Source organism: Helianthus annuus, chromosome 5, assembly GCF_002127325.2.
Source record: "Helianthus annuus cultivar XRQ/B chromosome 5, HanXRQr2.0-SUNRISE, whole genome shotgun sequence".
NCBI lineage: Eukaryota > Viridiplantae > Streptophyta > Magnoliopsida > Asterales > Asteraceae > Helianthus > Helianthus annuus.
Genome location: NC_035437.2, coordinates 129,624,068 through 129,696,156, shown reverse-complemented (window position 1 = coordinate 129,696,156; position 72,089 = coordinate 129,624,068). Strand labels below are relative to the sequence as shown.

The 72,089-nt window shown below is 37.0% G+C and overlaps 2 long non-coding RNA genes across 3 annotated transcripts; both read left to right on the top strand.

The window, feature by feature from the left end:
* Window positions 1-43,330: 43,330 nt before the first annotated feature.
* Window positions 43,331-44,999, top strand: LOC110939145. Its single transcript, XR_002592008.1, has 4 exons — window positions 43,331-43,382; window positions 43,888-43,997; window positions 44,337-44,387; window positions 44,797-44,999. It is a non-coding gene; the product is annotated as an uncharacterized LOC110939145 (long non-coding RNA).
* Window positions 45,000-57,111: 12,112 nt separating this feature from the next.
* On the top strand, window positions 57,112-59,388 carry LOC110941267. 2 transcript variants are annotated; one of them, XR_002593949.2, is made up of 5 exons: window positions 57,112-57,362; window positions 57,441-57,563; window positions 58,460-58,524; window positions 58,629-58,834; window positions 59,057-59,388. It is a non-coding gene; the product is annotated as an uncharacterized LOC110941267 (long non-coding RNA). The 2 variants fall into 2 exon arrangements; XR_002593950.2 differs by having other exon boundaries at window positions 58,403-58,524.
* The last annotated feature ends 12,701 nt before the right edge of the window (window positions 59,389-72,089 follow it).

Sequence of the window (72,089 nt, the reverse complement as noted above, 5' to 3'; positions counted from 1 at the left end):
TAGACTAGATCCAGAGGTCTTAAAGATCTGAATTTCGCCTGATTTGGGAATGGTGTCCTACTATGTTTTCCTAATAAGCATGTGTCACATACTTGACTGGCATGATTTATTTGAGGAACTCCATATAACAAGTTCTTTCGAGTCATTTCTTTAATAGCATTGAAGTGTAAATGGCCTAACCTCGCGTGCCATAACCATGCTAAATCTTCTGTGTTTGAGAGCAGGCAGATTGTTCTTCCAATCTTCAAGTTTACTTTACACAGCATGTTCCTCATTCTCCTGACTCGCATTAGTAACTTTTTATTTCTGTCGCGGACTGTTAGTAAGTCTCCGTCCATAACTACTTTGCAACCGATTTCTGTGAGTTGTCTGAGGCTCAATATGTTGCTTTTCAGACTTGGAATGTAATATACTTGAGAAACAATCTTCTGTTCTTGGTTCAGACATTCCAGTAGTATTGAACCTATGCCTTTAATCTCTATGTGCGACCCGTCACTGAAACATACTTGCCACGTCACCTTTTCATCTAATTCTCTGAAGTGACTTTGCACTCCTGTCATGTGGTTGCTTGCCCTGTTGTCTAAGTACCACACACTTTCATCTTCTGTGGCGTACCTTGCTGGTTCTATGCGTTCTTCATTTAGTAGAACCCCTTCTTGAACAACGTTTTTTTTCTTGTATTGCCATTAGCAATACGGGTGCTTCATCTTCCTCGACGAGATTTGAGTATTCTTGCACGACTTTTTTCTCGGGACAATCTTTCTTAAAGTGTCCATACTTTTGACACTTGAAGCACTGGATCTTACTTGTGTCTCTTTGGTTCCTTCCAAACTTCCTCCTATTCTTAGAATTTCCACCTCTAGGTCTGTACGAAGATTCTTCATTCTTAGTACTTTGCTTGCCTTTATTGTCTCGCCAATTTCCACGCGGTTGGTTGAACCTACCACGCCCGCGGTTTCCAAACTGTCTTCCTCTGCCTGAGTTGTTGTCATGATGTGAAAACATCAATTTATCTTGGCTATCTCCTGGGCTTCCTTTCTTTAACCTTAGGCTTTCTTCATAAGTCTTTAACCTTCCGACCGCTTCTTCTAGTGTCATTGTTTCTAGATCGAAGTATTGTTCCATGGAGGCGACAATCTGAGTGAACTTATCTGGCACGACATTTAGGAGTTTGCGTACCAAAATAGGTTGCCTCAGTGTTGTCCCTAATTCACTTTCCCGTGTAACAACACTGTTTATCTTTGTGGAGAAGGAGTCCACAGTGTCATCTTCTTTCATTTGCATTAACTCGAATTCTGACATTAGTGTATGCCAGCGAGCCTTTTGTACCCGATCAACGCCAACGTGTCTTGTTTTCAAATATTCCCAAATTTCTTTTGCAGTCATGCAATTTGCAACTTGCAATACGACATCTTCTGGTATTGCTTGGAATAGATAAGCAATTGCCGACTTATCTTTCTTAACATCTGACTGTGTATTCTCTACTAGTTCAATCGTTTCCCAAAGTCCATTCGCTTACAAATCGTTTTGATGCAAATTGCCCAAACCGTATAATCTGTTTGTTTCAAAATAGGACACTGGAATTTGGGAAAGAGAACTTCCTTCCTTTGAATTACGATGTGTGGAGTTGGTCCAATTGTTCCTGACATATCTTCTGACCGAATAATCTTCACGTTTTCGACAAACTTTATTTTCTTGGTTTTGCTAAACCTCTAATCCTTAACCCGTGTGTAACCTAACGCGTAATAATCAATCAATCTAATTCGCACTAAACCCCAGAATCAAAACCCTAGATTCCTAACCCCTGGTTCGATAACCTTGAACCGAAAATAAAACTGAATTGAACTTGCGAATTGAAAATAAAACCTGATCGCGAATTCCCTACGATGCCTAGATCCTGATGCTCTGATACCAATTGTTGCCCAGAATGATCTTTGATCTCTAGATCGCAAATGATAAACTAACTTGACTATAACATGAATCTGAATACAATAAGTGTAATCGAATGTGAGTGAATGAGTTACAAATGAGAAATCTATCTGTATTTAGTGTTTCTAAAAGGTGCGAACGAATAGACGTGTCTCTTCATGAACGGGTGCGTCTCTTGAATATGTGGATGTGATTAAACATGAAGAGGCATGTCCATACAAGCGAATAGTCGCGTCCCTTATCTTTTGTGTGGCTGCCAAAATCGAACAGGCATGTCTCCAAGGAGACACGTCGATTGGGGTGGGAATTACAAACTTCCAGATTGTCAATTTTGGTCCCCATACTTTGTAACCGCCATATAACTAACTTTAAACTATGTACTAATAAACCCTTGTAGTATGGATGTGTATGATTAGTGATTGATGGGATTTTAACATGTTTATCAAAGCAATTTCATCCATATGAAATAAAAACGCAGCGGAAATAATGTTTAAAACATGTTACTTTTATAAGATATAAAACCATTTATATGCAAAATCCCAAAACCCGGATCCATATATGAAAATGCATACTATCAAACACAACCATAGGATGTTTAGAAAACTACCTTCTTGGAGTAAAGAACTTGAAACGGATGATACTTCTTGAATGGTTGCCTTCAAGAGTAGAAGACCTCAAGCTTGTATACCCCAAGCTTCCAACAAACACCACGAGACTAGCTAGGATTTATAACACTAAAGATAAAAAACCGAACACTTGAAAAACACCTTATGACCGAAAATTTTGAGAGGATGAATACTAGTCTTCTCTTTTAATTTTGTCATCTAAATGTTTATATATAACCATGAGAGAATCTTGCCACCCATTGTGCCCAATCAAGAGATGTCTTCCACATGCAAAAGCATGTAAGATAATTGGCCAAAATATTTAGGGAAGACCACCCAATGAAAACACATGCAAATGCATGAAATACTATTGGACCAAAATACTTTTGGGAGTTCCCATGAGGGGGGGGGGGGCTAGCTTAATTTTTTATAAAAAAAATTCAATTTCTTTTATAAAAATAATTTAAGTCTTGTTTAATTTTATAACTTTTCTAAAATATAACATCATATGTTATAAGACTTATATAACTTTTATTATGTTATTTAACCCATTAAATAACAAAATAATTATTCTCTCAAAATAAATTATCCATATAATTTATTAGTTTCTCAAGTGTAATTATTTAGAAAACCAATTTCTAAATATTGTAAGTGTTAATATTTATTTGTTTGATCATATCACAAATAAATATTTAAGTGTTTGTCTAGCTTGTATTTGGGTATAACTCGACTTGGATCATAACGTACTAGCCACATCAATCTAATATGTGTCTTGGGCATACAGACTCCAACAATCTCCCACATGCACAAGATACATAGAAGATTGACGCAAGTAGTAAAGACCACCTAACTACAGTTTACTACCCCTAATATGTATGACTATATTTCCCATTCAATAACATCATCCCTTTCAAGTCCCTTACTTGAACATGATTTAGGTGAATCTATCATTTATTCTTTCGTTACAGATGTCATGTTAAATCTAGAGACATAGAGTGATCAGTCTCTGTTGATTTAACTTTAGCATGCCTTAGACATCTTACTCTCAACGAATAAGAGGAACAAATCCCATCTTGACTACATACGTCTCTCACAATCACCTTGTACCACACCTGAGTTTAGCCTTATGTATTGCCTTATTACAGACAACGAAGAACTAGGTCAAGGTATAGTACTTGGTGAATATCAAGACCCAATATGTATCTCAGGTCAGAGGATACTATGATATTCGCCTTTACTCAAATTTACTTATGATCAATCACAAATGATTCCATGCAGTAATATTTGAGAGCGAGTCAGTCCAATATTTGTATCCCACAAATATCTATGAACTTCGGCAGCAACACTTTGCTCTATATTCATTCTAAATGAATATCCACCAATCCAAGTTCATAATAGTCTTACATTCATATTTGTTCCCACAATTATGATCGACTACGGACATTTAGAATAATTAACTTATTCACGGATTTAAACATCCTAAAATGAAACGTAACTCAAAATACCATAAAGAGTTAAATTAACAATTGTTTGAATATCCAAATACAAAATAGATCAAATCCAATCACTAGAATATCGAAGTCCTAAGGCACATGTATGACCCTCATGTTTTGCCCTCTCAAGGAGCTTCGTGAGTGGATCCGCAATGTTTTGATCGGTGTGAACTTGACGGATACATATCTTTCCTTTTTCAACTTCATCCCTTATGTAGTTGAATCTCCGCTCGATATGTCTAGTCTTTTGGTGTGCACGAGGTTCCTTGATTTGAGCAATCACACCCTCGTTATCACAAAAGATCTCTAGGGGTCTTGAATAGTAGGGACCACCCCTAGGTCGGCTATGAATTTCTTCAACCATGCAGCTTCCTGGCTGCCAATGAAGCGGCGATGTATTCTGATTCTGTAGTGGACAATGCTACCACGTCTTGTTTTGAGCTCTTCCAAGAGACTGCTCCTCCATTTAAAATGAAGACATACCCCGATTGCGATCGAGAATCACTTCGATCGGTTTGGAAACTCGCATCCGTGTAACCCTTTACAACGAGTTCCTCCTCACCAGATCCATATATTAAGAACATATCCTTAGTCCTCCTAAGGTATTTCAATATGCTTTTAACATCCTTCCAATGACTGTTACCTGGATTTTGCTGGTATCTACTCGTCATGCTCAAGGCGCATGACACGCCCGGTCTAGTGCATATCATTGCATACATGATGGATCCTATAACAGACGCATATGGGACCCCTTTCATTTTTTCTTGCTCATCCTTTGAGCTTGGACATTGAGATATATTCAATATTGTCCCCTTTTGAATAGGTACAAAACCTTTCTTAGAGTTCTCCATTTGGAACCTATTCAAGACTTTGTCAATGTATGCACTTTGGTTTAAACCTATCAAGCGCCTTGATCTATCCCTATAGATCTTTATTCCTAGAATGTAGGCGACTTCACCAAGATCCTTAATGGAAAAACAACTTCCAAGCCAAGCTTTTACACCTTCCATGGTTGGAATGTCATTTCCAAATAGTAGAATGTCATCGACATACAGTACTAAGAAAGTGATGATACTCCCACTAGCCTTCTTGTACACACAAGCTTCATCGCCGTTCTTGATGAATCCAAAATTCTTAATTTCTTCATCAAAACGGTGATTCCAACTTCTAGATGCTTGTTTCAATCCATAGATTGATTTCTTTAACTTGCATACTTTGTCAGGATGTTTTGGATCGAAAAAACCTTCAGGCTGAACCATATAGACATCTTCATCAAGATATCCATTAAGGAAAGCCATTTTGACATCCAATTGCTAGATCTCATAGTCATAATATGCGGCTATGGCAAATAATATCCTGATTGACTTTAGCATCGCCATAGGCGAGAAGGTCTCATCATAATCAATCCCTTGAGTTTGAGTGAAACCTTTTGCTACAAGTCTTGCTTTATAAGTATCCAAGTTACCATGCATATCTGTTTTCTTCTTGAAAACCCACTTATTTCCAACTACTTTAGAGTTAAGTGGTAGCGCAACCAATTCCCAAACTTGGTTATCATACATGGATTGCATCTCTATGTTCATGGCTTCAAGCCATTTGTCACAATCGGATTTTGACATGGCATTGTGGTATGTGGTTGGTTCATCTGAATCTACCACGTAGCATCCATCCATGAAAAATCCATATCTTTCAGGTGGACCACTAATTCTACCAGATCTGCGAACATTTTGTGTGTTCTGATCAACCTCTTGATCATTTTCAACAACCTCTTGTTGAAGGCTAGTATCAACCAAATGTGTATCAACTTGTGGTTCTTGATCCTCCTCAAGTTCCATTGTTCTACCAGTAGTTCCTTCCATAAGGAACTTAGCTTCTAAGAACTTACCCTTTCGAGCAACAAATACCTTTTGCTCGGTTGGGTCGTAGAAATAATATCCTATATCATCTTTAGGATATCCTATAAAGATACACTTAGTAGATCGGACATCCAATTTATTTGGAGTGTATTGCTTAACATAAGCTTCACAACCCCAAACCCTTAAGAATGATAATGATGGAGGGTTTCCATGCCATATTTCAAAAGGTGTCTTTTCCACTAACTTGGTTGGGGCCATATTTAATATACGGACTGCGGAGAGCAAAGCGTAACCCTAAAACGATAGAGGTGATGTGCTTCTAGCCATCATAGATCGAACCATATCTAATAGAGTTCGATTTCTCCTTTCGGACACACCATTGTGTTGTGGTGTTCCTGGTGGAATAAGTTGTGAGATAATCCCACAACTCCTAAGATGATCTTGAAAAGCACCACTAAGGTACTCACCTCCTCTATCGGTGCGAAGGACTTTGATTGTTTTCTTGAGTTGATTTTCTACTTCACTTTTGAAGTCTTTGAACATTTCAAATGCTTCATCCTTGTGTTTTAATAAATACACATAACCATAACGACTATAGTCATCGGTAAAGGTAATGAAGTATCTTCCACCATTCCTAGTCATCATCTTAAAAGGACCACATACATCTGAATGTATGATACCTAGTAAGTCTTTAGCCCTTTCAAATGTTCCACTAAAGGGTGTCTTGGTCATTTTGCCTTGTAAACAAGATTCGCATACATCAAATGAATTATCTTCATTTGTATTCAAAAGACCATTTTTCTAAAGTGTATGCATGTGATTCTTGCTTATATGTCCAAGGCGACAATGCCAAAGATAGGAATCACTCAAATCCATTTTGAGTTTCTTGTTGGTTACTTGGTACATTGAGCTATCATATGATGCGTTATCACGATCTAATTCTTAAATACCATTTAAAGACTTAGCTTTAAAATAAAACACATCATTCATAGAAACATAAATGTCATAGTTAACAAATTCGAAATTGAAACCAGATTGTTTTAAAAGGGAAACAGAAATTATGTTCCTAGTCAAACTAGGAGCATATAGAACATTCTTCAAAATCACTTCCAAACCACTTGGAAGCTTTAAAACGAAGTCTCCTTGAGCTTTGACTTCAACTTTTGCTCCGTTGCCCATAAAGAGACTAGTGTCTCCCTTCTTGTAATGTCTATTTCTTTTGAACCCCTGCAACGAATTGCAAATATGAGTTCCACATCCGGTATCTAGTACCCATGTGTTAGAAGAAATAACATTAAGCTCAACATGTATCATAAAGATAGTACCTGAGGTTTGCCCTGCATCCCTCTTGTTTTTCAACTCGTTGAGATAGGTTGGACAATTTCTTTTCCAATGTCCTATATCACCACATTCAAAACATGGATCATTCGTAGCAACCTTTTTCTTTTTCTCTTTTGGTTTTGCGGGTTCTGCTTTAGCTTTTCCTTTTCCCTTTCCCTTGACGTGTCCCTTTCTTTTTGCTTTGGAGTCGGGGTGGGGCCTCTTCTTGTTGCCTCCTTCATTGATCGCTAGGACGGGTAAAGCCCTTTTGCCCATACTTACTTCGGCCGTTTTGAGCATTGCATGAAGCTCACCAATGCTCTTGTCCCATCCATTCATGTTGTAATTCATTACAAAGCTTTCGAATTTCTTTGTTAAAGAGTTTGTTAGTGCATGGAATGTCTGTTGACTTCGTCTACATAAAGTCTTAGGTCAATATAGGTCAACATAGGGTTTAGAAAGTCAAAATCATGAATTATGTTGTAGGTTCGCTTATGTGAACATATGTTATAGGTAGGTCCGCTCATAGGGTTCAAATAGGTTCGCTTATGAGGTCATCAGGTGTGGTCCGTTTTTGTGACAAGGTGGTAGGTTCGCTTATTTGTCATGGCCATATAAGCGAACCACACAACACTATATATACCTGATTTGTTGTACATTGAAGCGGACCTAGATCATTGCTTGTGGAACGAAACTCTGTCAAATTGTAATCAGAAAGCAATAAGAGATAAGAAATTAGAAAGGAATAGCTGTTGTAACTTCATTTACGTTGATTCCGCCTTCGTACATGAAGATGAACGTTCTCTACTGACTATTCAGGGTCGGAACACGGTCCAACAAGTGGTATCAGAGCTCAGGACGAGGAGTTCATACTACTACAGCTTGATTTTACCGAATTCTCTGATTTCTACTCTCTTTCTTTCATACTTTTTCGATTTGAAGTGGTTCCTACGGTTGAAATTGTCTGATTTTTGAGTATAACGTGCGAAACATAGTAATAACAAACCCTAGAAAGTTTCAGGTTAAAACTCGGCTTAAAAATGGTAAAAATTGGGTAAAAACTTAGGTCACTTATTCAGACATTGCTAGGTTCGCTCGTAATACCTAGGTTCGCTCGAAATAACTTGGTAGTTCCGCTCATAGGACCAAGTTAGTTCCACTTATACGGTACTGTCGCTTATTTGAACCTTGTAGATCTGCTCGAACGAACAAAGTAGTTCCGCTTGAACAAACAAAGGAGTTCCGCTCGAACGAACATCAAGTAGATCCGCTCGAACAGACATTGGGTAGTTCCGCTCGAACGGACCTGCTAGTTCCGCTCATTCGGACAAATTGATAGTTCCGCTCATTCGGACAAATTGATAGTTCCGCTCATTCGGACAAATTGATAGTTCCGCTCATCCGGACATTTTCTGTTCCGCTTATCTGTCACTTGCAAACATAGTTTCGCTTTTCTGTCATTGTTCAAAATCTTGGAAATTTTTTCTAAGTGTTGGCTGAATTTTGCAGGTAATTCACGAATATAAGGACATGGCTGATGTTGATCCTGATAGATGGTGGAAAGCAGACTATGCAAGATGGGAAATTGGAAAATTAAACGAACCTTTCAAAGAAGCCTAGAGAGCCAAACGATGGAATGAAGAATTGGAATGTTACATGGATCCATGGGTAATCCAGTTGCTGATCCATCAAAAGTGGATTTCAAAGCTGTAACAAATTTGCTTCCAAGGCAGGCTACTTTCAACACACGAAGGTTATCTGATAAAGCATATCTGCCTGATTTGGAGAAGAAAATAAGAGAGGTTTGTGAAGCAAGTCTACCGAAGGTGGTAGAGATGAAAAAGAGGAAAGAAGAATAATTGAAAAAGATGGTTGAAGATTTGAAAAAGAAAGCTTTAGAGGAAGTCAAATTTGAAGCAGATAAAACTGAAAAGAGTTTCGATGTTAAATCTGAAAAAGACGGAAAGATGAATGGAAAATGCTCGAAATGTGAAAAATCAGAAGCAGACAATAACAAACTCTTGAAGGATGTGGAGAGTTTGACACTGAAAAACAAAACTTTGAAGATTAAGAAGAAAGCCGATGATGAACAGATTCTGGAGTTATGCTTGAACTGTGAAAAGCTAAAATCTGAGAATGATAAACTGTTAAATGATTTAAACAGTTTGACATCTGAAAACAAAATTTTGAAAGAAAATGTAAAAGATTTTGAAAGCAAAAGAAAATCTTCAGAAGATGAAGATTTCTGGATAAAATTGGAAAACAAAAATCTGAAAGAAAATGAAACAAGATTTCAAGAACAGTTAACAGTTTTGGAAAATGAAAAATCTGTTCTTGAAAATGTTAAAATTGTAAATGAAAATTCTATCAAGTTCTATCTTGAAAGAATTTCTCAGCTTGAAAAAGAAGCTGAGAATTCAAGAAACAAGATTGATGAACTTGAAAAGAAATTGAAAGGTTTTGTGACTGCATCAGATAGTTTGCATTTTCCCTGTCCAAAACCAATCAATTCTGTTTCAATAAGTGACAATGTCACAAATTTTGACAAAGTCAAAATTGAAGATTGTGATGACAAATCTGATGATGAAAAAGAAAAAGAAGAAAAAAGAAAAACATTTTTGAAATTAAATGAAATGTTTAAAAATACTGTTTTACATTCTACTGAGAACGGTGAATGCTCAACGCAAAAACCTGTAAAGAAGAGTGTGGAACAGAAACAAAAAGATAAAAAATCGAAAAATTTTCAAAAAGAAATTAAAAGTTCATCAGATCAAGCATCCAATCACAATAAAAAATCACAAAAATTTAAAAATCAAAACTCAAAAATAGTTGGTAATAAGTGGTGCAGGTTTGACCACAGTGCTTCAAAGTCAAATCCAGCTTTTCGGAGGACTGATGACTACCACAAAGCCAGACAATGCTATGATCTGAGCGTTTGGGGTGAAGGTGGTACATGGTATGATAACAGAGTGTGTTACAACTGTGGTTATCAAGGACACATAGCTGTTAACTGCCAAAGATGGAATTATGAGACGAGAAGATGCTTTAACTGTCAAATCAGAGGTCATATTGCTAGAGATAGCCCGAGGAGATCAACGGGAAGATCGAGGGTTGAATCTCAGAGAATGGTGAAGAAACCAGTCAACATCAAGCCCAAAGAACAGAAGGTTCAAGAACCTAAAGTTCAGGAAACAAAAGTAAAACTTTCTCAGGGGAAAAAGACAGACTGCGAAAGAAGAGGAAGAAGGCCAGAGAATATCTGGAAAGGATTTTGTCTTCGGGTTCATCCGATGGTAAGAATAAGAGTTCTGATGAATCGACTTCTTCGATTGCAAAATCAAGCAAGATGAATTCATCAGATACAAATCTGAGGACAAAAGAGAAAAAGGAGAAAAAGAAGGGTGTCGGCGATGAATCTGACAGGTCAAAGTCAGACAAGCCACACTCAGGCAATGATTCTGGTGTGTCGAAACCAGAAGAGCCAGTTGTTGAGGTAAAAACTGTCAAACCCAAGGCTAGTCAGGCTTGGGTGGATCTTTTCAAATGAAAAAAATCCTGACTTGCCGGAGTTCCCAGGTTGGTAAGCGTGGAACATGAATCGGCACATTTCTTGAGAAATTTCACTATGGTGATTTTTCGATTTACATGTGGTAAATCAGGGACATTAAGTTGTACTTGATTTTCTACAAGTGATGTTTGAGGTTAAAACAAATATTGATAAATTTGTTAAGTGATTAAAGAAAAATAATGAGATGAAAGAACCCCGAATTTGTGAAATGACACACAAAACTAATTTTCCGGAAAAACCATTTTGATTTAAAAAACTTAAGTGTTTTGAAATCTAAATGGGAAAATAGTTTGTTGTCAGGGGGAGTTCTGATTGTTTATGCCAAATGAATGGCGAATTGAAGTGATTTGATATCAGTTTGTCATTTTATTTGTACAGTTTTCAAATTTTCCTTGAAAATCAAAATTGAAACATATTTTGATTTTAGGGGGAGAAAAATTTAAAAAAAAAATTAAAAATTTGAAAATACCAAAAACATTGAAAAAGCAAAAATGAGTTTTGTTGAGAAAAGAGGAAATGATAGTACATCAGTGGACTATCACAGTCACAGCACGCTAAAGAAATGAAATGTCAAATGTGATAAACGGTCTCACTAATGATGTGTCGATAGGTTTTCGCACATTTAGTAGATTTATTCGGGATATAAACCTAAAATTTCAAACTTGCGAAATTTGTGGGGAACACTACTTGGATATATAGGTAACCCCTGAAATCTTGTTTGAAAGGTCTCGTATTCTGATATCCTAGGTTTTTATACTCAATGATGTCTGGGGTATTATTCCGGGACTTCTGCTGAATGGAAGTTCTGACCTAGTCTTTGGATAATACTTTGCCTCAAATGCTTGAAACATAGCATAAAGCCCTCAGCTGATTAGACAATAAAATTGATAATCATCTGTTGTAGCTGAAAAGATCCTCTAAAGGGGACATACTGCAAAGTCGAAACTGATATCTCTCTGCGCATACGGAAGTATCGACCTGAGATCCCCTCAGTTCTCGCATTTAACCCCTAAATTTTGTACAGATATCATTGTAGTATACTCACCTGTAAGACTGAATATTGGGATTCTGGATACGGGAGTATATTCAAGAGGTGGGACACATGAATGAGTTAAGTTCCAAAAACATCTAAATCGTATCCTGAATAGATTGAAAATTGTGGGAAAATTTAAGAGGACAACTATATCGTCAATCTACGTGAATTGTTTAGAACTTAATATGATTAAAGCCTAACGGGGCTAGTGATTTGTTTCATGAACTGATATGATCCTCTTACACAAGCTCACAAAATATTATCTGTATATATTTGTTTACTGCATTTCATTCAAAAACAAAAATCCAAAAAGATTTTCGACAAACTGATGTTGAAGAGCTGATATTCAAAATTCGAGTGCTAAACATGATGAACAGGATTGGGAAATTTTGTTGAAAATTCTTTGAATGTCATATATAAATGGTTTGAAAGATTGTGAGGTTAGTTAATCAAGGTCATTCATTTGAACTTGATGTAACTAATGTATGTGTTGAAAATGATGTCTACCAGTAAGTTTACTAAATTCAATTGTTATAAAGTTGTGAAACTTATGTTGAGGTAGAGAATGTGCAGGTTAAACAGGTTTGGATTTCATTATTCCCAACGGAAGCTAACTGTCAAAGTTTGAACCAAGCATATTGAGAGGGGGAGTCAATGAAAGGGGGAGTCTGGATCAACAGTCAAAAGGGAAGATGGAAGTTAGAGTCAGGAAATGAGCCTGAAGCCTGTGAAGGAAGAATGCTTATGATGTGAAGACAGAGAGTTGGAGAAAAGACCAAGACTGAAGACTCAGGAGCTGAAGACTACGTCAACATCCAAGGGGGAGTCTGTTAGTGCACGGAATGTCTGTTGACTTCGTCTACATAAAGTCTTAGGTCAATATAGGTCAACATAGGGTTTAGAAAGTCAAAATCATGAATTATGCTGTAGGTTCGCTTATGTGAACATATGTTATAGGTAGGTCCGCTCATAGGGTTCAAATATGTCACACCCCGATCTCCACGTGTCACCGGTGGGCCCGGTGTGGGGTACAGTGACGTGGTTGGCATCGTCATAGACAAACAACACAATATAATAATGCACAGCGGAAGCAGAAATAGATTCATTTCAACTTTATTTAAAATGTAATAATAAACATCATAAGTAGTTGAAACGGATCCACAGGCGGATCAAATAAAATAAGATAAATTGTTTAACAGTTTATTTGTCGTCCGAGCTTGCGAGACTATAGTGGACGCTCTTAGGAAACAGCCAGCCTAGTTCGTTTAGTACCTGCACTTAACCTTTTGGGAAAAATACGTCAGTTTACACTGGTAAATACAAATCAACTGACTCATTTTGAAAATGATTGAAAATTGATTTAAATGCACAAGGCATAAATATTTTTATTAACTTGGGATAATTATGCAATATAAACTTGTGAACGAATTACATGCTACTCGTACATTTGGTGGCCCGAGATCTGCTGTCCGGGCTAAAGATTAAATGACACACCACATTAAAGAGTTATACACGTCGGGTGTACGCCTACACCCCGTGCTCTGGTCGTGGCCATCTCGTAAGATAATGCCAAGGATATCCGGGACACGGTCAATAACCCCCCAAACCCTTAAAGTAAAACAAGACTGTTTAAACGAGTCGCACAAACTATTCAAGACTGGACACCCAAGGGCGCAGGATTTGTGCGCTCGATCAAGCGGTATTCTATATACCGTACCCCAAGCCCGTATAGGGAAAATAAGTCAAAATGTATTTACCTGAGCAAGTATGAATCACAATTGGTAAGTGTAGATAGCTTTTACTGGGCCTCCTAATCTGGAACAAAGGTTTATAATAACCTATTAGATTCCTAACGGGTCTTTTATTTAAGCTTTAGCTTAGACCGGTTAGTTTTAAGGACGATACGGTACAAGCGCACGATTAAGCGAAAGACCGGATAGAATGTGATTTAGACCCGACAAGTTTGAATACTTGTATAATATGGGTATACTAAATACATTCTGGATTTTGAGATAAAAATGATAACGTTTGACCCGTTTCGGTCAATTTACGCAAACTAGTTACGTAAACCGAACCGAACGCAAAAAAGGGCGTTACGGGTAGCCAAAAGAGTCAAATGCAAGTTCCCTGAGATAATATGCTTTAAATATGATATAATATCAGTAAGTTATGTTCTATTATGCCCCGAATGATTTTAAACTCAATTTATGCCTTAGAAGGGCATTTTGGTCATTTAAAAGATTATAAAAGAGTTAAATTAGAAATCTGAGTTACAGGTCTGATTTATACAGTAAGTATACTTAGTTTGACATGTTATAACAGTAGGGTATGACCCGTATACAAAACTTATCATTCAAAATCAAACTATGCACCGTAGGGGTATTTTAGTAATTTCACAAGGGCTAAAAATGTCAAAACTGGAAATCTGAGTTAAAACATTTATACTTACTGTTATTATATGAAAATATACTAAATACATCACTAGGTATGAGTCTTATATGTTTAAAATGAGTATAACGCTTACTATGCGCTAAAAACGCTAAAAATGCGATTTAGAGCCGTTTCCGGGTTTTTAAAAGAAAGCTGAGATTTTTATATTTCCAGAATGCTCAAAATAATTTATTTAACATATAAAATCAGTAGAAAAAGATTTGGGGTCAAAAGAATGTGTAAAACTCATTTTATGGCTTAAATGGTCAAAACCGGCATTAACCGAATCGACTAAGCGATCTATGATACGATCAGCCAAAAATTAAATAAAAATCATCAAAAATCCCAAAATAATATATAACATCAGTGGGTAAAAAGTTTTATATCAAAACGTGGCCTGAAATAGGTTATACGCTAAATGCGCCGTTTATGTAACTTTAAGATATAGTTTTACGATATCGGCCATAACTCAAAATCTGGACCACTAACTGATCTCAAATTTTCGGTGCAAGTTTATATATTAGAAATAAAGATTTCTACTCTTTCACTTTTCCAAAAATCACGTTTTATATCAAAAAGGGCAAAATAGTCAACTTTAAGCATAAATCGGAAACATGCAAATGAATCGGCTAATTATAGACTCGAGATGTAAAAATTCCAGAGAGTTATACTAAAATAAAAATGGTTCAAAATATGCTCTAATACAGATCTCAAACATGCATGCACGGATCCGAATCGATAGTCTACGAAAAAGTCGTTTTATAAGACTTTCGGTTCCAATCCGGGTTTATACTAAAGATTGTCGAGTTGATTATGATAAAACACATTCTTATATTCATTATAAGTTATTTTTGATGATCAAACTGATTGCATGTCATCTACATTACCATTTAAGCTATTTTTCGCAAAAACGATTTCTGTTGACTTTTTAATAACATCTTTGACTCGACAATTAGCATGCATAAGGTGGAAATCAGAGAATACCCTTTTGAGGGTTTGTTTCCCACATAAATACCAACATATCAGTGGTTTCAATTTGAGAAATGACAGAGTAAAACTCGTTTAATCGAAAAGTCAAATTATAAGAACAACGGTTTGACTTTTAGCAATTAATCTATGCTAGAACGAATTATAGGATGATATAAAGGATTACCAAGGTCCTAATGAAGCCTAGCAAGCACTTGGAGTCTGCCTTGATGATCAGAAAGCTCCTGGAGAAGTCTTGAGAGTTCTTGCAATTGCTAGTGTTCTTGTTTACAATGCATGTGCCCAAAAATGAGAGCTTTTGATCTAATTTATGATGAAATCAGGTGTCTCCAGAGCTTCACAGGTGTCCCAACATGCAAGCATTCTCATTGGTGAGTTTAGGAGGTGTTGCAAGCTGTTTACCACTTCAAAATTGGACCAGAATGCAAACAATTCGCGAACTCAGCATCTGATAGGGGCACGCGGCCCGCTTGGGCCTGTCCAGGCGGGTCGCCTGGACTGCTGATCAGCCAAACAATTTCCATACTTGGCAGCTTTGGTCCCTGTCCTTGCACGCGATGTTTTGGCTAGTTATTTTGACTCGTAAACCCCCAAACTTGGTTTCTAAGAACCTTGGGACATTTACCAACATGGTAATGTCCTCGGATAACTTTGCGCTCAACCGAAAAGCCATGAAATTTGACGTTGACGCTTTTAACCCCTCAAGTACGGTTTTGGCCATAACTTTCTCATACGTTATCGAAACTTCACAAAATTTTTACCACATATTCTAGTGAGTATATTTTAGCATTACAAGGCTTCGGGTCTGCCAAAAGTTCACTCAGAGGTATAAATTCAACATGTTGACACTTTTGGCCCCTATAGTGTGTAATTCCTCACTTTTGTGCATTTTCCGCTTCGTATGATCCATGATCCATCCGTTTAAGGTTATAGACATTATGTAGGGTTATCATAGAGTCTATTTATCCATTGTTGACACTTTGGACCCTTATGTTCCAAAGTTTTCACTGTTTGTCAACTTTAGTCCCTCTAAAGTTTGTTTTCACATACCGGAACCTTATGACACGTGTCAAGACATTATTGGACGAAATTTTTCGAGGTGTTACATCCTCACCCCCTTAAAAGAAATCTCGACCTCGAGATTTACTGAAACAATTGAGGATATTTCTCTTGCATCGTGGATTCCACTTCCCATGTATATTCGGGACCTCTACGGGCATCCCATTTGACCTTTACAATAGGTATATACTTCCGTCGAAGCTTCTTTACCTGTCGATCCTCGATCGACAATGGTTTTTACACGAACTTCAAACTCTCATCTATGTGTATATCCGCATGCGGTATAACCAGTGATTCGTCAGCGAAACACTTCTTCAAATTACAGATGTGGAACACATTATGAATAGCGCTAAGTTCTTCAGGCAAGTTTAACTTATAAGCAACTGACCCGACACGTTCGATAATCTCGAAAGGTCCTATATATCTCGGGCTTAGCTTGCCTTTCTTTCCAAATCGCATCACACCCTTCCAGGGCGATACTTTAAGCAATACTTTATCACCTACATCAAAGTGAAAATCCTTGCGCTTAGGATCCGCATAACTTTTCTGCCTATCTCTGGCAGCTTTCAATCGATCGCGAATCTGAACGATCTTGTCCGTCGTCTCAAAAACGATATCTGGTCCTGATAATTGGACATCTCCAACTTCTGCCCAACAAATGGGCGATCTACACTTTCTACCGTATAGGGCCTCAAAAGGCGCAGCCTTTATGCTGAAATGGTAGCTATTGTTGTAGGAAAATTCAATCAGTGGTAGGTTCTTATCCCAACTACCACCCAAATCGATCGCACATGCACGAAGCATGTCTTCCAAGGTTTGAATAGTACGCTCACTCTGACCATCAGTCTGAGGATGATAGGCCGTACTAAAATTCAAACGAGTGCCCAACGACTGCTGGAAACTCTTCCAAAAATGCGACGTATATCTAGTATCTCTATCGGAGATAATAGATACAAGTATACCATGCAACGCTACAATCTTATCGACGTATAATTGAGCTAACATATCGGAGCTATACGTCTCCTTGATGGGTAGAAAATGAGCTGACTTAGTCAGTCTATCTACTATGACCCATATGGTATCATTTCCCTTTTTTGTCTTCGGCAACTTGGTGATGAAATCCATTGTCACCATTTCCCATTTCCACTTGGGAATTTCAGGTTGTTGAAGCAAACCTGACGGCTTCTAATGCTCAGCCTTGACTTGCGCACAAGTCAAACATTTAGCTACATGCTCAGCTACTGACTTTTTCAAACCAATCCACCAGTAGTTTGCTTTCAAATCCTGGTACATCTTATCAGCTCCAGGATGAACGGAATATTTAGAGCTGTGGGCTTCCTGGAGGATAACATCCCGAAGTCCTCCATAAACTGGAACCCATATTCGTCCGTTTGGTCGTAGCATTCCATCTTTGTCGTAGGATAACTGCTCCTCAGTTACTCCTAACTTTTCTGCAGGATAGTTAGCTTCCAACACAGCTTCCTTCTGTGCAGCTAACACCCTTTCATTCAAATTATTTCTTATTTCAATGCGCTTGGCATTGATTCTGATTGGTTTCACCCTTTCCTTTCTGCTTAAGGCGTCGGCAACTACATTTGCCTTGCCTGGATGGTATCTTATCTCGCAGTCATAATCATTTAAAGTTTCCATCCATCGCCTTTGACGCATGTTCAATTCCTTCTGATTGAACAGATGCTGAAGACTCTTGTGATCTGAATATATTATACACTTGGTTCCATACAAGTAATGTCTCCATAGCTTCAAAGCAAATACAATTGCACCCAATTCTAAATCGTGGGTGGTGTAGTTCTTCTCGTGCACCTTTAGCTGTCGAGAAGCGTAGGCAATGACTTTGCCTTTCTGCATGAGTACACAGCCCATGCCAGTGTGTGACGCATCACAGTACACCACAAATTCTTCTACGCCATCGGGCAATGTCAACACTGGAGCATTGCTCAACTTCTTCTTCAAAATATCGAAGGATTCCTGCTGCTTAGGGCCCCAATCGAACTTAATCTTCTTACGAGTCAACGAAGTTAGGGGCGCAACAATTCTTGAAAAGTTCTCGATGAATCGCCTATAGTATCCTGCCAATCCAAGGAAACTGCGAATCTCGGTGGGAGTCTTCGGCTCCTGCCAATTCATGACTGCTTCTACTTTAGCGGGATCTACTTGGATACCACGCTCGCTTACTACATGTCCAAGGAATTGGACTTCTCGAAGCCAAAATTCACACTTCGAAAATTTGGCATAAAGCTTCTCTTGATGCAGAAGTTTGAGAATACAACGAAGGTGTTTCTCATGGTCAGCTTGGCTCTTCGAGTAGATAAGGATGTCGTCAATAAAGACGATAACGAATTTATCTAGATAGGGCTTGCAGACACGATTCATGAGATCCATGAATGCGGCTGGTGCGTTGGTGAGCCCAAACGGCATCACTAGGAACTCGTAATGTCCATAACGAGTCCTAAACGCTGTCTTGTGCACATCTTCGTCTTTGACCTTCAGCTGATGATAACCTGACCTCAGGTCGACCTTGGAGAAATAGCTTGCTCCTTGCAACTGATCGAATAGATCGTCGATCCTGGGTAACGGGTACCTATTCTTGATAGTGACCTTGTTAAGCTCACGGTAATCGATGCATAGACGCATCGATCCATCCTTCTTTTTAACGAACAATATTGGCGCTCCCCAAGGAGACGAGCTAGGTCTAATAAAACCCTTAGCTAACAGATCATCCAATTGCGTCCTCAACTCCTTCATCTCCGTTGGTGCCAACCTATACGGTGCTCTTGCTACTGGCGCTGCACCTGGAATGATGTCTATTCGAAACTCCACTTGCCTATCCGGTGGCAAACCGGGGAGTTCTTCAGGAAATACTTCAGGGTATTCTGAGATAACAGGGATATCTTCGATCTTCGGCTTTGGCTCATCAATAGTAACTTGTGCCATATAAATGACACATCCCTTCTGCAGACATCTGGATGCCTTGAGCATGGACACTTGCTCAGGCAATCCATGCTGGGTATCTCCTTGAATAGTGAGTGATTCACCAGACGGAGTCTTCACTACTACTTGCTTTCTGTTGCACACAATCTGGGCTTGGTTTTGCGCTAACCAATCCATGCCTATCACTATATCGAATCCAGCTAGCTTAAAGGGAAGCAAGGATAACGGGCAAGAATGATTCCTAATGGATATAACACATCCATCTAGAACAGTCGAGGCGGTTTCTATGGTTCCATCGGCTAATTCCACCTCATATTTCACACTTAAGGTTTTAACAGGAAGGTTTAACAATTTACAAAACTTATCATCTACAAACGATTTATCAGCTCCTGAATCAAATAGGACTCTAGCAAAAACATCATTTACAAGAAAAGTACCTGTAATGACGTGTTCGTCTAGAACCGCTTCCTTGGCGTCCATTCTGAAGACTCTCGCATTAGTCTTCTTTCCGTCGTCAGCTTTCTTCGCATTCTTTGGGCAATTTGGCCGGATGTGCCCTTTCTCATTGCAACCAAAACAAGTTGCGTCCTTAATCTTCTTGCAATCTAAGGCTTTATGGTCTGTGGACTTGCAGATTCCACATCGTTTTTCGTGAGACTGGGATTTCGCTTCCAAACGACATTTCCCAAAATGGTGTCTCTTGCAGGTCTTGCATCTGGGTTTTTCACCCGATTGATGATCTCCCTTCTTAAATCCCGACCCTTTCTTATGGTCGTTGTTCCCTCTGTGTCGTTTCTCCGATCTTCGTGAGGTGTCATCCTCACGTTTCCTCTTGTTTTCCTCTGAGCTCTTCATAGCTCTCAATCTGACTACATCTTGAGTGAGGGAGAGGGATAGATCAGCTACGGATCTGAATGTCGTAGGCCTTGATGCCTTAACGCTCGCTTTGATCTCTGGTGCCAGACCCCCAATAAATCGAGCAATCCTTCGCGGCTCCGGGGTCACCAAATACGGCACTAATCGAGATAAGGTGTTGAACGTGGTGAGATATGCCTGACAATCGAGGTTCTTCATTACCAGGGATACGAAATCCGACTCAATCCTTTCGACCTCGTGCTGCGGGCAGAAATTCTCTTTGATTAGGGCTACAAACTGATCCCATGTCAAGCTGTACAGAGCGGCCTTACCGGCAGCTTGTAGAAGAGACTTCCACCATGCTAGAGCATCTCCCTTGAATGACTGGGACACGTACTTCACAACGTCCCTATCAGCACACCCGCTGATGTCAACAACTGTATCCATCTCATCAATCCATGTCATGCAGTCAACTGCTCCTTTTTCCCCAGTAAAATCCCTGGGTTTGCATGAAACGAAATACTTGTACGTACAGGACTTGCTGTGCGTATCATGCTTCAGCTTGATTTCTTGCTTAGGAATACTGCTGTGGTTGGAGGAGTGATTATCCCCCTCATCCTTCTTCGGCTCATTCTTCTTAGAAGGTGGCTTACTATGAGCCTCTGAATGAGTCTTGGGCTTGACGTGCGATACGGTTCGGGTTCTACTCCGAGTCCCGCTAGATTCCCTGAATTGCCTATCCATAGCTTTGGCAACAGCGTTTTCAACCAGTGCTTGCAGTTCCGCACCAGTGACGTGAATCTTTGTATCATCTGGGTGTTCTCCAGAATGACTGTTGGTCTCCTCCGATTTGGCCATGTAGCTTTAAGCTACATAAAAGGACAAGGTCTTATTTAGAAACCTAACAGTATTATCGTTCTAGACGATTTATTAACCATGGTATTAAGTGTCACACCCCAACCACATAAAACAACAAAACGTGGCGGAAACGTCGGGGAGTGTTGTAACAGAATCATTGTTTCACCACCATGGATTAAACAGTTTTGTTTTATTGAATTATTGAATTCAATGTTTTGGTACAATTTATAATAAAACAAATAATTGTTTCTCAGTTTTAAGTCGCTAAGGCACAAGTCCATCCTATATGTAGCGTGCATCAACAATCATCACATAGCAGTACCTGAAACATATATGAAAATATGGTACGTCAGCATAAAAATGCCTGTGAGTAACATAGGATTTTGTGTATTAGATTCATGGCTTTAGCTAATATGAGAAAAGATTTTATGTTTTCAAAATAGCCATGAATCTAATGTAAAAGTTTTGTTTTTGAAAATGTGTCGTTTTAGAAAACGGGTTTATAGTATAGACAAAAATATACTTTGGTTTTGAAAAGTTTGTACAAATAGTATATCATAGTATACTTTAGTTTTGAAATAGTTAAATGGATAGTATATCAAAATATACTTTAGTAATTAAAATAATAGTTTCGGTAGTATATCTCAAGTATACTTTGGTTTAAGAATAAAAGTATTGGTAGTATATCGAATTATACTTTGGTTTGTAAATAGAATATCAACTATGCTTTGGTTATAAGTAGCATATCAACTATGCTTTAGATAGTATATCAAAATATACTTTAGTTTAAAATAACAAAGTTGGTAGTATATTAAACTATACTTTGGTAAACAGTAGCATATCAAACTATGCTTTGGTTTAAAAATAGCATATCAACTATGCTTTGGTTTAAATAACAAAGTAGGTGTGTTAAAACATATGTTGGATTTTTGTACATAGTATATCAAAATATACTTTGGTAGATCACATTTGAGAGCACATCAAACTGTACTTTTGTAGTATATCAACATATACAAAGAGAGTGTGATTTGGTATTCAACCAAGCCTTAGTGAATCAAACTACACTTTGGAGACTATAGAAATACCACGAAGGCAATTTCTATTTGGTTTAAATTTGGTTTCTGACATTCCATACAACAGGAATGGGGTGTCTAGTCCTATAGCGCTATATCATACTACCAATCGGCTGGGTGAATGTATAAAAATGGTACAATCCAACAATTTGTTTATTAAGTTTTGGAAAATCAGTGTTTAAACCATAGGTAATTGTTTAATTTGTCAAAAGAATATGTATTAAGCATGTGTAATCATATAGTTTAAAATCAGGAAAATAACAGATAGGCATATATGTTTCACCCCAAAACAATTGAAAACAGTAAAAGAGGGGACTATGTACTCACTTGAGATTGCGAGTATCCTTGATTAAGTGTCCTAACAAAGCTCGGGAAATCAAGGAATCAAGTGGCACCTAGAATGGATCACTATGTTAAACAATCGGATCCTAAGTCGGGAGGTAGGATAGAATGAAGTTCTATAATCAAATGAGTATTGCAACTCATATGGCATGATTTAATAGAGCTAACATTCTGATTTGGAAGTCTACCTAAGTGCTTTTGACCCGTTTCGACCCATTATGGTAGTATAAGCCACTATAATGCGCCGTTTGCGTAAAACTAGGTTCGGATGGTTAACTATGTGCTATGTCAAGTCTTACATGCCCAATTATCCCTAAACATGTTACTAATTCAGATTATATGTCAAAAATAGTTCACATAGTCAAAATACGGATTTTAGCTTCAAAAGGGCATTTTGGTCATTTCCTATGGGCATACAAGCTAACTAGCATACGACTAACCAATCCTAGGTGATCATAAGGTATAACCTCAGTGGTTATTCCCTATACAACTATGATCACTAACTAAGCTTGGTCGGATCCTAAAGATCGACCAAACGGGTCGGGTTCGAAAGGCTAAGCGGTTGTTTAGACCGCTTACCTTGTGACCCTAAACAAGCACTAAACTAATAGTGTCGAGTTAAACATGTCAAAACATGTCTAACCTACTGATTTGGTATCAAAACAAAGCGTTTTGATACCCTAAAGTAGTTTCGTTGCAAAATGCGTGCTAAAACGCATTTTGACCGAAACTTTGACTCGACACTACAACTAGTTAACGTGGTAATCAGCGGCTATAATCACGAAGGATTATAACTATCGTGATTACAATCACGTTTCAAAGTTCAATTGAACTTTGACTTGACCAATTGATGGTCAAAACCGAAAGTCAAACTGTTGGCCAAACGTTTGACTTTCTGCACTACATAAGGAAAAAGCCATAAAAAGAATGAAAGAAGCTCACTAAGGGTCCTTGCTATCTTTTCAACAAGAAGACAAAGTCCCAATTCAGCTTAGGAGAGCTCCAAAGCAGATGTGAAGGAGAGAAAGAAGGAATGAGCAATGAACAAGTGAATGGAGTGGCCTATTTATACTTGTTGGTGATCAACAAGATCATGACAAGTGGTTTGTTTAGCCATTAAGCAATGAATCACAACCATACAAGTGTAATTGACAGCTATACTTTGCTTGGAGAGGTGCTAACTTGGTCACCACACAAAGGAATTGCAAGAAAGGTCCCTGAATTATCAAACTGATGCTGAAAACAATGTTTCTGCCCAGATGTGATGGTCGCGTAGCGCGACCATAAAGCCTTATGGTCGTCGCGCTACGCGACGATGTAGGCTGAACTTTCAAAGTTTGGCAGAAATGGTCCCTGCACGTTTTTAAAGCCTTTTTCGATGCGTTTAAACCCCGTTAACCTCATTTCAAGGCTCTAAAATGAAGTTAAAGTATAGGGGACTCAAAACATGCTCGAAAACATCTCGGATGTCGGTTCGTTTGGTCGTACGATCGCGTTGTTCGGTTAATTACGACGGAACTCAAACGGATGCGAAAACGAACCAAATTAAGCGACGAATGGAATTTTTTTGCATGCCGATCACTAAAATAAAAATATTTTAGTGTGTACAAAAATTTTGGATGTCCAGATGTGTCCAGAACGTAAGATATGCGCGAAAATGCAAACTTATGCCATTTTTGACACTTTTAGTCCCTGTAAGATCATATAGGCATGTTTTCGCACACTGAACCTATCAAAGCTTATTTCTAAGCTATGTTTAGGTTATATATGGTATGTTTAGCTTATGATCAAGTTCCGGACTATTCGTTACCTTACGAATCGGTATAGTTTCGCAGTTTGACGCAATTAGTCCCTGCGATCGAATAAACTTGTTTTTGCCATACCAAACCTTCCAAAACTTATTTCTAAGTTATGTAAAGGTCATTTAAAGTATGTTAAGCTTATTTCACTATTCCGGAGTGTTTGTTGCGCTAAAACTGATTACGTCTACGCACCAGTGCGCATATAACTTTCCAGAAAGCGATTTAAAGCTCGGAATTGAACGAGAAATGATATGTGCAAAAGATACACATATTTATACAAATCCCAAGTATGAAACACAATATTTCATTGACTTGGCATTTGTTTGGTGCTTGTGGTGACACAGGTGTCACATTAAGAACCATAATAGTTAATTTATTTAATTTCATTCAGCACTTTTATTAGCAACTATATCATAGAATGAAATATATATATATTGGCACAATAGGCCTAGTCACTTTGGACAACTTCTAAATTCTAAATTTAGATTTTTATAGGATTAGCATTGTATAATTAAACAAATAATCCTTTACTTGGCAGGGAGTCATAGACCACAACTGCCTTTTTGCTTTATACGACATAGTCATAACCCGTAGGTATCAAGTCACAATCAGACTTGTATACAGATATAATCTGTAGATAATTTATTAAAAAGGGTGGCTTGTGTGATTTTACAGATCACGCTTGGCCAAGAATGTTAACATGTTTACAGATGTTAACAGGGATTTGAATCTTTTCAACCATGTTTTACCATATTGGCCAGGCCTGTTAATAAGACATTCAAGCTAGGTTCTACCTTACTAAGATTCTTATTAAAATGGCGAATCAAATAAAAATTGATATTTTCCATTTATTTGAATATTATATTCATGCACATAGATAAAATGAAAAATTTAAATTAACCATTTAAATTAAAGTAAACTAGTACAACTTTTGCCCTAAACGGGACTTTTCTCAAATAGCATGCCCACGCAGGGGCTAAACCAAACAACAACAACAAAACAAACAAACAGACAAAACCCACGCAGGGGTTAACAGAAACAACATACCCACGCAGGGGTAGAACAAGAGAAATATACCCACGCAGGGGTAGAACACAGGAATGAATGTCCTCGCAGGGACATGAGTAAATGAGCTAACAACCAAAGGATTTAATAATCCTTCTTACTCTTACCCTTAATCAAGTCAACCATCTTCTTGAACATACCGTGGTTGTGTCGGCGATCATGTTGCAATTCCCGTCGCACGTCGTGTATCCCTTGCAGGATTTCTTGGACTTGCGGTGGCGACATCATCGGCGCCGGCGGCGGTGGCTGATACTGCGGTGGCTGTGGAGGCTGCGGCTGCTGGTATCCCTGCGGTGGGAATCCAAAAGCTGATTGTCCCGTAGCCCAGGGACGTCCAAAAGCACTCTCCTGGTTGAGAGGGTTGTAGCCTGAAGCTAACCAGTAGGGATCTCCTGTATAGTCATAACCTGGGGGAAAGGTCGGCTCGAAAGGGTTGAACTGTGCTGCGCTAGCATACGCAGGGATTGGCTCTCCAAAGTTCTGGGGTGGCGGTGGCGCAATAGGCGCAGAAGAAACCTCTGAGACGGGATGCGGAGACTCTCCCATCTCTGACTCCTCGTGGAGCGGCGAGTAGCGGCCGCTACCTGAATGTCGAGGGGTGCCAATGCGAATCCCTCCTCGCGTAGACATACACGCGTTCCTCCTTGGCCTCTGAGGCGGAGGAGGCAAAACCGGTGGTGGTGGTGGCGACGGAGTGACCACGTCGCGCCAGAAAGCCTCAGATGGGTCCTGCTGCTGGGGCTGCTGCTGATGCTGCTGCTGCTGGGAGTGGTGCTGAGAGTGCACGGGAGAACCGTGGTAAGACTGGTGCATGGGGGAGTTATGGTAGCTGGGGGTATAAACCCAGTCGTGCTGCTTAAACCTCTCCTCATAGCTGTCAACACCATTGAAAGGTGATCCCCTGTATGGTGACCCATCCGATATCTCAATGGGATGGTTGGGAGTGCCGGACGGTGGCATGGAGGGATCGGTGTCCTCGTCGACCTCCATCTCGTTGCCACCAGAGAAGTGGTCTTCAGGTCCTAGTGGGTTATGACCCACTGGTTCATCCAAGTAGGCATCAGGGTTGTACAGGCCCTGATAAACGGGTGCTATGTAGTTGTGAGGTGACTAGTGTAGGGGTATGAAAGATCCATGGGAGTCGTGGGGCCCATTTTCAGAGTGGGGCCCAAATGAGTGGGGTAGTGATGGCGAGGTACTCAATGATACCGAGTGCCTGGCTGGCTCGGCGAATGATCTCCAAAGATCATGGGCAGCAGTGTTGTGCGATGCTGATGGGGCTCGCCTGTGCGATGGCCCTGCCTCGTGGTCATGTGATGTGGCGAATCCTCCTCGTCCTCGCATACATGGCGGCATGATGAACCTGTCAAAAATCAAACAAGTTGCACAACAAAATATATAAGACAAAGCTAATAATAGATAAAATAAAATAAACGAAATTTTGAACATTTCCTAAGTTCTTTGTCTAGACTCGAAAATCGAGGAATGTGCAATTGTGTAACTGAGATCAAACACAAAAGACTAGTGTTTAATTCACTCAGCGTTGGCTCTGATACCAACCTGTCACACCCCGATCTCCACGTGTCACCGGTGGGCCCGGTGTGGGGTACAGTGACGTGGTTGGCATCGTCATAGACAAACAACACAATATAATAATGCACATCGGAAGCAGAAATAGATTCATTTCAAATTTATTTAAAATGTAATAATAAACATCATAAGTAGTTGAAACGGATCCACAGGCGGATCAAATAAAATAAGATAAATTGTTCTACAGTTTATTTGTCGTCCGAGCTTACGAGACTATAGTGGACGCTCTTAGGAAACAGCCAGCCTAGTTCGTTTAGTACCTGCACTTAACCTTTTGGGAAAAATACGTCAGTTTACACTGGTAAATACAAATCAACTGACTCATTTTGAAAATGATTGAAAATTGATTTAAATGCACAAGGCATAAATATTTTTATTAACTTGGGATAATTATGCAATATAAACTTGTGAACGAATTACATGCTACTCGTACATTTGGTGGCCCGGGATCTGCTGTCCGGGCTAAAGATTAAATGACACACCACATTAAAGAGTTATACACGTCGGGTGTACGCCTACACCCCGTGCTCTGGTCGTGGCCATCTCGTAAGATAATGCCAAGGATATCCGGGACACGGTCAATAACCCCCCAAACCCTTAAAGTAAAACAAGACTGTTTAAACGAGTCGCACAAACTATTCAAGACTGGACACCAAAGGGCGCAGGATTTGTGCGCTCGATCAAGCGGTATTCTATATACCGTACCCCAAGCCCGTATAGGGAAAATAAGTCAAAATGTATTTACCTGAGCAAGTATGAATCACAATTGGTAAGTGTAGATAGCTTTTACTGGGCCTCCTAATCTGGAACAAAGGTTTATAATAACCTATTAGATTCCAAACGGGTCTTTTATTTAAGCTTTAGCTTAGACCGGTTAGTTTTAAGGACGATACGGTACAAGCGCACGATTAAGCGAAAGACCGGATAGAATGTGATTTAGACCCGACAAGTTTGAATACTTGTATAATATGGGTATACTAAATACATTCTGGATTTTGAGATAAAAATGATAACGTTTGACCCGTTTCGGTCAATTTACGCAAACTAGTTACGTAAACCGAACCGAACGCAAAAAAGGGCATTACGGGTAGCCAAAAGAGTCAAATGCAAGTTCCCTGAGATAATATGCTTTAAATATGATATAATATCAGTAAGTTATGTTCTATTATGCCCCGAATGATTTTAAACTCAATTTATGCCTTAGAAGGGCATTTTGGTCATTTAAAAGATTATAAAAGAGTTAAATTAGAAATCTGAGTTACAGGTCTGATTTATACAGTAAGTATACTTAGTTTGACATGTTATAACAGTAGGGTATGACCCGTATACAAAACTTATCATTCAAAATCAAACTATGCACCGTAGGGGTATTTTAGTAATTTCACAAGGGCTAAAAATGTCAAAACTGGAAATCTGAGTTAAAACATTTATACTTACTGTTTATTATATGAAAATATACTAAATACATCAGTAGGTATGAGTCTTATATGTTTAAAATGAGTATAACGCTTACTATGCGCTAAAAACGCTAAAAATGCGATTTAGAGCCGTTTCCGGGTTTTTAAAAGAAAGCTGAGATTTTTATATTTCCAGAATGCTCAAAATAATTTATTTAACATATAAAATCAGTAGAAAAAGATTTGGGGTCAAAAGAATGTGTAAAACTCATTTTATGGCTTAAATGGTCAAAACCGGCATTAACCGAATCGACTAAGCGATCTATGATACGATCAGCCAAAAATTAAATAAAAATCATCAAAAATCCCAAAATAATATATAACATCAGTGGGTAAAAAGTTTTATATCAAAACGTGGCCTGAAATAGGTTATACGCTAAATGCGCCGTTTATGTAACTTTAAGATATAGTTTTACGATATCGGCCATAACTCAAAATCTGGACCACTAACTGATCTCAAATTTTCGGTGCAAGTTTATATATTAGAAATAAAGATTTCTACTCTTTCACTTTTCCAAAAATCACGTTTTATATCAAAAAGGGCAAAATAGTCAACTTTAAGCATAAATCGGAAACATGCAAATGAATCGGCTAATTATAGACTCGAGATGTAAAAATTCCAGAGAGTTATACTAAAATAAAAATGGTTCAAAATATGCTCTAATACAGATCTCAAACATGCATGCACGGATCCGAATCGATAGTCTACGAAAAAGTCGTTTTATAAGACTTTCGGTTCCAATCCGGGTTTATACTAAAGATTGTCGAGTTGATTATGATAAAACACATTCTTATATTCATTATAAGTTATTTTTGATGATCAAACTGATTGCATGTCATCTACATTACCATTTAAGCTATTTTTCGCAAAAACGATTTCTGTTGACTTTTTAATAACATCTTTGACTCGACAATTAGCATGCATAAGGTGGAAATCAGAGAATACCCTTTTGAGGGTTTGTTTCCCACATAAATACCAACATATCAGTGGTTTCAATTTGAGAAATGACAGAGTAAAACTCGTTTAATCGAAAAGTCAAATTATAAGAACAACGGTTTGACTTTTAGCAATTAATCTATGCTAGAACGAATTATAGGATGATATAAAGGATTACCAAGGTCCTAATGAAGCCTAGCAAGCACTTGGAGTCTGCCTTGATGATCAGAAAGCTCCTGGAGAAGTCTTGAGAGTTCTTGCAATTGCTAGTGTTCTTGTTTACAATGCATGTGCCCAAAAATGAGAGCTTTTGATCTAATTTATGATGAAATCAGGTGTCTCCAGAGCTTCACAGGTGTCCCAACATGCAAGCATTCTCATTGGTGAGTTTAGGAGGTGTTGCAAGTTGTTTACCACTTCAAAATTGGACCAGAATGCAAACAATTCGCGAACTCAGCATCTGATAGGGGCACGCGGCCCGCTTGGGCCTGTCCAGGCGGGTCGCCTGGACTGCTGATCAGCCAAACAATTTCCATACTTGGCAGCTTTGGTCCCTGTCCTTGCACGCGATGTTTTGGCTAGTTATTTTGACTCGTAAACCCCCAAACTTGGTTTCTAAGAACCTTGGGACATTTACCAACATGGTAATGTCCTCGGATAACTTTGCGCTCAACCGAAAAGCCATGAAATTCGACGTTGACGCTTTTAACCCCTTAAGTACGGTTTTGGCCATAACTTTCTCATACGTTATCGAAACTTCACGAAATTTTTACCACATATTCTAGTGAGTATATTTTAGCATTACAAGGCTTCGGGTCTGCCAAAAGTTCACTCAGAGGTATAAATTCAACATGTTGACACTTTTGGCCCCTATAGTTTGTAATTCCTCACTTTTGTGCATTTTCCGCTTCGTATGATCCATGATCCATCCGTTTAAGGTTATAGACATTATGTAGGGTTATCATAGAGTCTATTTATCCATTGTTGACACTTTGGACCCTTACGTTCCAAAGTTTTCACTGTTTGTCAACTTTAGTCCCTCTAAAGTTTGTTTTCACATACCGGAACCTTATGACACGTGTCAAGACATTATTGGACGAAATTTTTCGAGGTGTTACAAAATAGGTTCGCTTATGAGGTCATCAGGTTTGGTCCGTTTTTGTGACAAGGTGGTAGGTTCGCTTATTTGTCATGGCCATATAAGCAAACCACACAACACTATATATACCTGATTTGTTGTACATTGAAGCGGACCTAGATCATTGCTTGTGGAACGAAACTCTGTCAAATTGTAATCAGAAAGCAATAAGAGAGTAGAAATTAGAAAGGAATAGCTGTTGTAACTTCATTTACGTTGATTCCGCCTTCGTACATGAAGATGAACGTTCTCTACTGACTATTCGGGGTCGGAACACTGTCCAACAGAGTTGAGGATCAAATCCTTAGCCAACTCTTTAGAGACGGGACAATTTAGCCGTTCTAGGCGAAATGTGGCTTTTCATCTTGAGAACATAAGATAATACCGATTAGGTTTTCTCCATTCGACATGCATGAAGCGCCCGAACAGTTTTGAAGCGTTCTACCCTTGCTTGTTGTAGGAACATTTCCTTTAACTGGGTAATCATGTCGTATGCCCCACGATGTTCAAAATCCTTTTGAATTTCGGGAATCATAGTTCCCAACATGAGGCATGAGGCTTGCATGGAGTCCTCGGTGTACTTAACCCAATCATTGTAGGCTTCCACATCTTCCACGTTAGGTTCATCGGGAATAGGATCGTCCAACACATAGGATATCTTCTCTTGCTTGAGAACGATTCTCAAGTTTCGAAACCAATCCATGAAGTTGTTATGGTTGAGACGATCCTTTTCAAGGATGGTTCTTAGTGATAGGTTTCGGACGGTTTGGTTAATCGGGTTTGCATTGTTAGCGGCCATCTACAAAATTTAACAAGTTCAATTTTAGTATTTTCGATATTATTATATTTTAATCATTAATACCCTTTTGTGTCTTAAAGACAATTAATGATTAAAATCTAGAATCCAACGTTACATTTAGATATTGGTTAGGTGACCTTTATCCCTCTATTTAAATTAACAAGGTAGTCAACGTTTGACAATTGCAACTCTTTGCAATTTCTAGCCATATGGGATCGGTTAAACATCTTTATGTTTAATTGTCATGTTTAATCCCATCAACACCTTTGTTCCCCATGCTTTGGTGACCCTAAGTTCATGGTTTCCAAATCAAGTCGTCCAACTTACACACACGTGTGAGTTTATACACATAAGTGGTTAGGTGACCTTTATCCCACAAACATGATAAACCTACCTCGAACATACAAGTTCCTTCAAATGTGGTTAGGTGACCTTTATCCCACAATAAGAGTTCCCAAGTGTTTCGAGTGTTGTATAAAAGGATGGTGTTTGACTTGTTTTATAAAAGGGTTTTTAATATTTCAAAATTCTAGTTTAGAGAATATTATGTACCATACATTTGCATGCATTCAAATCACTGGTACTTTAGTGAAAACTAATTTACAAGGTTCTTTTTAATAAAAACCCATTTTATTATAAAATCATTAATTTTTAATAAAACCTTTTATTAACCATTTTAATGATTTTGTTAAGAACCAATTTTACGCTTGTTGTTGATTATTAGTTTGTTAAGTCATGCATATCGACATATCATCTAAAACAACAAAATAAGCAACCAAACAAGCATATCATACATAACAGTAGGTGCATAACCATAGCCAACTAATATGACAACACTTGTTAGCCGAAACAAGTGTGCCAAAAGGTCCTTCCTAAAGGGTGAAAAATGACACAAGTAATGTGTCGATGAACTCCCACTTGATCCCGCATCCAAATGCTTCAAGTCTCCTTCTTGTGTTGTGATTTCTCCACCTTCTTTGAGCTTCCAAAAGTCTTTTATTTTCAGCTCCAAACTCCTTTGGACTTCAAAAATGTGTTTTGGTTATCGGGTTAAAATCCCGTTAAGAACGATGAAGTTCTTTGGACCGAATATCATGGTCCAAACCAAAACCGCATTTTGTGTGCATCTTCTTTTTACAAAATATATCCTAATACATTTTTTTCTAGTAAAATAAAATGCAGCTAATCTATTTATTTTACATACCAAATAAATAAATTACATATCTTACAAATGGAAGAACAAAATAATAATTATTACAACCCATTGAAGTAATAAATAAAATAAATCACAACACAATCATTCAACACAAGGTCATGGTTAGGTCATATGCACCAAAATATATATCCAAATATATATATATATATATATATATATATATATATATATATATATATATTAATTTCAAGAAGCATAAAAAAAGGTTCCCTTTTATAACCATTTTCGGCTATATATATATATATAAAACCGAAAAGGTAATTTTTGACCAAACAAACAAATCATCCATATGAAATAATTTTTCAAGATTTCCTTATGCATGTAAGAAAAATAATCTTGAAAAACAAAGGGATAACCATATTAAAATTTTCGGCCATGGGGTTTTATTCAAACCCGAAACCCGAAATTTTTAATCTATTGAAGCATGCACTCATATAAGCGGCTCTAGATGCCATTGATGGGATTTTAACATGTTTATCAAAGCAATTTCATTCATATGAAATAAAAACGCAGCGGAAATAATGTTTAAAACATGTTACTTTTATAAGATATAAAATCATTTATATGCAAAATCCCAAAACCCGGATCCATATATGAAAATGCATACTATCAAACACAACCATAGGATGTTTAGAAAACTACCTTCTTGGAGTAAAGAACTTGAAACGGATGATACTTCTTGAATGGTTGCCTTCAAGAGTAGAAGACCTCAAGCTTGTATACCCCAAGCTTCCAACAAACACCACGAGACTAGCTAGGATTTATAACACTAAAGATAAAAAACCGAACACTTGAAAAACACCTTATGACTGAAAATTTTGAGAGGATGAATACTAGTCTTCTCTTTTAATTTTGTCATCTAAATGTTTATATATAACCATGAGAGAATCTTGCCACCCATTGTGCCCAATCAAGAGATGTCTTCCACATGCAAAAGCATGTAAGATAATTGGCCAGAATATTTAGGGAAGACCACCCAATGAAAACACATGCAAATGCATGAAATACTATTGGACCAAAATACTTTTGGGAGTTCCCATGAGGGGGGGCGGCCTAGCTTAATTTTTTATAAAAAAAAAAATTCAATTTCTTTTATAAAATAATTTAAATCTTGTTTAATTTTATAACTTGTATAAAATATAACATCATATGTTATAAGACTTATATAACTTTTATTATGTTATTTAACCCATTAAATAACAAAATAAATTATTCTCTCAAAATAAACTATCCATATAATTTATTAGTTTCTCAAGTGTAATTATTTAGAAAACCAATTTCTAAATATTGTAAGTGTTAATATTTATTTGTTTGATCATATCACAAATAAATATTTAAGTGTTTGTCTAGCTTGTATTTGGGTATGACTCGACTTGGATCATAACGTACTAGCCACATCAATCTAATATGTGTCTTGGGCATACAGACTCCAACAGTGATTTCACAGTTCCTAAGTGTATTGCGGTGGTGATTCCAAGGATATTTTGACGTGCAGACTCCTTCGAGACAACAACATGTTCTTCTTCATTTGTAGGGTCCATTCAAAGAATTTTTCGTTTGATATTGTCAAACTGGCGATCGATTTCATTTAGGAATTGATTTTTTATTACTTTGTGCGAAGTTTGTTATATGTGGCATTGTCAATTGGCGAGGTTATGGGGTTCGGGTCTCTCCGATCAATCTCTCCCCATATCCCTTGCGTTATAATCTAGAAGTTCTCAAGTGGAATTCCATCCTGCTTAATTCCATTTGCCTTTACATGCAAGCTTACCACTGCTGTATTTGGTTACGAGCTCATCCCACAAGGATTTAGCCGTGGGAAACTCGGTGAGATTGCTTGCGATAGCCGGTTCAATGTTTTGTATCAATCATGAGAATAGTACGAGGTTGTCTAATTCGCATTGCTCATACCCGTCTGTTAGCTGAGGTGACTTGGTCTCGGTTCACTGAGTAAAAGAATCGACCGAGAAAGTGAGAAAAGTGGTACCTGACTTAGGGAGATGTGGAAATGAACGTGGACCCAGTAACTTTAAGAAGTTATTTTGTTTTCAATTAAATAGTTTAGATGCAGCTTTGTTTTCAGTTAAGACTATTCCGTTCAGTTTGTTTTTTTCTTCCCTATAATCGCAAATTTGAGCTCAGAAATAAACCAGAAAATTGCCCCATTTCTTGTGTTCTTTTTTGCTGTTTTAATTTTGATATCCAACATTTGGTATCAGAGCTTCAAGGTTCAACGTGCATGCCCAAATACCTCCGTTAAACGATGTCAGTTGTGGCAACTACCTCTTCAACACCGAAGGAAACTAACTAAGTTTCTCTTCAAATTCCGACACTCACACCAACGAATTACACTACTTGGGCCATCAAGATGGAGGCTATGATGGATGCTCAAGGTTTATGGGAATCTGTCGAACCGGTAGAAGGAATTGCGGTCGACGAGAAGAAGAACAAAACTGCAAGAGCATTTATCTTTCAAGCGATTCCGGAGGACGTCTTGTTGCAGGTGGCAAAGAAAAAGACGGCTAAGGAGATCTGGGAATCGTTGAAGACGAGATATGTTGGTGCTGCTCATGTGTAAAAGGCACGCTTACATATTCTTACAAGTGAGTTCGAAAAGATGAAGATGAAGATGAAAGATGGTGAGTCGATTGACGAGTTCGCGGGAAGATTGAGTGGGTTGGTTTCGAAGTATAACAGTGTCGGTCCTACACTTGAAGATGAAAAATTGGTGAGAAAGTTGCTGGATGGGGTTCCGGATATGTATCTTCAATTTATTGCCTCTATGGAGCAATATTCGGATGTTGAGACGATGCCGTTTGAAGAGGCGGTTGGCCGATTGAAAGCGTATGAAGACCGTCTAAAGCTCCGTCAAGGTAACTCGAGTGGCGATAATGGTTTGTTACTTACAAAAGCAGACAACCACTTGAACACAAACAGAACAAGCAAGGCTCCATTCTCGGGCAGCTGGGGTAGAGGTTCATTCTCAAATGACCGGGGCGGTAGATCAGCTTCAAGGGGATGAGGAAGTACTCGAGGTAGAGATAACCGGGGTGGTTACACAAACACTCATGACGCAAACCGAAAGCCAAAAGATAGGAAACATATTAAGTGTTTCAAGTGTGAACAATTTGGTCATTACGCGTCTGAGTGTGACCAAGAAAAGAAGCGAGAACAGGAGATTAATTTGACTCAAGGAGAAGAAGACGAGCAGTCCTTATTATTAAGTATATGCGGAAAAGAAGAACTGAAAATGGTTCTACTTAATGAAGAGAAAGTGTTTCCAGGGAAGTTCGAGAAGGATGAAACGAACCAAAATTTATAGTACCTAGACAACGGGGCCAACAACCATATGACGGGTCATCTCAGATTGTTTCCTGAATTGGATCAAAATGTGACCGGTCAAGTTCGATTTGGTGACGGTTCGAAGGTACATATTAAAGGGAAAGGTACAATCGTATTTGATTGCAAAAATGGTGATCAGTTTGTAATTTCAAATGTCTATTACATTCCCGCTCTTCATAGAAATGTCATAAGTCTTGGACAAATGACAGAAGAGGGGTATGAAATAAACATGAAGCAAGAATATTTAAGGATGTATGACGGTAGAAAACAACTTGTCATGAAAGTAAAAAGGTCACCTAACAGATTGTACAAGATTTCTCTAAAATGTGGAAAACCAGATTGTCTTGCTATGAATTTAGAAGAAGATGTGTGGGTTTGGCATGCTAGAATGGGGCACGCAAATTTTGGTGTACTTGAAGACATGAGCAAAAAAAAGGAGCTGTAGTTGGTATGCCGCATATCTTACATCCAAAACAAGTATGTGAAGAATGTTTAGTAGCTAAACAGACCCGTAAACCGTTTCCGAGTGAAGCTCAGTGGAGGGCAAAGAAGTCGTTGGAACTTATACACACGGATTTGTGCGGGCCCATAACTCCACAAACATGGGGCGGTAATCGGTATTTTCTATTGCTTGTTGATGATTGTACGCGATATATGTGGGTTTATCTGTTGAAATCAAAAGACAATGCTTTTTGCTCAATTTAAGAAATTCAAGAAACAGGTGGAACGAGAAAGCTCACAGAAAATTAAAACACTACGAACTGATCGCGACGGTGAGTTTACCTCACATCAGTTCAACAATTATTTCCAACAAGAGGGGATTCGACGCCAATTGACGGCTCCCTACTCACCACAACAAAATGGTGTCGTAGAGCGCCGATACAGAAGGGTGTTAAGCATGACGCGATCACTACTGAAAACAATGAAGGTGCCAGATGCGTTGTGGGGGGAGGCAGTACGACACTCTGTCTACTTGCTGAACCGAATCAAGACCAAATCGGTTAAAGAGACAACTCCATATGAAGCGTGGAGAGGTAAGAAACCAAAAGTTCATTACCTAAAGGTCTTTGGATGCGTCGCTTATGCCAAAGAGGTTTCGAATAAGGATAACAAGCTCAGTGATCGTAGCGTTGGAATGGTGTATCAGGGTGAAGAACCAGGTAGCAAAGCTCATCGTTTATTTTACCCTAAGAAAAAGAGAATTGTAATTGCACGTGATGTTGATTTTTATGATAAAAGGCAGTGGCCTTGGAAGGAAGCCCAAAATAAAGAGCCCATGTTACAACCTAGCTGGGCTAAGGTGGTTGTTGAAAGTGAAGCTGGACCTAGTCCACAAGATGTGGAAAACATTAATTTGGAAGATAACGTTATGTCACCAGCTTTACCTAATAACCCCAATTCCCCTTTGTTTGAGTCTCCAGGTATACAAGAGTCACAGGGGAGCACTTCAGTGGAACCGATTACTGATTCTCAAAATTCAAGTAATGAAAACTAAGATAGTAACAAGTCATACGAGCACACACCTGTTCAAGGGTTTCAATCGATTGAAGGGGTTTACCAAAAATCAACTGCTATGTCTAATGAGGAGGTACGAAATTTTTATGATCAAGAATTGTGTTGATTAACGATGAACCAACAACATATGATGAAGCAGCGAAGGATTCACAATGGATAGAAGCTATGAAGGTGGAATTGGCTGCAATTAACAAGAACAAAACCTGGACTTTGGTTCAATTGCCTCCCAATCAAAAAGCAATTGGACTAAAGTGGGTTTCAAACTGAAAAGAGATGCTGATGGTAAAGTGGTTAAGCATAAAGCTCGATTAGTCGCGAAGGGGTATGTTCAACAAAAGGGTGTTGGTTTTGAGGATGCTTTCGCACCGGTTGCCAGGATGGAAATAATTCGGTTGATTCTGGCCATTGCAGCAACAAGTGGGTGGCTTGTATATCACCTTGATGTCAAGTCCGCCTTCTTGAACGGTGACCTCAAGGAAGAAGTATATGTATCTCAGCCAACTGGTTATGAAGTCAAAGGTAAGGAGAATCTGGTTTATAGGCTGAACAAAGCCTTGTACAGGTTACGACAGGCGCCAAGGGCATGGAATGCACAGTTAGATAAACCTCTCAAAGATTTTGGCTTTGTTAAGTGTAAAAATGAGCAAGCAATTTATGTAATTAAGAAAGGGGATTCGTTGTTGATTGTGGGTGTGTATGTGGATGACATAATTGTCACAGGGTCTAGAGAACAAGATATAATCAGTTTCAAGAAGAAAATGAAGTCCATCTTTGATATGAGTGATTTGGGTAGATTGTCATAGTACCTTGGTATTGAAGTGGAGCAATAGGAAACTGGGGTGATTCTAAAACAGTCGGCTTATGCTAAAAAGATACTTGATTTGGCAGGGATGGCGAACTGTAATGCAAGTCAATGGCCAATGGAAGATAAATTAAAGTTGACAAAGGATGAAAAAGGGAAAGATGTCGACCCAACGCATTATCGACGACTTATTGGAAGCCTTCGTTATCTGATTCACACACGTCCCAATCTTAGCTATTCGGTTGGTGTTGTAAGCTGGTTCATGGAGAGGCCTAAAGAGAGTCATCTTGCAGCCGTGAAGCACATACTAAGGTACATTAAAGGAACGATTCATTACGGGTTGAAGTATCGGTCCGGGGAGATGGAAAGTTAGTCGGATACAACGACAGTAGCTTTGGAATGGATGCAAGTGATGGAAGAGGCACTACAGGTACTAGTTTTTACTTGTCAGGAAATGCTATAACTTGGGTGTCGCAGAAACAACGTACGGTTGCACTCTCCTCGTGTGAGGCAGAGTTTATGGCTGCAACTGCAGCTACCTGTCAGGCCTTGTGGCTTCGAAATTTGACCAGTGAGATGACTGGAATGGAGCCTCAATGTGTAAAGTTGTTGGTTGATAATGAAGTGGCAATAGCGTTGATGAAAAATCTCGTATTCCACGGTCGTAGTAAACACATTGATACTAAGTATCATTTTATCAGGGAATGTGTAGAACGAGAGCTGATTTATGTTAAGCATGTGGATGGAAATTTGCAGAAAGCTGACATTCTTACCAAGTCTTTGGCTAGAATCAAATTTGGCGAAATGAGCAGCTTGATTGGGATTGAAGACCTCGGAGACACAAGTCAGGGGGAGAATGTTAGCTGAGGTGACTTGGTCTCGGTTGACTGAGTAAAAGAGTTGACCGAGAAAGTGGGAAAAGTGGTACCTGACTTAGGGAGATGTGGAAATGAACGTGGACCCATTAACTTTAGGAAGTTATTTTGTTTTCAATTAAATAGTTTAGATGCAGCTTTATTTTCAGTTAAGAGTATTCCGTTCAGTTTGTTTTTTTCTTCCCTGTAATCGCAGTTTTTGAGTTCAGAAATAAACCAGAAAATTGCCCCATTTCTTGTGTTCTTTTTTGCTGTTTTAACTTTGATATCCAACACCGTCTTCTGTCCGTTTGGGTAATGTTTGATTTCCTGTCTAACGGCCAAGAAGTGATTTTGATTTCCCTCCAATGGCTACTCGAATCATCGAGCCCTTTGTGCATAATTCTGGCTGTTGAGTTTGAGGCTAATTTTCAAACTATTTCTGAGAGGTTGTGTTTGGGATTTTTCATGGGATTTGATTCCATTGTGAAGGTTTTGGGATCAATATTGTTCTGATTGGTTAAGCTGGTGTCGGAAGACATGGTGGTTTTAAGAAGATTTTATAGGTAGATGATGAGCAGTTTGTGAATCGGTCCAATAAAACCTTCACAATGGAATCCATATTCAACAATACAGTAATTCATGCATTATTCTATGATTGAGCAATATTGAGCAGTTTGTGATATAGTGTTAAAAGTAAGCCCAAACAGACTAGAAGATTCGTAGCCTTATTCTATAATACTGTAATGCATGCATTGCATCTGCAACTCAATTCGTTAGGAATAAAAAATAAATAAGATAACTAATCAGAAACCAAAGTTTTTGTTTGGCGATTACATATCTGTGTATAACAAACAAAAATTTCTCCCGAATGAATCAAGCTTCCAATCTGCGAAAACTTCATAAGCTGATCGATGAAACTTTTTCAAAGAAGTATAAAGTCAGTAAATATCTTTTTAATCCTTGAACGAAATTTGCTTCGAAGTGTTATGAATAGTGCACAATGTTTGATTTGGTGTATATTGTTCTTAATAATAGAAGTTTAATATATATTTTCAACGTTATTGCAAATTGTTCCGGATAAAAACATACTGGTTTATGTACATAAATTGTAACTACATGTCAATTCTTATGTCTTCTCATGCTTCTTATGAAAAAAAAAAGTCATTTTTACATGAACATCACCCTGGGTTGTGTTACCGGTTTAATAATTTAAAGAAAGCAATTAAAAACAACTTTGTTGATAGTGGGGTTGAATGGATTGTAGTAATTTATGTATCCGTTATTTGTTGAAATGACGATTATACCCTACATGGGTGACTATTTAATTTAAAAAGTAAGAAAATAATTATTGTTATAATAGTAAAATAATAAAAATATTAAAAACTGTATATTACTATTATTATAATAATAAAATGCTATTAATTAAGTTTTGTTTTTAATATATGTATAATTATGGTGCAAACCACCACTAGATGTTACATGCCGACTAGTTTTCATGACCAACATGAAGAAGGTAAATCATATGTTCCATAGTAACCCGGGTTATATGCTATCAAGGGACAATGATGCCCAAACCTCCATAACAGATTTCAACCTTCTTTTCACTCTTGTGGGGATGATGTAGATCAATTGTAAGACCATGTGTAGTGGAAATGTGAGGTGGGCGTGAAGTTGCCCCATAATGCACCGTACACCACCTCCAGGGGCATGATCTTCATTTTTTTTGCACAACGCGTGTTTGTGAAAATGCCCTATCTCAATTGAATGGACCAATAGAATTTTTTGCTTTTGTTTTTGTTTTATTTTTCTAAAAAATAGTAATAGCGGGGTAATTATTGCAAGGGCATTATACCACTACAACCCTTTTTAACTTCAAGCTCCGTAATGCTTATTTACTGACTAGACAGTCAATGTCAAATAATATCCAAGGGAGAGAGTTGAAGTTAACCCACCACTACACATGTTGTAACACGACACATTGGTTGCTTTTGATGATGCCAGCAAATGTCAAAGGCTATATTTTGCTACCTTTTATTTACCTTTAATTACTTCATAGTTTAATGGATATATTCCTTTGTTTATTAAATTCAATTGTGTAGTAGACAAGACATGGAGTGGGACATGGATCAAGGTGTTTGCCGAATCATAACTACATTCTTTGAATCCAACAGGTCATTAATCGGCATATCAATGCTTAGATTTTGAAAATAGGTGACGTTCTTTGTGTACATTTTGGTACATAAAATTACAATTAATATCATCTACCTGGGCTCATATATATCCTCTAGCTACAATTATATATGTTAGTCATGGATTAATGATAGGAGGAAAACTATATTGACACCAAATACATAAATGTTCGAATATTTTATATGGGTCTATAAAAAATTAATTAGATATTTCTTATGTGATTTGAAAATACTAGCTAAATTTTAAAGTACTAATATTATCAAAACTGTTAAATTGTAAAGAAAACTTATAATTGGTGTAATATGAAACAAACGAATTCAAGGGCCCACATGGGTAATAAAACTTTGTAAACTCCTATTAGAATTGCATAATTAAACTATTCATAATTAAAATGTTACATATTTCATATAAGATCAAATATCTAAATAAAATACATAAGGTTTGTCTTTATTAATTACTAACGAAAAGGCTCCTATGTGATCTTGATCCAGTCCTGTCCTCATTTCTCACTACTTGTATAATGTGTAAAAAGGTTTCGGGATTAACTTAGTTTGCATTTTAATTTAATAAAATAAACATGCAAGTTCATGTGTACACATATATAATGAATAATAAGACAATGAATCATGGATAAAATAAACCAAAACCAAATGCTTGTATCCCACACCCGCAAGGACGTGATTAAATAAAGTAGCGATACCAACTTCTCATAGTAATGAAAAATGGTCATCCCACAAAAGAAAGTGTGAGGTGATACCACATTCCATACTCATGAGGAAACGCCGTGAATCCACAATATGCTTACTTGACTGAATTCAATAACTAAAACACAATAACCGAATGAACACATAACCAAATAATACATGAACTACACACTGATATTGCATGCTTGATAATGATTAAAAATGAATAAGAAAAATTGTGATAGAATGATACACCCCAAAAAGTTAATGCACAAGGGAGAATATAATTTACTCACTGTTTGTGAAGATTCGATCCACTAAATATACAACCACACAATTTGTGAAATTTGACAAGATATTTATTGTAAAAATTGATATAACAAACCTTAAAGATTTATAAAATAAATAACAAGCAACAACTCTACAAAATTGGGTTCTCCTATTTAGAGACTTAAAATACCCAATTAAATATTCAGAAAAATACCCAAAACCAATAGTTTTATTTTCTAAATCAATTAAATTGTAAATAATTACAAAAATAATAATTTAACAGGCTAATCATTCAATAAGTGTCAAAATTATTCCAAATTATTAGAAACTCATTTAGTGGAATAACAAATCTAGTTTTACGAGCAATTACAGCCCGTTTCCTGACATATTTCCTTTGAGCGATTCTCCCGACGAAAAAGGAAAACAATTGAAATTCTTTTAAAAATTCAGAATATTAATATTTTATGTAAAAAATAAATTAGTAACAATGTTTAAAATATTTATATTGATTTATTTTGTATTTTTAATTGATTTTCTACATGATAAAATTCATGAATTATAAATATATAAGATTATAATATTATTATATTCTTTAATCGTGTGATAAAGATTATATCGAAATTTATGATTTACTTTTTTATATATTTAACCCGTGTAATACACAGGTTTATAACACTTACAAGTTAAGATATGATAGTTAATCTGGATTTTTTTTAACCTTGTGTAATACACGGGTTTATAAGCTAATGTCCTTTATATTTTAAGTTACCTCTTGTATTAAACAAGATTTGACTAAAGTGCCCTCATGTAAGGGGCAAGTACCAGGATTTTAAGGAATAACATGGATGGAGTTAATTTTAGGGGCGAAAAAAGTGAGGAAAATAGCATTGGTGGTTGAAGTGTCATAAAATTCCTTTATGAGCTGATAGAGTTAAAGTAACTTAACCACATGCGCCAAAAACGTAATTTACTTTTTCATTAAAAGAAATAAATCCAATTTGCCCTATTAAGCAAGACACGTAACCGAACTTTACATATAAAATTAACGGTCGTTAAACAACAAGACATAAACTTTCACAGCATATAAAGGATCAACTTTGTCGGTTTGTTATATTTAGGATTAAAAGTGAAATTCACAATATACCTAAAGGTCGAAAACTCTAATTTACTAGTAAAAGAATAACTTTATTTACATTATGATAGATCAAAATGATATTTTCTATAATAGTTTGGTTCCATTTTGTAAGCTCTTAAAATTCTTAGGGTAATTATAGAAAAATTTGCATTAGGGTAACACCCACAGTTCCTATTTAAACGGACACATCCTTGCCCCAAAGATGGAATCTCTTTTTCGGTACAAATGTAAGAGCTTTTATTTAATTTACTTTTATCTAATTTAATTTGCCTCGTAATCTTTCTTTACATTTTTAAAAATCACTTTTTGTTTTCAAAAGTACTAATGTGAGAAATTTGGTTTAATTAATTGTATGGATATGTATACCTTGATTTTGTTGGTGTTAATGTAACATATACACGCATACTAACTCTATCGGTTTGAAAATTTAAGAAATTCATTACCAAATACATTTTTAGAATTTTTATTTTTGTATAAGCATGTTCTAGAATGGATCTATAAACAAATGAAGAAGAATTTGTAACAAATATTTTTTGTGTTCCTTATTTGATGTGTAGTGATGAGGATTTTTTGTTCCTTAATTGACGTGAAGTTAGGAGGATTTCGTGTTTTTTTTTTGTTTTGTTGCTTATAAATGATAGGTTTGCTATTATTCACCGATCTCACATCACTTTGACGTGTAGTTTTGAGGATTTTATGTTTTTTGCTTGTTTTGTTGGTTATAAATGTTAGGTTTGGTGTTATTCACCGATCTCACATCACAAACGGGTCTGGCTAATCATTTAGGAGCAGACTATAGCATGTTGATTGTTCATGGCGTTTCAAGGGCTCAATTGAGAAAGGTAAAATCCAAAACCATTCAAACTACATGAGAAAGTAAAGGCGAAATTGCAAAAAAAAAAAAAAAAAAGAAAGAAAGAAAGAAAAGAGGAATCAAGCGATGTTGTAAATTTAAAAATAAAAAAATATAGTTTTATATAATTTGATATGGATTAAAACAAAATTATAATATTAAGGTGTGATTTTTACTTAACAATGATGATCTATATATATTACCACCTAAAGCCTTTTGACATGGTAAATTATATTATATAAAAAAATAGAAAATAATTCAAATTTTATTTTTGTTTTTATTTTTTCGTATGTATTTAGATTATATAAGTTTGCTTGTCATATGTCAGGCTGGTATATCTCAAACGTCTCGATGAAACCCGCGATTGGTGGTGTGTGAGGTAAAGGCACACCTATTATTGTTTACTAGTTTAATAACTGTATAGTTGTCCTATACAGGGTTGCCTACTCAATAAAAAAGTAAACCCTATGTCTGGACCCTCAAATTTTTTAGATCCTCATTTTGAAGTATCATGTATTTATATAAATATAATAACGGATATTTATATATGCAATTGGTTTAATTTACCTACACATAACAATTGGAGTACGATTTTTCTTCTAGATAACAATTGAAGCTTTTAATTCTATTGAATTCAAAATGATTTGGCTTTTCATCATATTTTAACACCATATTTTTGAGATGAACCCGCATAACCCTTATTTCAAATGTTTGAATGTATTATTTACGTTGAACAAAACCGGTGGACATGCCAACTTTATCTTGACACTCTTATGCATGATTTGCAGGTCGTTAAGTACATCAGTGCATAGAAACTTGCAGTCTGAGGAGCTTGAAGTGTCATGTTGCGTGTTGTTTGAAGAGAACATTTAATATTATGCATTTTAAAACAATATGGTTTTGGTTGTTTTGAAACATTTACTTTTGCTTCCGCTAAATACATACTTTTGTTTGAAACGTTTATTTTGGAATACACTATTCATGTTGGATATGATGATTGTGTTTAATATTGTTTACTATTAGTTCGACATGATTAGTGGCTAGATCTAGATACGTCACACGCCTCGCGATAAAACCAGCATATGGTAATTTGGGGGTGTGACAAAATAAACCAAAACCAAATGCTTGTATCCCACACCCACAAGGGTGTGACTAAATGAGGTCGCGATACCAACTATCAATGTTTTGACATGGCCAAGATCACGGTAAATCATTTTTTGCTATGGAAGCCAACATTAGCATCATTTTTTGCTATGGAAGGCAACATTAGCTAAATCATTTTTTTGCTATGGAAGCCAACATATGCATATAATAACCTAAATAAAAATACTAACTTTTTAAATGAAAAATCAACCCTGCCTTGGTTCTAGTAACACGCAGATTGCAAGTTGACATTAGACCATTAGACCATGTGTAGTGGTTAAGAAAAATAATGCCCCCACCACGGGACATTATCCGACACGTGCCAGTCCAGTCAGCATGGGGCGTTATTGCAAAAGTGACGTAGTGGGAATAATGGCCAAATAATGCCCCTTCCAATCATTAAACAAAAAAAAAAACCAAAATAATTTCTCATTGGCCAGTCAAACCCAGTCAACCCATCACAATCCAAAAGTGGCGTTTTTATAAACACGCCTAACCCATTTTTTTGAAAAATAATGCCCCATAATGCCCTATGTAATGGGGTGGGGGGGGGGGTTGGATTTTTTTCAAAAATAATGTCCCACTACGGGTGGTCTTAGGGATAGTAACACCCAGATTGCAAGTTTTGACGTTAGACCATGTGTAGTGGTTAAGAAAAATAATGCCCCCACCATGGGGCATTATCCGACACGTGGCAGTCCAGTCAGCATGGGGCGTTGTTGCAAAAGTGGCGTAGTGAGAATAATGCCCAAATAATGCCCCTTCCAATCATTAAACAAAAAAAAAAACTAATTTCTCATTGGCCAGTCAAAACCCAGTCAACCCATCACAATCCAAAAGTGGCATTTTTATAAACACACCTAACCCATTTTTTTGAAAAATAATGCCCCATAATGCCCTGTGTAATGGGGTGGGGGCGTTTTTTTTGGATTTTTTTCAAAAATAATGCCCCACTACGTATGGTCTTAGAGATCAACGGTGTCAAGTGGTAAACAAATTCTATGCATTAGACACTTTGGGCGCTACCACCCATTTACTGACAATCAAAACTGACAATCACAATCAAAACACTAACGTAACCATCAAAAATAAAAAATTAAATCATTGCAATTCTAATAAAATTCTTTCAAAATTACCAGAGTGATTGCATGAGTTGAGATTTTAAAGGTTATTCGGCTCCTTGCTGAATTGAACGCTCTGGGTTCCATTACCGAACTCCCTTACGTGAATCGCCATTTCTGCTACTACTTAAGCCTGTGTTAATTAACAAATTTAGATGAAATCATACATCAATAACATATAGTTTGAGATGAATTGATATTCCTCACCGTCTAGGATTTTGCTAAGGCGGCCTTGTGGTGTCCAATTCAACTGCCAATCACAATCAAAATCAATATATGTGATGATGATACACCTTAATAGGCAGTGAAAATAAACAAACGAAAGCGTTCGGTACTTTAAAAAAATCGAGATCAATTTGATACATTGAGCAATACAATATCGATTAACATTGACCTTAACACGAAATCGGCAGACGGCTTCTGGGAAAAGACGGAGGAAGACAAAGAATGGACCAAAATCTTATTCAATTTGAGTTGAGTTGAGTTGTGATTATCATGAATTAAAAATTTGAAGAGAATAATAGAGATATAAATAATAGGAAACCCTTTCCACTTTCCATTATTAAAAGCCTCACTATAGGGTTCTTTGAATGTTGAGGAATGAAAGGAATGTCTGATAAGTTTCGACATTACTTCACATTTCTCATATGTATTTATTGTAGCTTTTGTGTGAGTAGGAGGTAACATAAGACCTTTCATATGTCATCTTAAATAATGTAGAAATTTTAATTTTAATTCAATTAATAAATTATGGTTTGAGAGATGTATTAAATGGGATTCAATTTTCATTTAAGCCAATTCAGTTTAATACTATATGGTCTGTTATCTTGCTTTAATTTAATATTTTATGATTAATTAAATAGTTATGTAGAAAGATAACTTTATCCCTAAACTAATCTCATTTAGTATTGTACTATAAGCATTAAAACTTGCAATATTGTTTTAAGTACTGCATTTAAAACATCATAAATGTTGATTTTAAAACAGAACATGTAACTAAATTTTAGATTATATATAGATATAGATGTTTACATATTATTTTGGCATCAAAATTAGAAAGACATACAATGATCTGTAACAAAATTAATCATAGATCTCACATAATGGTTCAAGTTTAAACAAAAGTTCAATTTATCGGTCATGAGAAACACAGTGGGTAATGGAATGGAGATTTCCTTTTGGTTTGATTGTTTGTTAAGAAATGATCCTTTTCATCTTCGATTTCCGCATCTTTATTGTTTAGAGTTGGAAAAAAGTGCCCTGTTAACTATAGAAGAGATGCTTGCTAGTGGGAGGGTTTGGAAGTGGCGTAGGGAGATTCGTGGGGGAGTTGAAGCTCAACAATTCGACGAATTGTGTCGTATTCTAAATGGGTTTATTTGGGTCGAAGAGGCAAACATATGGTTGTGGTCTTTGAATGGTGATAGTGATTTTACACTGAAAGAGACTCGAAGTCATAGTGATTATCCAAAAGTAACCACCCTACGTTTCATGTGAACTAGGTTTTGCCCGCCCGCGTTGCGGGTTATTAAGCTGAATATTTCTTTCTCATAGCATATACGTCTGTGTTTTAGTTACTTGTACATACTACTCATAACACGATCTCAAAAAAATTACATTGAGTAAACAAAGTAAAACAAAATACTACCATACTTTTGCTAAAAAAAACTAAAACGATGGAAAAACTACCGCTTGGCATGACGAATAAAAATTAAATCGAGCCAAACAATTAAAACAAAACACTATAACCATAGTCTTCTAAAAAATATTAAAACGAATTTTATACTGGGGGCAAAATCGTAAATAAACACAAAAAATCATGTCGAAATGTAAATCAACTTAAGTTTATATCGACACGTAAATAAAAATAAAGACTTAAAACTCGATTAAAAAACATTTAGAAAGTTAAGGGGTTGTAAGAGTAAATGCTGAAAATTATAGGGTAAAAATAAAAAAAATAAAAAAGAAAAAAAAAACAAAAAAAGAAAAAAAAGAAAGAAAAAAAAAAAGGAAAAAAAAAATGACAACACCACTATAATAAAGTGGTGTTATCAATTGATAAATATAATAATAATAATAATTCGAGTTTGCATGTAACACATTATATGTGTTATGCAAAACCTTTGCAGCATTCGTTAAGGGCATCGGTAAAGTGTAGAACTAATCATATCTTTTAGGTTGACACCCAAATAAGAAGTTAAATAGTATGATAGTTTGTAAGTTGAATCGTTTTGTTTGATGACACATGCCGTTTACTTATGAAGTTGCTTACAACTCACTCAGGTATCACGAGGGATACAAAATTCAGTCTAAGTTGGGTGTATTTACATGGATTTTGAATGTAGCTTCTGTTGTCTATTATTCCTTTATCATTAAATATAACAATCATAAATGCTTGATATACAACTTACTTTAAGATATAAACAACTCATGGTATTTAAGAAAAGTCTATAAGTTAAGTCGTGTGCAACATGACAATTTGTGCATGTATGTATGTGTGTGTATATAAATATATCTTTATAACTTGAGAATTTCAGTAAACATTTTTTAGATATTCACGAACTGGTCCTAGATTTTTCAAAATTTAATACAAGGTAACATTAGGGTGGAGGCAGTGGCGGATCTAGGATTCGCGTCAAGCTGTAACGTTTTAGAAATAAGCAGTAACGAAATCGAAAAAACGTCAAATTTTTCCAAAATTTACACTAATTTTACACTACCGCCGGAACGCCAAGCCGTAGCGGACGCCACCCCTTACTATATGCTACATCCGCCCCTGGGTGGAGGGTATGGTCAATCATCCTACGGTGTTTGAGTGAAATCCTACCCAATAATATTTGACATGTCAACTCCCCATTCCACTCCCCATTTTACACTCAATCAGGGGGTATGGTTAATCACCCTAGGGTGTTTGAGTGATTCTCGTTTTTGATTGGTTGTTCTCTCCTCTCTCTCTCTCTCTCCTCCATCACTCTTCAATAATTTCGGTGACTACACACCGAATTTGGTAAACTCTCACCCACTCACCGCATAACTCAATCAAGTGGAGGTGGTCACCGATCGGTGACTCCCACTCACCGCATATGTCAACGAGCATTATACCCTCCACCCTTAGCTTCTTATTAAACTAGTAATAAATGCTTAAAATTTCTCATCCTACTTTGTTAAAGCTCTTAAAACTTAGATGTAGAGATTTCGTATAAACATTTACGTTAAAAACTCGGGTAATACAAAAAACTATAACATGATTTCGAAACCGACAAATATGTATACAATACAAACGGCTAACTCAAAAATGTACTTTAGTTTTCCGTTACGAGACATGATCATACACTTCGTTAGGTATAATTATTGGACCCCCGTCATCCAATACCATTTGTAGGATCGTGTTGGTGACCCGAATGAGTCGTTCAGAGGAGTTTTTATCTGTTTCAGGTGCGGAAAACAAGAAACAGACTTAGAAATAGTTTGATCTTCACTATAAACACTTCTTTGATTGATTTAACAATGATTACACGCAAGAATCAAACCGGCAGCACCTCGGTATGATTTTTAGGAACTGTTCAGACTAATTTCGCTCGAAAGACAAATCCTCTATATATAGTGTTCTGATTCCGCTTGGAATGACTTCAAGCGGAATAAGAAACAAGTTGATTTCGCTTGAAATGTCACAATACACTTTCAAGCGGAATCTCCTCTTCAAGCGAAATCACAATAAAATCAACCTTAAATCTCCTATTTTCTCGTACAACGTGCCCTGATCTAACCTATCTAGTACAAGACTCGATAGAAGACGAAGTCGACAGATGCATGCACTAACAGACTCCCCGTCAGATGTTGACGAGTCTTACTGTGTCGAGTCTTTGCAACTTCAGTCTTGAACAGTCTCTGGACTTCACTCTTTCAATCAGCATCAACAGACTCCCCCTAACAATGTGCTGGCATTCCTTAAGTTCATCAGCATCATCAGTTTCAGGGTCGAAATCTGACTTTCACAAGTTCAAGATCTTTGCCTTGCTCAAACTTTGTCTACAGAATCAAAACCTGGCTCATGCTCTATCTACAGAATTCTCAGGTATCGGAACCTGGCTCTTTAAACACAAGCTTCTCAGGATCTATCAACCTGGCTCAGACTTACACCTGCACAATCTCTACCTCAAAATAAACTTCACAATTTCAAACATTTTAAATTTAAAAAATTAGACTCCCCCTCAAATTTAACTATACTCCTGATGAACCATTTGAAGATTTGATAAAAAACATTTGTTTTTTAAACACAGACTCCCTCTCACAAACAGTCATCATGTTTAGCACTTGGAATTTTGAAAATCAGCTTTCCAACACCAGTTGTCAAAAAACTTTTTGGATTTTTTTAATAAAACAAAAAATGCAGTAAAAATATTTACAGACAATATTTTTGTGAGTTTATGTAAAAGAATCATATCAGTTTATGAGACAAATCACTAACACCGTTAAGCTTTATTTCATTTTAAGTTCTAAACAATTCACCTAGACCAGTATATTGATCCACTTAAATTTTCACACAAAGTTCAGTTGTTTCGAGATACGAAATTAATGTCTTAAGAACTTAAACTTATCCGTGTGTCCCACCACTTGAATATACTCACGTATCCAGATCCCAATATTCAGTCTTACAAGTGAGTATACCACAGATGATATCTGTAAGGGGTTAGATGCGAAAACGTGAGAGCTCAGGTCAGAACTTCCGTTCAGCAGAGAGATGACGGTTCGACTTTAGGTGTGTCCCCTTTAGAGGATCTTTTCTTCAACATCACATAATTAGCATTTTTCAATGTTTCATCATTTTTTATGCTGAGGGCGATGCTTTTTCAAGCATTTGCAGAAAGTATTATACGGGGACTAGGTCAGAATTTCCATTCAGCAGAAGTCCCGGGATAATACCCCAGATATTACTGAGCATAAAGACCTAGTATCTCAGAAAGAGCGACCTTTCAAACAAGATTTCGGGGGTTACCCATATATCCAAGAAATTGTTCCCCACGATATAAGCAAGTTTGAATTTAGGTTTATATCTCGTCACAATCTATTAAATGTGCAAAAACCTACCGACACATCCACAGTAAGATTGTTTATCGTATTTTTACTTTCCATTTCTTTAGCGTGTTGTGATCGCCCACTGCTGTACTATCATTTCCTCTTTTTTTCACAACAAAACTCTTTTTACATTTTATCATGTTTTTGGCTTTTTCAAATTTTCAAATGTTTTTGGATTTTCTGAAATTTTTACTCCCCCTAAAATGCAAACACATTTAAAGAAAATTTAAAACAAACTGTACAAATAAAATTGACAACTGATATCGAATTGCTTCAATTCGCCATCCTCCTGGCATAAACAATCAGAACTCCCCTTTTCAACAAACTATTTTCTCATTATGATTTCAAAACACTTAACTTTGTTTTAATTAAAATGATTTTTCCGGAAAATGCGTTTGTTTTTACCATTTGTAGGGACTGGTTCATCATCTTGTTCATCAATCACATATCTGAGGATTACATCAAGTTCAATTTAATGACCTTGACGAATCACTTATACAACTTGTAAGAACAAAACTCTACCAGTTGTAGGAACACAATCACCTGTATCAAGTGTAGGAATAAAACATCTACACTCAATCATTTTACCAACTAGAATGCCGATTCCTGCTTCGCACTTGCCAACCTGGAAGCTGCGGCAAGTCACACTTTACCTATAAAATTTAAACACATTAAAAAAATTCATTCACAAAATCAATTATCAAGAAAGATGCCGATTCATGATCCACGATTACAAACTTGGGATCTCCGGCAAGTTCGGTTTTACATATTAAACACAGACATCCAAGCCTCAGCAAGCTTGGATGATAGCTTATCAAGTTCACTTTCAGTCAGGGTATATGTTGCTTTCTTTGTTTCATAAAACTCTTTTACCCTTTTACTTTTCTATCAACCATTTTTCCAAAAATCCTTTTCACACTTCCATTAAACTTTTTATCGACATCAAATTCTTTCTTTTTAGAATAGAATTGATTAGATATCTCAACCTTACCAACTTTTGATTTAAAATTTTCAGACCTCAATGATGGAAAGTTCTCATCATCCATTGGAGGTACTAAGTTTTCCTTTTTAACTTCAACCTGTGGCTCCTCTGTGGAATCAGGTTCATCGCCGACTTTTTCAGAAACATTCTCAACAACCCACACTTGGTTGTCTTTGGCTTTATTTTTGTAAAAATTTTCCTTTGAACTCTCACCAACTTCATAAGTCGAATTTTCAAAAGTTTTGAAATTTTCAGTTGGTTGTTCAACATCAACAACTTTTTCTTTCAGTTTTTCAGAGACTCGCTGTTTTGTCTTAGTAATTGTCAGACAATTCGATGCAATGTGACCAGCTTCACTGCATTTAAAACAGGTTCGAGTCTCTATTGGATGAAACACTCCAGATCCTTTTCTTTTCTTCTCAGCAAGAAACTCCTGATTTGATTGTTTCCAGAACGGTTTCTTCTGTTCATCCTCAGCACTTCCACCTGAAACAAATTCTGTTTTTGTTTTAGAATTTTTCTCATTTTTATAATTTTCTGGTGGAATAAAACCTAATCCTTTCTTTTTGAAATTACCATTATGGTTTGGTTTCTTTTGAAAACCAGAACCAGAATTGTAACCCTTTTCTTGTTTAATCGTTGTTGTACTCTTGAAGTGTATTTTTTAGGTTTTCCAGTAAGATTTAAATCTTTTATTTCAGAAATATTAATTTCTGTCATTTTGAAAACCTTTTTAATCATTTCAAAACGAACACTTCTTACTGGAAACTCTTTGTCAGAATATAATTTGTCCGAATTATTTAAAGTGTATGCTACTTCAAATGTTTCATCATCCAAATTTGATTTTGATAACAAAAACTCTTTACTCTACGCCCGTTTAACCATCGGTTTTGAACTGTTGACTGACGAACTTGACCCTCCAGACACAGACTTTGACTCAGACTCCTCATCAGTATCCAACACTTGATCGACCACCTTTTTGATTAACTCAGACTCATGATCAGTGTCAGACGATGTGAAAGTGACGTCAATGTTTTCTGGTAATTCATCAGTTGTATCGGTTTTTAACTTTATATTGACTGCCTTTTTGACTTGCTCCTCATTTGGTTTTCTGGGAGAAGAACCTTCCCAGATCGGAGGCAGACACTTGTTATAGCTAACAGTCGGTTTCTTACCAGTATCTTTTTTCTTTGGCTTGTCATCTTGCACTACTAGAAAAGGGGACAATTTCCTACAGAAATTTCCTACACAATTTTTTTCGTCACAGATTACAACACCTTTATGATGAATTTCCTACAAAAAAAAATTTCATGATTTTGTTACAAATTTTCGATGCATCCATGACGAAAAACAAGAAAACCCTAATTAATTGAAATTTGCGTCACAAATCTGTCAGAAATAACCTACAAAAGGTTAATTATTATTCTTTACTGAATAAATATTTATATGAGCCAAATAAATAAGGGAAAATAATATCGTTTCCTACAAATTTGTGACGAAAAATAAGAAAACCCTAATTAATTGACAGTTGCGTCACAAATATATCAGAAATAATATCGTTTCCTACAAATTTGTGATGAAAAATAAGAAAACCCTAATTAACTGACAGTTGCGTCACAAATCTGTCAGAAATAATATCGTTTCCAACACATTTATGACGAAATATTTATTTTTTAATTAACTTAAACCATCCGTCGGAATTCCGTCACAACTTGTGACAAGTTTCCGACAGAAAATAAAAAAAAAACCTATTTAATTGACAGTTGCGTCACAAATCTGTCACAAATAATCTACAAAAGGTTAATTATAATTGTTTACCGAATAAATATTAATATATGCAAAATAAATAAGGGAAAATGATAGCATTTCCTACACAATTCTGACAAAATATTTATTTATTAATTAAAATAAACCATCCGTCGGGATTGCGTCACAACTTATGACACATTTCTGACAAATATTCTTGTATCAATACAATTTCCTATGCATTTATGACAAAATGCTTAAATCCAATGCAAATTGTCATAAAGGCGTAGGAAACAATCCATGTATCAATACAATTTCCTACGGATTTATGACAAAATATAGATTCATAAACCATCCGTCGGGATTGCGTCACAACTTGTGACACATTTTCGATAAATATACTTGTATCAATACAATTTTCTACGCATTTATGACAAAATGCTTAAATCCATTGCAAATTGTCACAAAGGCGTAGGAAACAATCCATGTATCAATACAATTGCCTACGGATTTATGACAAAATGCTTAAATTCATTGCAAGTTGTGACACATTTCCTATGACATTTAAGGATTCGTCACAAATGTGTAAGAAACAACCTATATAATTATTCTTATTTTAAATATTAAATGTACGTAACTATGTAGACGTATGCATATGAGTATAACATGAGTATCTATATATATATATGTATTTGTGTATGTCGGTATGTGTACGTATATGCACGTTTGTATCTATATGGGTATGTATGTATGTGTGTATGTGTGTATGTAGTATGTATGTATGTATGTATGTATGTATGTATGTATGTATGTATGTATGTATGTATGTATGTATGTATGTATGTATGTATGTATGTATGTATGTATGTATGTATGTATGTATGTATGTATGTATGTATGTATGTATGTATGTATGTATGTATGTATGTATGTATGTATGTATGTATGTATGTATGTATGTATGTATGTATGTATGTATGTATGTATGTATGTATGTATGTATGTATGTATGTATGTATGTATGTATGTATGTATGTATGTATGTATGTATGTATGTATGTATGTATGTATGTATGTATGTATGTATGTATGTATGTATGTATGTATGTATGTATGTATGTATGTATGTCTGTATGTCTGTATGTCTGTATGTCTGTATGTCTGTATGTCTGTATGTCTGTATGTCTGTATGTCTGTATGTGTGTATGTGTGTATGTGTGTATGTGTGTATGTGTGTTTGTGTGTGTGTGTGTGTGTTTGTGTGTTTGTGTGTGTGTGTGTGTTTGTGTGTTTGTGTGTATGTATGTATGTATGTATGTATGTATGTATGTATGTATGTATGTATGTATGTATGTATGTATGTATGTATGTATGTATGTATGTATGTATGTATGTATGTATGTATGTATGTATGTATGTATGTATGTATGTATGTATGTATGTATGTATGTATGTATGTATGTATGTATGTATGTATGTATGTATGTATGTATGTATGTATGTATGTATGTATGTATGTATGTATGTATGTATGTATGTATGTATGTATGTATGTATGTATGTATGTATGTATGTATGTATGTATGTATGTATGTATGTATGTATGTATGTATGTGTGTATGTGTGTCTGTATGTGTGTGTGTGTATGTATGTGTGTATGTGTGTATGTGTGTATGTGTATATGTGTGTATGTATGTATCCCTCTTTTCACGTGCCACAACCACCCGCCCCACAACCACCCTCTTTAGACACAATTACTTTCACTCTTTTAATTCCCCGATCGTCTGCAAGTTCGTCGGAGTATTCCACCACCGGCCACCGTTCGAAACCTGAGTTCACTTTGCAACCCGTAAGCTTGCTTTACGCATTTGTGCTCAGTTTTATTCAAGGAACAATACCCCTAATATAATATTTGCTAAACATCGTATGTATTCCTTGAATTGGGGTATTATAAAAGTTAGAGTTTATAAGCAGTTGATTTGGGAATAGGGATGAATAAATAAAATTCGAAGCCAGTCAGCAGTTGTAGAGAAGGGGCACAGTTTGCTTGTTGTTGGCTTTGCACGAACAGATAGACTAAAAATAAATTAGTATGTGAAGGGGTAGTGGGTTTATAAGCAGTTGATGTGGAGGTGCAGTGGGTTTATAAGCAGAATAAAAATAAATTAGCAAGCAAACCCACTGCTGATTGGGTTTATAAGCAGACTAAAAATAAATTAGCAAGCAAAAATAAATTAGTATGTGGAGGTGTAGTGGGTTTATAAGCAGTTCACTGAAGTTCGTAGACATACCCAATGAATAGTTGCAGAGAAGGTGCAGTGTTTATAAAGCAGTTGATGTGGAGGTGCTTGCTGTTAGAGAGAGAAAACTAAAAATACATTAGTTTTTTATTTATTTTTAATTATAGGGGTAATTTGGTCATTTAACAAATTTTAACAAAATAATTCTAACAGTGTTAGAAAATTGAACTCAAATGGTTAAGTAAAGTGGCTATAAGGACTCATGGCGTTAAACATTTTGATTTTGGACTCAAGTGGTTAAAACCCCTAAAACACAGGGACTCAAAAAGTAATTTATCCTAATAATTATTACTATATAATATATAAAAATCATATAAATACTATGTTTGTTTAGGCTCACGAGCTGGCTCGATCTTGTTAAGTGAAGTTCTGGATCGAGCTCGTTTAAGATCGACTCGTTGTTAGTTTTTTTTTCAATTAAATCTAAGTAGCTCGCGACTAGGTTGACTTATTTACACTTTATTCGTGGTTGAACATAGTATAGATATAGCTTAAATAATGATAAACTAAAGTTTTTTTATACCTATATTTTTTCTTTAGATATATTATATAAGTATTATTTTATTATTTATAAACTTATTAGTTTTTATAAATTTATCTTTCATCAAATTACTAAATTAGTGATTTATTTAATTTTGTATAATTTAAATTTATTTAATTTTGTATAATTTAATTATAGAAAATAGTTCCAGCTTAACATTTTCACCCAATTATTCTTCCCCCAACCCAATTCCCGCTTAACATTTTCATATTTCACCCAATTACTCTTCCCCCCAAAACTAGGGCTATTCCAGTGCCTCCCATCTCAGACTACACTTCACATTTTGCAAAGCTAGGATTACTCCTGTCTCAGACCACCGTCCACCGTCGACCATCTATTGTCGTTTATTTCTCTCCACCACCGTTTGTTTGTTGGCTTCCTTGCTGTGACGCTTGCCCCTCGACACACTCGACCCTCACTTGTTTGTTGTTGTCCAAAATATCAGGTATACGGTTGTTCATAGTCTTTATTTGCTTCGATTACACACTAATTATTGCTTGTTTGATTCGATTATTTACAAAAGTATCAATTTCACGATTTGGAACCCTAGCACTTGTACCAGCGGCTCGCATCTCGACATGTACCAGTGCCTCCTACTCAGAGCACATACCTTGGTCTATCGTTTGTCTTCTGGCCAAAACATCAGGTACTCGTTTGTTTATTTACTTTCTTTGTGTTGAATTCCCATTAATTATAGCTTGTTGCTTCAAATTTTGATAAGGTATATAGAACAGACCTGTTGCTTTAACATTGCCTAAGCTGTTGTGATGTCCATTTTTTAGTTTAATTGTAGGCAAATATTGATTGGTTTTGTAGTTTCATGAAGAAAAAAATTGTTTATTAAAATAAAGCTCGTTTGTTTATCGAGCCTGAGCCCGAGGCTCACATGTGAAGCTCGTTAGGCTCGTCGAGCCTTATCGAGTCTTAGTGTAAACGAGCCGAGCTTATTTAAACTTGTTTACAAGCCGGCCTCGAACCTAAAAATAAACTTATTTAGTAAACGAGCCCGAGCCCGAGCTTCACTTATCGAGCTCGCGAGCCTAAAAAGTCTACTATTTATATTATTTTTATTTAATATACTAATTAATAGATAATAAACTAGCCGAGCCCAAGCCGAGCTCGAGCTTGAGAAAATACAAACGAGCCGAGCTCAAGCCCGAGCTCTCATAAGTTAATCGAGTTCGAGCCTGGTCGAGCGCTGGCTCATATTCGGTTAGTTGTTGCTTTTGTAGAATAACGATTTTATTGTTCAATTAACGTTCTTCCACGGGAATTTAAGAAAGAGATCCTTCATGCTTGTCTTATTGCTCGGCTCTTTTATACCTAAAGGTATTTCAATTAGAATATAACTTCTTTTATGTATATGTATATCTCTATAGATTTGTATCGATTTATTTACTTTCATGAAAATTGTTACCAAATTCTTTTTCTTCGTCATTGGCTTCTAGAACTTTCTTTGACGTGAACTGCTAAATTAAATGGCAGTTATTGAGTTTATAATACTTTTGTATGGTTACCATTCTTTACAAACACATCGAGTAGCGCATGCATTGTGGAACCAAGGACGCAATGTGTTGGCTCTTGCACTACAAAGTCGAGTTAGCGAGGTAACATTTGTGTAAATGTGGTCAATTTATCTTATTTTTGGTACATTTTTGTAATTTATATAATGCAAGTTGCTTTTTATTTACAAACTTCTACTTCTGTCTAGGTATTTGGAGTCGATATACATCCAGGTATTGTTTCAAAAATGATTTCCTAACATAAATACTATATTTTTATTGGATTTTACCAATAACTGTTTCTCTTTTGTGTTCACAACTGCCAAAATCGGGGAGGGGATATTATTGGATCATGGAACGGGCTTGGTTATTGGAAAAACTGCCGTTAATTGGGGATAGAGTTTCACTAATGCAGGTAAGTTCAGTTTATAGCTAATTTAATCAATTAATCTGCATGGTCAGTAAAGTTAGCCATCTCAACTATACACTTGTGAGCGTAAATATTGTTTTTACAAGGTATAACCTTGGGGGGAATTGGGAATATTAAAATTGGTGAAGGTGCAAGGATTGCTTCCTGTTCCCTTGTTATTAAAGATGTTACAAATTTCTGGGCATGTGTGATTGAACAACTTTTTAGGCTCAAGTTATGCGAACCCGAATGGTTGATTTTGAAGCTCGGGTTGAAGAAGAAAGGAATCTACTTGCATCTCGTCTTGAAGAAGAAAAGAATCTACTTGCAACTCGTCTTGACGAAGAAAGGAAGCAAGGGAAGAACTTCAAAAACAACTTCAAGAATTTACGATAAATTGGCTTGCTCCCTCTAGTTAGTTGTAGTTTTTTTATATCTTTTTTGAATTACGTTGAATTGTATTAGCTTACGGTTTAAACATATTGGATCTTGCGTTGTGACGCATGATTTTTGAATTTATGTCATAACTTTGGTGAATTTTGTAAAACAGGTTTTTGGTATTACAGATTATTTCTGGAATTTTTCGCCAGAAAAATGCAGCAATATTAATTATTTTTTTTACAGTATTTTTTTATTTAATAAATTAGGTGGTTGGAAATGTGTCACAACATAAATAGCTTTTGTCGGAAAACGGTCAAAAATAGTAGACCTTTTTTCTTTATTTTGTCAGAAATTTGTCACAAAACATACTCCAGTTTTGTCAAAAAACCATCACAAAAATACCCAGTTTTCGTAGGAAATTTGTAACAACACTTCTTATTTATTTGTTGGAAATGGGTCACAAAAAATACTCAATTTCCTCGGAAATTTGTAACAACATTATTTGTAGAAAATTGGTCACAAAAAATACCCAGTTTCCTAGGAAATTTGTAACAATACTTCTGATTTATTTGTAGGAAGTGCGTCACAAATAATGTTGTATTAAAATTTGTTAAGTTTTTTTGTTTTTTTTTTGGTCAGAAATGTGTAGCCAAAAAATAAATCCTAAAAGATAATAATTAAATATATTGTAGGAGATTCGTAGCAATTTGCGACGTAATAATTTCGTAGAAAATGTGTAGGAAGTTGCGTAGGAAATGCGTTGAAAACAGGTTTCCTACGAGCTGTTTTCCTACATCAGGTGTTGGTCATAAATGCGTAGAAAAGCCAGTTTTATGAGGCATTTCCTAGGAAAACTGGTGTAAGAAATTTCAGATTTTCTAGTAGTGTTGGAAAGCTTCCATACCTGCAACAGTCGGATAAATTCGATCAATAAGATAATCAGAACTAGAATAGCACTGCAATAAGCGTCTAATTCTCTCATTCTCAATTTTCTCGATTTCCAACTCTTGCTTCCACTTTGCACTTTCTTCGATGTAAAAATTAATAGCTTTTTGCTTCGTCATCATTGTTGCGTTCATCATGGTCAAAACATTTTCTCGTTCAGTATTAGTCTTTTGAAGACCAGTTACTGTTCTGTTCAATACATCATAAGATTCCTTCATGTAGTTAAGACTGAACAGTAATTGTTCTTTCTTCTTCTCATACTCAGCCAGTTTCTCATCTTTTACTGCACATTCCTTGCATGGTTCTAAACACTTCAAGCAAGGCTTGATGACTTCCACAATCTTTTCGACTTCGGTCACCTTTTCTGTATCAACAACCTTCTCTTCAGCAACACTTTTAACTTCTGCATTTTGAACTGTCTCTTCTTGTTGAGCAACACTTTCTGTTGGAACCTTAAGGTTTATTCATAGAGAAATATGATAGTATAGGGTTGATCATGTAATGTTTTTAACTAATATGTTTTGGGTCGAATATTGTATTGGGTTAGTGAGATCTCGAGTGGGCCTTAGAATGGACTCGATTCATTCTAGATAGTATATAAGAAAATCTTTATTAGGTTTAAGGGTTAATTGTCTGGTAGAAGATCAGGGAGGCCATTCGAGATCAGTTGTTCATGTGTCTTGTATCGGTCATCAACTACAAGGTGAATGCAAGATAGTTAATTGTCTAGATAGTTTTGATTTATTATTGCGTTTATTTACTTTACTGTTTTCTTGAATCCGCTTGTGTTTGGATTCCGCACTTACACAAGTTAATATTGATATCATTGAGAGATCCTATCGGGTTTTACAATTGGTATCAGAGCCAAGAAACCAAGTCTTGGTTCGGTTTTGATATCATTGGATTCAAGAAGGCATTAATTGGTACTGATCTTGTTTGCTAAGTGTTTTATAGAATTTAAGTATTGTTACTGTGTTCGGATTCAACTGTTCTTAACAAATATTGATTAAAGTTGCTGATTTTGGATTGTGATTCGTTGCCAAGGTGTTTGCTGAATTGATGGAAGTTTGTTGAGGATAAAACATTCAAAGATATCATATATTTGAATTTTTTGGAAGCTGCTGAAAATCAGGAATCACGGTTGCTGTTATCTCATCAATTTGTTTTGCAGGTCTCGATTGAAAGTCTTTAGTCTCGATTCGCAACATCCCTTGTTCTCGAGTATTGAAGCTTTGTTCTCGACATCGGTCTCGACTCGCAACGACTTTGTTCTCGAGCATTGAAGCTTTGTTCTCGACATCGGTCTCGACTCGCAACGACTTTGTTCTCGAGCATTGAAGCTTTGTTCTCGACATCGGTCTCGACTCGCAACTGCTGTGGTCTCGAGCTGTCATTTTGACTCGCAATTTCAGTCTCGACTTCTGGTCTCGACTCGTAACGTCATTTGCAACGTCATTCAGATTGTTGACTTTGGACACCTGGACCTTTGAACTTAAATAATTAATTAATCAGTAAATTAATTAAGGACTTAAGTAATCATGACTTCGAACAATCGAACTGTGGACTTGGCAGCTATGTCTAAACATCAAGAACTGGATTCCATCATTGGAACTACCACTCATGTTCCCCGGTTGTTGGATGGAAATGAATTTCCTGAGTGGAAGTGGCGTTTCGAGAAACATGTTAAGGTCAAAGATGCAAAAATCTGGCGTAGTATTCTAAGAGGCCCAAGAGAAATTATGATGGATAGTCCTACTGATGAGGGTGTGAAAGTGAAAACGCCTGTTGATAAGTATACTGAAGAAGATTTTAAGATTGTTGAGGAGGATGAGATGGCATTTTCTTACCTGACCATGGCATTGGGACCAGAAATTGCTATTGGTTTTCGCACTTACAAGTCTGCTAAGGAATTGTGGGAATCATTGATAGACGTCTACGAAGGCAATGAAGATATGAAAGAAAGTCGTAGGAATCTATTGAGTCAAAATTTCAACAACTTTAACTATATATATGGAGAGACTGTTGATAATTAAATTCAGAGATTCGTTAAGTTGGTTACTCAAATGCAGATGGAGGAAATGCACACGTCGAATGCTTCATCAAATAGGCAGCTTCTAAATGCTTTACCAAAAAGCTGGGATCATCACGTCGCAATGATAAAGAAAACCAAGGATCTAGCAAGATGTAGCTTATCTGAAATGATTTCTCACATTAAGGCTTGTGAGCTAGATGATAAACAAAGAGAAACAAATTACAAGAATAGCATGTTGGCTGCAGGATTCACCGCAACACCCTCGACTTCAAGCAATAATACTGCTTTTGTATCTCATGCTGGTTTTCAAATGTTCAGCAACTCTGCTTCTGCTAAAGCGGCTCCTACCTCACCAAATCTGTACTACTCTGGAACTCCAGCACCTGCTGCTACTGCACCACCTTCTGCTAATGCTGCTGCATCGTCAACTCCCACTGCTACAAACGAGTTGATTGCTTTCTTCTCGCAACAGTCAAAGGAAAACCTTGAAATAGCTGCTTCTGTCATAAACTGCTTGCATGCTTTTGCTACTGGTAAACTTGGTCCTCCTAAGTTTTCTATGGATGACTTAGATCAAATTCATCCCGAAGATGTAGAAGAAATGGATATAACTTAGCAGATGGCTATGGCAGCATTTAGAGCCAAAAATTTTGTGAGGAAAACTGGGAAAAACAAATGGCAAGGTCTTACCTTTACAGGACCCACAAAAATGCCATTTGAGTTTCGTTGCTACAACTGTCATGAACAAGGTCATTTGGCTAGAAACTGTACCAAACCTAAAGTCAATAGTGAACAAACTCCAGCCCAACCTGCTGCACCTGCTACACCCAATCGAGAGAGAGCTCTTGTGACCACATCGAGTATGTCTACTGATGCTGCTACCAGTGGAAGTCCTCAACCTCTGGGATTGGCTCAAGCCTTGGTGGTTCAGCCTGATTCACCCTTTGATTGGAATTCGGAAATTGAGCGACTGAACATCTCAGCTCCAGAAAATCAAGCCAATTCTAGAAACATTGCTTTCATGGCCACAGATGATCAAGTTTCAGCGACTAAAGATGAGACGTCAGTACCTGAGGAGGAGATTTCAGCCGAAAATCTTGCCTTCATGACTCAGATTCTTTCAGCTCCAGTCAAGGGTCTCATGAAAGAAGAGGTAATTTCTGTTTTCTGTACCCCTGAATGTAGAGGACGGGTTGAAGCCGATAGAATACACAACGCTGAGCTAATCGAAGATTATAATGACATTAAAAGAAAAAATTTCACTTTAACTAATAACGAAAAACTTTTTAAGGAGAAAATTGAAGCTCAACGAAAGGACATCATTCAACTTAAGGATGATGTTAGTGTAGCTACGACCCAACTTTTCATGGTTAAAGAAAAACTATGCGTAGTGACTAAAGAACTAGAGGATATCAAAGATAAATATCAAATAAATGAGCTAAATATTAAAAAGTTTGATTCCTCTAGCAAATTAGTCAAAAACCTGTGTGATCAACAGCTAGCATACCATAAAAGGAAAGGGTTGGGATTGGGTTATAATCAGGCTCCTCCTCCGTATAATGACAATTATACTTACTTGCCTATGACTGAGGAGGAGATGATGAATGAAAGCAAAATGACATATGGTCCCAAAAATAATAAGTCCTCAGTAAATGTCAAACCTGCTGAAAAACAGGTGTCCACCAGCTTGTTTTGTATCTAAGGGTACTTTTGATCCTAACGTTTCTTCATCATGTGCAGATAAAGTACCTGAAGTGATGTGGGGAGATTTGTTTGGGAATGAACAAACTTTAGATTCTGATTCCTCTAAAACTACTTTTGATAATACTGATTCTAGTTGTGTGTTTGGACAAGCGTTTTTGAACTCGTTTCATAGTTATGTTTCGTCTTCTTTTGGGCCTGATGTTTTGGGCAAAACTGTGAATGCTTGTGATGAAACTTTTAATAATGTGTGTGATGATGAATGTTTTTCAGTAGCTAAAGATTGTGATTCTAATGTTTCTAACTCTTCAGCTGATGATAGTGTGACAGGTGAGGTCCCTCAGGACCCATTCAGTGAAACCACTGAAACTGCTTCTCAAGAAAATCAACAGTGTTCTGATTCTTCTTCTGAATCGATCTCAGTGGATGTCCCTAATGTTGAACCTAGTGGGACCCCATTAGAAACCGAGGTTGAAAAGGAACCATTATTAAACTCAGATGATTTATGTGTTGATGAAGTTTCAACATCTTCTGAGATTAAAACTGATACTGATTTTCAAAAAGAGAAAAAGGTTGTTTTAAATGATAAATTGCAAGAAAAGTTTTCTGAAGAGAAAATTAAAACGGAATCTGAAACATCCTTTCAAAATGGTTGTGATGAAGTGGTAAACAAAGATAAATCTAATTCATCTTTATCTCATGCTTGTGCCAGTGCTAGTTCTGACCAACAGGTATCTAAAAGCTCAGAAAAGGCACAAGCCAGTCAAACAAAACAGAACAAGCAAGCTCAATCCTCAAGACCCAAGAGACCCGCATCTGCTGTGAAGCATCAAAACTTTCCCACTCTGAAACGACAAACTTGTTTCAATTGTGGAATTGCTGGACACATCGCCAGAAACTGTGTTCATCTCCCAAGTGTGCAGTCTAAAAATAAACATGCACAAAATCAGAAAGTCAAGCCAAACCGATATCGTTATTCAGAGTCAGTGACGACTGAAAGGTCTAAGACAACGAGGAATAACAATCGTAAGGTTAGGCCTTCTGATCAAGATTGGAATGCAGCCAAACGTAGAAATCAAAATCAACGAAAGGATTTTTCAAAAAATCAATCTAAAGCGTTTGGTCATTACAACTCTAAATGGTCGAATAAGCATTGGAAACCTAAAGCTAAGGCCACGCATTCCAATTCGTCTCATACATCTCATCAAACTTTTGCCGTTAAAAATCCTTCAAAATTTTTGAATAAAGACAATTTGATATGGCAGAGAGTAACTTACGTTGATGCACAAGGGAAACCCAGATCCACTATGAGCTGGGTTCCTAAATCTAACTGATCCCGCTATTCGTGCAGGAACAGCTGTGGAGGACTACCGTGCGCCTCTGGTACATGGATAGTGGCTGTTCCAGGCATATGACGGGAGACTTGTCTCAACTGGTCAATGTAAAAGAATTTGACGGGGGATATGTCTCTTTTGCGGGAGGAGAATCTGGAAGAATCACGTTGAAGGGAACAGTGAAAAACGGCGTTTTAAGCTTCGAAAATGTGAATTATGTCCCAGAACTGAAACACATTTTGCTGAGCATTTCACAAATTTGTGACCGAGGAAATTCAGTTCATTTTACAAAGAAAGGATGCTATGTATTGAAGCCAGGGATCGTTATTCCTGAAGATTGGTTTTTTATGACAGCTGAGAGACGGGAAAATGCTTATGTCATTGATATGAACAAGAAGCCATGTACTTGTCTATTTTCGAAGATATCAGAACATGATGGTTTATTGTGGCATCGTCGCCTTGGACATGTGAATATGAAGAATTTGAATCGACTTGCCAAAGGTCAACTGGTTCGTGATCTGCCAATCAAAGACTTTATGTTGGTAGAAAAGTGTGTTGCTTGTGCTAAGGGAAAAGCTCATCGGAAGCCTCATAAATCCAAGCCTACACCCTCAACCAAAGCTGTGCTTGAATTACTTCATATGGATCTATTTGGTCCAGTGAACGTGTTAGGTATTGGCAAGAAGGCGTATTGTCTCGTGATAGTCGATGACTATTCACGCTAAACCTGGGTGTACTTTCTAAGTCACAAGAGTGAGGCTGCGGGCTTGATCAAACAATTTATTACATTGGTGGAAAATCAAGCTAGTACGAAAGTGAAGGCTATTCGATCAGACAATGGGACGGAATTCAAAAATGTTACCATGGATACATTCTGTGCAGAAAAGGGAATTGATCAACAGTACAGTGCACCACGAACTCCACAACAAAATGGAGTGGCTGAAAGACGAAATCGTACTCTTATAGAGGTTGCGCGTACTATGCTGGCTGACTCAAAGCTTCCAAGTTTCTTCTGGGCTGAAGCTGTTAGCACGGCCTGTTACGTCTAGAATCATGCTTTAGTAAACAAACGTCATATGAAAACTCCTTATGAGATTCTGGAAGGACGTAAACCTTCGGTTTCACACTTTCGTATCTTTGGTTGCCCATGTGTGTTACTACTTATGGACACCAATGGAAAGTTTGAAGTCAAAGGGGACGACTGTTACTTTGTTGGATACGCTAAAGGTTCAGCCTATAGAGTATACAACAAGGTAACCAAAAAGGTCGTTGAGTCGTGCAACATTGAATGGCTAGAAGAAAATGCTACTGATGCTAGAGTTGGACCAGATTGGTTATATGATTATGCTGCATTATTCAAATCATTTAACATGTTGTCAAGTGTCCCTACAGCTGCAGGTATGTCTACTCCAAAACAACCGCTGTCATTTGGTGACACTGAAGAAGAAGAACAAGCTGAAGGAAGATCAAGAAATCATACCATTGACCCACCGGGAATGGTTTTCACTCGACATCCTACGCCTCAGCAAACGTCCCATCAATCCCCTGAAGGTGCTTCAACAGGTGGTGTTGTATCTAATGGTTCAGGATCTGCACTATTTCCTAAATCCATTACTGAAGATTGTATTGTTACCACTCCATTCGTTCATCATACTGCAGCATCTAATGAGGGGGAGTCTAGCAACACCACTGCTGATAATCAAGATGCTTCTCCTGAAAACGAGACAGTACCTAACATGGCAATACCTACAAGTGTCCAATGAAATCACCCTATAGAGAATGAGATTGGTCCTGTAAATGCAGGAGTTTTAACCAGGAGCCAATCAGGAACCATCAATACATGCTTATATTCTTGCTACATTTCACAAATAGAACCTAAAACTGTTGATATAGCTTTGTAGGAACCAGGCTGGGTAGATGCTATGCATGAAGAGCTGAACCAGTTTGAGAAGCTTGGAGTATGGAAACTTGTCGAGTTGCCAAAGGGAAAGCGCAAACTTGGAACTAGATGGGTGTTTCGAAACAAGCAAGATTCTGCAGGGGTTATTGTTCGAAATAAAGCAAGGCTAGTGGTTCAGGGTTTTCGACAAATAGAGGGTCTGGATTATGATGAAGTATATGCTCCGGTTGCCCGACTTGAAGCCATCCGGATCTTCTTAGCCTACGCGTCATATATGGGGTTCACTGTATATCAGATGGATGTCAAGACAGCGTTTCTATATGGAGATGTGAAGGAAGAAATCTTTGTTGAGCAGCCACCAGGTTTTGTGCATCCAGATCATCCAGAATATGCCTACAAGCTAGACAAGGCATTGTATGGATTGCACCAAGCACCACGAGCTTGGTATGCTACACTAACTGAACAACTTTTGGCTCATGGGTACACTCGTGGCACGATAGACCAGACTCTGTTTATCAAGAAAGTGGGCAAGGATCAGATCTTGGTTCAAATTTATGTCGATGATATTATCTTCGGATCACAAGTGAGGAGCTTTGCAGGGAGTTTGAGAGAGTTATGAAAAAGAAGTTTGAAATGAGTGCTCTCGGGGAAATGACACTGTTTTTGGGTCTACAAGTCAAACAGAATTCTCAAGGCATTCTTATTCATCAAGGGAAGTATGTGGATGATGTGCTAGCAAAATTCAAGTTTTCAGACGCAAAATCAGCTGAAACACCAATGGCAGAGAGATCGTTATTGACTGAAGATGAAGAAGGATCTCCTGTTGATCAACGTCAGTATAGGTCTATGATCGGGTCGTTGATGTATCTGACAGCTAGTCGTCCGGATATCATGTTTGATGTCTGCAACTGCGCAAGATATCAGGCTAATCCTAAAACTTCTCATCTTACTGCTGTTAAACGAATCTTTCGGTACCTTAAAGGCCGACCTCGGTTTGGTCTGTGGTATCCGAGGGATTCCAATTTTGACTTGTTTGCGTTTTCTGATAGCAACTTTGGAGGTACTGATAGTGACAGGAAATATACATCAGCTGGATGCCAGTTTCTGGGTGACAGACTCATTTCTTGGTAATGCAAGAAACAACAAACGGTGGCGATTTCTACAGCTGAATCTGAGTACGTTGCCGCCTCTACATCTTGCTCTCAAGTGGTGTTGATGCAACATCAATTGTAGGACTACGGTTTGACTTATCTCAATACTACTATTTACTGCGATAATGATGCTGCAATACAAATAGTTAGAAATCCTGTTTTACACTTCAAAACCAAGCACATAGACATAAAAGTTCATTTCATTCGAGACTACTTTGACAGAGGTCTTATTACACTTGAGCAAATCGACACAGATGCAAATGCTGCCGATTTATTTACCAAACCTGTCAGCAGCTCAAAATTCAAAGTGCTTGTTGATTTTCTGAAAATGATCCGGTATACCGACTGAGCATGGTTGTTTGTGTTTAAGTAAATTTGTTCATAAAGTTTTCTATTCTTAGGTAGTTTTTATTTATGCACAAATTTAGGGGGAGAAATTTTGAAAAATACAAAAACATTAAAAATTCTGAAAAATACAAAAACACTAAAAAAAATTAAAAATCCAAAAAGAAACATTGCCATGACTGGGAAATGAAATGAATTTTCACATTATGGTCGAGGGCTGACTCATGTAAGACCAGTATTGAATCAGTCTGACTCTAGAACGATGTGTTGGTAGGCTCTATCCTTAAAGACTGGAAACATCGGCTGTTCTGTTCAGAATTAATTTAGTACATGACCTCAGGAAAGAAAATCACTTGGGATTAGCTCATTTCTATTTGAATGCTTGTATGTTGTCCCGATACACACAATTTTGGTCTGACTCTGAAATTTTCTCTGAAAAAGTCGTGTATCTCCTTTGCTGCATCCAGATATATGCTGACCTGGAGGTGCTAGGCAACGTCAGCTTCTGCTGCATCCAGATACATGCTGACCTAGCTGGACGTTGTCGCGCTGTAGATCATTTATACACCCGAAAGAGGCCCTCAAGTGCCCAAAAGAAACCCAAAGAAACCTATATCAAACTGAGAAAATCTCATTTGATTTGTATATTATATCATCTCTGCTTAAGATCTATTCTGTTCCCAGTTGAAATTTCAGAGGTCTAGACTGGACTTGTGAAATATGTGGTAGGGAAGCTACCTGCATGATAGAGTGTGCTGTTTATATATTTCCGGGATTTGATTAGTATTTGCTTGGGTGTTCATTGTTAAGAAATCAAAGCATGATAAAATTTCTTACAGGCAGTTATATGAGAAGGTCTAGGGAGATGAGTTTAGGTGGACAAATATACTGGCAATCATCTAGATCATTCAGTGGTAGATCAGTGTTGATAAGTGTGGTCAAGCCCAAAACCCGTGATTTGATCCCTGAGCAAATTATGATATTTCCTATTTTATTTTTGTATATAATATTTCGATATTATTTAATTTTATGTTTGTAGGTTTTTGGTCTAATAAAACATGCTCAGGAAGTTGAAGGGTTGTATAAGAAAATATTGATTTTTAAAATTGGATTTCTGAAATAATTGAAAATTATATTTATTTAATCCAAATTTGTGAAATGTTTGTGGTCTCGAATCGAGACTGTGGACTCGGCCCATTTCATTAAAGGTCGGCCCACAGATTTGGGTATTTAAAGAAATCTCGACTCGAGACCCCACTGTGCACTCGAAACAAATCACTGGTCACTTTAAAATTCTCTCATTCTCCGGCGATCTCTTGTGTTTTCCGACGATAACTTCGGTCTCGACTTGTGGTAAAAGGTAATCTTATGAGTTTGAGCTTGATGATGTTTTGGTGATGTTTTGGTTGAAGTTTTTGCAGGTTTTATTGAAGTTTTGATGAAGTTAGTCTGGAATCATATGAATGTTTGAAGATTCTCATAAACCCTAAAATTGGATATATTTTGGTCTTCAAATGATTTTGAAAGTGTTGTTGGATTTTGATCCAAATTTCAACTGTTTGGGAGATCTCGACTCAGATTGAAGAAAAACTTTTTAGGGACTCGAGATCTGTGTTTGCGAGTCGCAATCTCTTTGGTCTCGACTGAGGTCTCGAGTCGATATCATATTGGTCTCGAGTCGCAATCTCTTCTGTCTCGACTGAGGTCTCGAGTAATTATTTTGTCTCGACCTAGGTCTCGACTCGAAACCGTATGGTCTCGACTTGAAATATCATGGTCTCGAGTGATTAGAAAACATCTTTGTTGACTTGTACAATCTGAGTTGTTGATCAATGATCAGCCTGCTGAATGTTGACCAGTTCTGTCTTGTTAATAAACTTCATCAAGTAAGAAATTCTTATGGAATTAATGTTTCTGTTGTGTAGATATGGATCTAAAGTTTATTTCTACGCATAATCAAGCTGGATACTTGGCTGCTCCTCCAGCAAAGCACAGGGGATTATATACGTCGTTGATTAAAGGATTGAATAGCTGCAGACTTGTTCATGCATTAAGAGAGAATCCCGTTGTCTACGAGAATTTAATTCAAGATTTTTGGAAGACTGCTAGTTTTGACGCTCTTGGAGCTGAAGGAAAGGGAGCTTTAATTGCTGAGATTCAAAAGAAACCAATCATTGTGACTGAACAGATGATCAGAGAGGTACTGCGGTTCAACGACCAGGAAACTGATTCTATTGAGCTGCCAGCAGGAACTGTGGAAGCAATTCTGCCAAGGTTAAGCTATGAAGGAAAGTACCCTCCGTTAGTGAAGAAGTTTGTGCATCCCTATTGGCGTCTATTGGTACACATGTTCATCCTCTGCATGACAGAAAATCGAGGAGGCACTGATCAATTGAACATCACTCAATCTGCTGCTTTTACCTATCTAATAACCAACGCACCTTTCAATTACTCGAAGTACATATTCGAAGGAATGAAGAGGAATGTGACAGGAGTTCGAAAAGACAAGTTTCTGATGTATCCGAGGTTCTTGCAGATGATTTTAAATGCCCGTTATCCAGATTTAGTGCGATCTGGAGATACTCTGGAGTTGAAACCTATGGGCCCTGCTTGCTTTGGTGCTCTAACTCCGAAAAAGGGTACTGAAAAGAAGTTTGAAGGTTTGATTCCTCTGGAGAAGTTTGGTCAGTTTGCTGAGACAAAGGATGTGGTTGCTGATCCAGTGATGGTACAACCTGTACCTGTGAATGCAATGGTAGCTGAAGAACATGATGTCCAGGGTGCAGTTGCTGATAAGCCTGAGACAGAGATCTTAACAATTAACTCTGACGATGAAGGCATAGAGATTATGTGTGATTCGGGAGATGATGAAGAGCTTCCTCCTGAAAATGAAGCTGAAGTTGTTGTTTCTACTGTTCCATCGGTGATTACTGCTGAAAATCTGGCTTTGTTATTGAAATCAGTGACTGATAAGATGGGAAATCCTCATTCCGATCTTACAGTATCAAATGAAGAGCCTGATGAAAACCCAAAGGATCCTGATTCATTACCTTTGAAGCGAAAAAGGAGGGATCCTCGACTCGGAATGTATGTTGAGCAAAGCAAAGATCAACCTGTGTGTACAGCTGAAGATGATGATGGATTGTATGATTTCGATTTTGAGAAAAATGTCTCTGACACCACCACTACAACTGAAGATATCTTTGAGTTCAACACTGATTCTCAAAGAGATATTTTGGAGACCACCACTGCAGATGTTCAGGTTACAAATGTTAATGTTGATACTGCTGTTGAGACAATGCCACCTGGTGTTTCTGAATATGCAAGTCCTTCTAGAGTTGACCTTGATATGCCTAGCAGTTCAAGTGGTAAGAGACCTGAAGAGCCGTTTAGAATGTTGTTTGATGATGATTCAAGCGATGATGATGATTTCATTAGTATGAGAGAAATGAAGAAACGGTTAAGGGTGGTT